Source organism: Parambassis ranga, chromosome 14, assembly GCF_900634625.1.
Source record: "Parambassis ranga chromosome 14, fParRan2.1, whole genome shotgun sequence".
Classification (NCBI taxonomy): domain Eukaryota; kingdom Metazoa; phylum Chordata; class Actinopteri; family Ambassidae; genus Parambassis; species Parambassis ranga.
Genome location: NC_041034.1, coordinates 10,287,109 through 10,341,114, shown reverse-complemented (window position 1 = coordinate 10,341,114; position 54,006 = coordinate 10,287,109). Strand labels below are relative to the sequence as shown.

General features: G+C 40.2%; 2 protein-coding genes across 4 annotated transcripts; both read right to left on the bottom strand.

Annotated features, from left to right (window-relative positions):
- Positions 1-680: 680 nt before the first annotated feature.
- postna (periostin, osteoblast specific factor a) lies at positions 681-15,687 on the bottom strand. 3 transcript variants are annotated; one of them, XM_028421947.1, is made up of 24 exons: positions 15,172-15,687; positions 14,509-14,607; positions 10,449-10,513; positions 10,177-10,334; positions 9,925-10,089; positions 9,699-9,845; positions 9,418-9,559; positions 8,438-8,650; positions 8,218-8,352; positions 7,962-8,110; positions 7,415-7,551; positions 6,647-6,777; positions 6,427-6,557; positions 5,524-5,626; positions 5,374-5,441; positions 5,241-5,286; positions 5,123-5,155; positions 3,398-3,660; positions 3,085-3,280; positions 2,923-2,955; positions 1,331-1,375; positions 1,064-1,150; positions 941-976; positions 681-806 (listed from the first exon to the last, which is right to left on the bottom strand). In XM_028421947.1, exons 1-24 carry the CDS (start codon positions 15,288-15,290, stop codon positions 751-753), a joined length of 2,757 nt encoding a protein of 918 aa, XP_028277748.1. In that variant the 5' UTR covers positions 15,291-15,687; the 3' UTR covers positions 681-750. The 3 variants fall into 3 exon arrangements, with proteins under 3 accessions (XP_028277748.1, XP_028277745.1, XP_028277746.1); XM_028421944.1 differs by having other exon boundaries at positions 3,085-3,660; positions 15,172-15,685; XM_028421945.1 differs by lacking the exon at positions 1,331-1,375 and having other exon boundaries at positions 3,085-3,660; positions 15,172-15,685.
- Positions 15,688-18,412: 2,725 nt separating this feature from the next.
- On the bottom strand, positions 18,413-39,036 carry trpc4a (transient receptor potential cation channel, subfamily C, member 4a). The gene is made up of 15 exons (XM_028421943.1): positions 38,832-39,036; positions 36,191-36,420; positions 35,461-35,679; positions 31,705-31,845; positions 31,330-31,506; positions 30,583-30,783; positions 22,399-22,735; positions 22,022-22,161; positions 21,727-21,927; positions 21,508-21,629; positions 21,067-21,262; positions 20,771-20,965; positions 20,411-20,452; positions 20,013-20,102; positions 18,413-19,613 (listed from the first exon to the last, which is right to left on the bottom strand). Exons 2-15 carry the CDS (start codon positions 36,347-36,349, stop codon positions 18,945-18,947), a joined length of 2,889 nt encoding a protein of 962 aa, XP_028277744.1. The 5' UTR covers positions 36,350-36,420; positions 38,832-39,036; the 3' UTR covers positions 18,413-18,944.
- Positions 39,037-54,006: the final 14,970 nt, after the last annotated feature.

Sequence of the window (54,006 nt, the reverse complement as noted above, 5' to 3'; positions counted from 1 at the left end):
GAAGTCTTAAACATTTATGGACATGGTTACATCAAGATTAGTCTCCCTACAGACTGTATCTTCCATTTAGAAGAGGTTTATATGTGTTTTTTTTTTTTTTTAGATATATTGTCATCGAGTCATATAAATATGGTTAAGCAATGATATTGTATAGTAGTGTAGTGATTTTTTTAAATCTAATAGAAAAACAAAAGGACTCAAAGTTAGTGTTGTATTTACACATTTTTTAATCACTTGCTTTTGAACATATGAATGTAAAACCTGGTGAAAGTCAAAAGCATGAAACATTTAGAGCAAAGACGCGTTCATTGTATGTGTTAATTCATCATCATTTACACACTGTTTGTCGTATTCATTGAAATGCGTCCATTGTAAAGAATGCAAGCACCATAAAAAGCATACAAAAGTCTTCCCAAGCAATCATTACAAAGTGACATTAAAAAAAGCTTTAAACAAATCTCTCAGTGGTAGAATATATTTCACCGTTTGCCCCCATAGTAAAGATCCATATTTCCCTTGCACATTACTTACATAAATGGTATAGACTAATTTCATTGCATAGCTATTACACATCATGCTTATCACATACAGTATGGTCCAGATGGAATAGTATACAATCATTCACAATGATGGTCTGGATTGGATTTGATCTCTCTGCATTTGTACACTGTTTATCGATCTTCCAGCACTCGTCCAGGAGTGCTGGAGCTGCATTCAGTCTCTGTGGTGTTTTTTTTTTTTCTGTCAGATTCACTCCCTTGGCTTGTGGTGACGCCTGACCAGTCTTGCTTTTCTCCTCATACCAGCTGTGGAAGATAAAGCAGGGAGGGACAGAGGGGATACAAACACAAAAGAAAACATGTCAAGGAGGGGAGAAATGGCATCTTTAGGGTAACCAGTAGATAGTTGTCTTTAGTTCTGCATGTTTTCCAGTCGTTACCTGGAGCTTTCCTGGCAGCAGCATATCTACCTCCCTCTGTGAGATGAAAAAAAACAAGCGTAATTGAGCACAGACATCCCAGAGTATTTCGCAAAAAGCAGATCTGCATTTGTGAGTATTGACCTTTAATTATTTTGGTAATTCTCTCTGATTCCGCATCGATCAGACTTGGGTTTCCATGGATGGTTGTGATCTTTGAGAGGTCTGGGACTGAACGTTCAGAGCAAAACAGTTAAATCCAAAATACACATCATAGTCTGTTTACACACTAAATGAACACGTAACTTGCACATAATGTAATTTACAGATTCATACACATGATTAAATAAAGAACAAAAATGAAACAAAGAAGCCTGTTTGGTATGAAGTGTTTATGTAAGGACACCCTACCCTCAATGATCTGAGGCTCGTTCACCATGGTGTTTCTGGCTCCACCTTCAGACCGGCAGCGGAGAAGGGTGTTGAAAGTCATTTAACGACTTAGCAACTGTACTGACTGACAGATGGACAGACTGACAGGTACATACACCCCATAAAAACACCTCCTCCGCCACCACCAACATATAATCAAGCACAAATGTGCAGTATTTATCAACACACACACACAAGACATTCACACAAATGCTCAGAGTGCAAAATACAGGTGTGCAAGGGGGTTTGCTTAGCTCAGAAATACAGCAAAGTCTTTGTCTAAACCCACAAACTAAGCTGCACGACACCAGAGAAGCTGAAAGCTAGCTTGCCCTAGCACCCACAAAAGCCGATGGCCCAGTGATCTGAGTATGCCGCCCCAAAATGGCACATTATAGTTTGCACAATGCTCACAAACACACACATTACATCTAAGTTAGTTGGGAGTATGATGGCATGTCTGCTTGTAAGACATGGGGTAATGGGATGATGGATGAGTGGTGAGATAAACAGACGATCCAAATCTCAGTGCACCACATGCTGCAGAGGAACGTGTGCAAACACTCGTGTTTATATGTCTGCAAGCCTAACCAGGGGATGGACTGTAAAAGTCAACCTTCTTTCTCTGCAGCATCTTTAATGAGGCCATACAAACCAGAAAGAACTTCCAGTGTTTTGAATTAGCCAAAACGCATCATAATATACCAAGTCCTAAGGAACAGAGAGTTATGCTGTGTTCTCTGTAAAACACACAACTGGCATCATGTTATTACAATTGACTCTCTTCCATTAGGATGCATCATAACAGCTCCAGCTAATAAACCTCCATTGGCACTATTATTCTGTCCTTGCCCTGCCTCTTTCTTGAGACTGTAAAGAAAATAAACAGGTAACATAAAATAAGAAGGTACTGCATGTTTGATTAAAGAGATCCAGAAACACATACAAGCTACCAGAGTTCTGTTTGAATAAATCTGACATGGCTGTGTGTGTCAGGTTTTATGACACACACACTGACGGACAGATGAATGTGAAATGTTGTCTTTGGTAGATGAGTTCTTTCTGGGGTGCTGCAAATGTCACTTAAGAAAATTTGATGCAATTTGTCAAGTAAGGAATGTTTTGGATGCTTTAAAAAAATATAAGAAGCTGAGAAGACAGCTGCAGGGCCCAGCAGCAGAAATTCCGGCCTGGCGCTCAGCCAACCACAGCAGCACAGGACATAAACCATCTGGGTTGCTGGTTTGCTTCTGAATCACAAGTGGAAACTTCAGGACTCTAAGATAACGGAATGGCTGGAAACTTGTCATTGTTTAAAAACAAGTACTTGTAGCACACGGTAGCTTCAGTCAGTATTTGTCATTATTACTGATAAGAAATGTGCAGTATAGTAGTGTGAAAAATTAATAAAGTGAGTCTAAGATTACCCAAAAATAGTGCACACCATGAAGCCGTACTGTACGTCTGTCGATCTAACTGATCACCAATCACCAATGTGAGATAATGTGAAAGCTGTTAGAATATGCATGAAGATGGAGACCACCATGCTCTCTAAGGCTGAGGAAACTCACCCGTGATCTTCCCGTCTGCATCGACCCCAGTTCCTGCAGGTAAAGACACCATGTCAGCAAACCTTTGCAAAGTCTCAACATTTTGTCAGAATGGACAGTAACACTGCATTACAGAGCTTTGTATCACAACACGAGTATTTTGTAAAATGTTTAAAAACATGCCTTCAATAACTCTTGTAACTTTGGTAATAGTAGGTTGTCCTGCGATGACCCTGGTTACTTTTGTGAGAGAGGGGTCTCCCTCGATGACTCTGGTTACTTTTGTGAGAGAGGGGTCTCCCTCAATGACTCTGGTTACTTTTGTGAGAGAGGGGTCTCCCTCGATGACTCTGGTTACTTTTGTGAGAGAGGGGTCTCCCTCGATGACTCTGGTTACTTTTGTGAGAGAGGGGTCTCCCTCGATGACTCTGGTTACTTTTGTGAGAGAGGGGTCTCCCTCGATGACTCTGGTTACTTTTGTGATAGAGGGGTCTCCCTCGATGACTCTTGTCACCTTGGTGATCACAGGCTCACCCTCGACAACCACCTTAGTGACTGTTGGCTCAGTCTCTATGACTCTTGTAACCTTGGTGATGGATGGCTCACCCTCGATTACCCTGGTAACCTTGGTGATGGATGGCTCACCCTCGATTACCCTGGTAACCTTGGTGATGGATGGCTCACCCTCGATTACCCTGGTAACCTTGGTGATGATGGGCTCTCCTTCGATCACTCTGATCACCTTTGTTTCATCAGGGACTGTTGAGGACAAGAGGTGCATAATATGAGCATCCCTTAGGAATGACAGATCCGAACATCTGTATAACATGCTACATTATGAGTGAAGGAGGAGGCTTCAGGGTCAGTACGTGTAGTAATGAGAGCAGATTAGAACATGCAGTGAAACTAATAGAAACTGGCTTGTGTAGGACATTAGACTGCATCACTGAAACGTGAGGAGCCTGTAAAAACTGCTGCTTTTATACCATCCGTGGGGAGCTGCTCATTTTCAAGCATTGCATTTGACAACATTTGGAGTTTAGAAAATGAGAACATGCGAACACAGGTCCATTAATTCCCATCTGGGGATAGATTTCTCTGTAAAATCGTACAAATCACAGTTTGAATCAACTTCAACAGGAAACTTCAGCCAGGAACATTCTTTTACTTCTTCAACTGCTTCGGCTTCTGGGTGTTGATTTTGATTTTTTTTTCTTTGTGGCAGTATTTATTTGAGCCATAAAGAGATGAAAGCTCACAGATGTGTGTTCCTATAATCTTTGGCCTGAGGTCTCTTGGTATGTGGACTAGCCCAGTAATCAGAGCCAGAATCCTGTCTATCTTTCAAACATCCTAATTAAGAGATTTCCATAATTTATGCTCAAACCTGTGTCGTCTTTTCCTCTGTAAGAATATGCAATATTACTAGAGATGGATGATCAGAATGATAAAAGTATTCCACCTAAAAAGTAAAGCTAATAATTTGATATATTTATGTCTGTTTTATGTTTCTTCACACCAATCACATCTCCTGTAATATGACATATCACAACAGAGTCTATTCAGGGGTTCTACTGTGAATGATGGTGAAGAGATAAGCCTCCTGTTTCCTGAACATATTAAAACTAAATGAGGCTAGCTTACAAGCACTATATCACAAGTGAGTCAAGAAATAATTTATTATGTTCTTTTCATGTTCTTCTGTTTGAAGAAAGACAAGTGAAGTAGAGCACGAGCGTGATTTGGCCAGAAGCAGCAGAACATAAAAGTCACATGTATCGTTTATGTTCCTGTTCTTTCATGGCAGAAAACCCAAGAGAAAAACCCTAGTAGGCTCAGACCTTCGGCATTATAATCCATGTAATATGCCTAGAAACCTTCATTTCTTCTGTTACCTAATACGCCAAGGCACACTTTCCATTTGTGTGCACTTAAACTCAGCCCAGATGAATGAACAACATCAAAGAGTCCTCTGTGGTCTCTGACCTTGTTATACTCTGACAGCCTAATTACCTCATCCCTGAAGGAGCTGATTAAACATGCCAAGAGATCCAGGTGGACTTAAGCAGCAGTGAGTGTGGATAATCATAAAAAAGGAGACTGATAATGAGCATATAGTATAAAGTGGCTGCAGGGTGGATTTCAGTGATTGTAGAACAAAGAACATTCATTAATTTGCTACTCTGTGACCCTTTCGATCACGTTGTTATGCAGCTCTTACCTTCAACATAATGAGTAGTTGTGATGGTCCTCTCTGTGAAGTAACAACATTTATATTAACTCATTGTAGATACAATAATATTTACACATCATACAGCAATGGTAGCAATGAAACTTACTGATGAAGGTGAGGGGAATCTCAGCGTAAGAAAATCCAGAAACAAACTAGAGAATAAGAAGCGTAACACAACTGAAGACATGAGGGGAAAAGATGTTAATCTACACATATTCACACGTTTTCACTTTCTCTACCTTTATCTGGATGTACTTAATCAGCTTCCTCAGGATGAACAGGAGGTCCTCACTTCCAACAGGAAGGTCTGAAAGGAAATTCAAATACATCAAATAAACACATTGTGTCCTGACAATGTACTCAGCATGTCTGTATATTTTTCTTCTCACCCCCAGGATAGAGAACATTCTTCACCACATGGATCACACCATTTGTTGCCATCAGATCGCTGTCTGGCACATTCACAGAGTTGACATGAATAGAGTTGTTTACCTGAGAAGGATATAAAACACAGAATAGACAGATGTGTGACATGTGACATATGTATATATATGTTTATTTCTCAAGTACAAAAACTACCTATAACAGCTACATCCAAGGGGTGATGAGTTTTTCTCATCAGAGGTCAGGTGAGTCTTTATGAGACTTCCAGTCAGAGTGCTTGGCAGTTCCATTTATGAATAATCTTCTATTCCAGTTTAATTGTCTCTATGGAGATGACTGAAGGACAGGTTTCCTGTCTCTCCCTCTAATCCACATCTTTAAATACCTAACCACAGATTTCCATGAATCACTGCCACTCTTTTTTTCTTCTCCTCTCTTCAGTGGTTGAAAAAACAATCTCAAACAAACATTCCTGTGTCTATTTAGGAAATCATGACCGTCTGATATGAGACCTCTGCTGATAACCCGACAGACTGATAGGAAAGAAAATGAGGGTGGAATTGAGGTAATGGGTGAAATGGTGATAAAGTCAGCATGACAGAAACAAATGGCAGGTAGAGGGTGGGAGTGGAGGGTGAATACCAAGAGTGGGAGTTGATCAAAGTGACAGGAAGCCAGGTTTTTATTACTTCTGGCTTTTCTCCAGAGATCGCAGTAGATTCTTCACCTTTGAAGCTGATTAGCACTGGCTCTTTGATGGTATTGTTCAAGGAAAGGGTTAAAGGATATATTCATTTCACTTTAACTGGAAATTAACTAATATAGATGGAGTTATCCCTGTCTTATTACAGATTAGTCAACATTAGTTTTGATTATGAGGACAAAAATACACACTCTGTGTGACATACAGATTTAACTTGCAGGTTGTTGCCCTGGAGGGTTTTGAGCAAATTGGTAACTCCTCCTTCTAATCCTCCATTGATGAAGACACCATTGCTGAAGTGGTACAAGAGAATGGTTCTCAAAGCGTTCATATTACCTGTCAATGACAAGGAAAACATCATTTATAAACAAGATTAACAGCAATCTCGAGAAAGGATGGTGTGTTCAGTTCAGCAGCATATTCACTTTTAAGCAGGGCAAAGTCCTCTTTACTGAGGCCATCAAATGCATCGTCAGTTGGTGCGAAGATGGTGTAGGAGCCTTCCTGCTTCAAAAGGTCTTTCAGACCTGCTGTCTCCATCAAGGACAGGAAAATCCTACAAACAAAATACAACAAAGGAATTTAGTCTGTAGGAGTAAACTAAAGTGCAATGTGCAGGCTGGATGTTTGTGGTCAAATGGTCTTTTTTTGTATGTTTTTCCCACCAACTGTAATGCCACTTAAATTGGACACTACATGGTTTTATTTAAAAGACTATATTATATTCTAGGTAACATTTAGCTCAAACAACAAACAGGTGCTGCTTATTGTTGTCAGGTGAATTACAGTTTTGGCTGTGAAGTTGGGATTTGTGTGAGCACGTGTGGTCCCACCGAGTCATATTTCACATCTGTTTCCTCAGTCATTTTTCCTCTGCGTCTGGCAAACTAACCATTTATTTCAGCAATAGGAACAAATGGTTATTTTGATGTAATCAGGCAGAAGAAGCAAAGAAATTTCAAAAACTCTAAATTTCAAACAACTGTTTGTATGTTCAAGACTTATCACTACACACATATTCAGACTAAGAGCAGACAGTTTGAATCAAAAAGAAATCTAAAAGTATCCCTGTAGTTTCATCACAGAATCCACACAAAACAGTTGGAACTGGTGGAGTGAATGTGTCTTTAGAGACAGGTTAAACGAATTAAGCAGTAATCAACTGCAAACAAAATTTAAAGTGTAGTTCTTACTTGAACCGTCCATCAGCAACCAGGAGCTGGTACATTGTTTTCTCAGCTGGCTTGATCAGAGAGCTCATAAGATGCAGGGCCCCATTGCTTCCCTCTTTGCTGCCGCGCACCATACATGCATTTTCTATGCACACAGCCTATCAAAAAAAAAAAATTAAACATTCAAAGACTCAAATTACACAACTGGTAACTATTTACAGAGAGGGGACTGTCACACTGTCATCGTTGACAGCAATCAATCAATCAAACAAACAATACAATGTTTCTGTGACTAAATTAATTCCAGTTGATTGTAATATTGGACCCAAGAGAGTGGACTTCATCTGCCAAGAACTGGACTAATTATCTGTTTTGCATCTGTTTACAGCTGAAAGACAGCCCAATAATGTTATCACTTGGTTAGAGGGCTGGTAATGAATTTCAGATTTCCACTATGGAAGCTGCTGCTTTACATTGTCTTTCACTTCTAATTTATTTTTCTATGTATGATCCAACAATGCACACACACACACACATGCACACACACACACACACACACAGTTCTCACAGTGCGGTAAATGAAGACTCTAAGCAGTTTGCCAGCAAGTGTTTCCAGCAGCTGTCCATTGTAGAGCTCACTCAATGTGACTTTTAGCTTCAAGATGTGGTTCTCCAAAATAATTCTCAGCAGGCTCTGGTCCATTGACATCACCTCCTCTGACAAACACACAGAAAAGCTACACATTTAAAATGGTGAATGATATTATACTACTTCTCATTATATGAAATCATTTTACTTTAATTAAAAACATGTTGTAGCTTACTAGTAAAGGCCGCATTGAGAGGAGCAAGGAGTGTGTATTCTGTCTTTGGACCCATGGCAGCAGCTAAGTCCAGTTCAGACACCATATCATTGAAGGTACTTTGGGAATCTCCCATCAGCTCCACGACTTCCTTGGCTGATCAAAATAAAAACACAAACATTGTCATGCTGGCAATGACAGAAAAAGTATAATTATGCAAAGCTGACATTAGTTGTGTTACCTGAGTTAGGGACAAGCACCTGGTCTATGAGGTGGACGACTCCATTGGAGGCAACAATGTCCTTTTTCAGGACCATCTTGATGCCATTGACGGTCAGGCTGTCGCCATCACATCCAATCTCAATGGTGCTGCCCTCTGCGGTCTCATACAGTGATCCTGCCATAATGGCTTCTGCACACTGGACGCTGGTCAGTAGGTGGTAATTCACCAGGGCTGAGATGGTTGTGAGGACAGGGGGATAGAAACAGAAGAATGGACTGTTGGCCAGAATACACACTTACGGACTTTGCTAGTTTGATATTTTGTAAGATTTATAGTTGCTAGCACACACGCAGAGGGTACGTACACAATTAGACCCTTCTATCAACATTTAGATATGGGACTACAACTGTCTGACAGTCCAACTGGCAAACTGAGCAGGCAGAGCTGGCCTGAAAAAGCAATGCAATGACAGCACGAAAAAACCTTTCCAGGGCCACAAATATTCTAATGCAATCAGTGTCATGCTGTGGGCCAAACTGCCCTGTGGAATATCAACTTTCCTTTGGAGGCTCTTATAACATGGTTGGTCAGTAAAGCCTGTTTGCCAAGTGTCTGAGAATTTATCTGAGTATATGAATGTGTTCCCAGGAGACGCCGCACACAGAGGACACTGTCCTCATAACTTGGCAACAAAAACAGATACTCCCTGTGTTTTTGTGGGTTATTGGACATGCTTGTGTTTGTTATGTCAAGTGTGCATACATTATGTGCAGATTTGATTTAATGTGTGAGATTGGATTGATAATCTTTAGTATTTTACATCAAAGCAGTATGATCCAGACAATAATGTGAATTTCAAAGTGAGTATGTAGAATCCACCTTGGTTATAGCCTGCAAAATATGTCCAAAATGGCACTTCTGTGATCACAGTGCACAATGGTCCTTTGAGTCCTTTTTGTTAACACGCTCACAACAACCATATCATCATGAGTGTATACCTGCAATAACAGCCTTGTCCTCCATGATACGCTCCAGGTATCCTGGGCTCAGTTTTTCAAAGGCTTCATTAGTCGGAGCAAACAAAGTGAATTGGCCAGGCTGGTCCAGTTTGTCCATCACACCAGATGCTATCACTGCAGTCTGGAAAGAAATAAACGAGTGTCTGATATGTGACATTTTGTTTTTAATTGAGAGATAACAGGACTAAAGAACAAATTCTGCAGATCGTTGGCTGTAGTCACTTTTAGATTGGGGAGAGTGGTGTTTTTATATTACATACACTGAAAGAGGAGAGCTCATCGTTGACATCCAGGATTTCCTTGATGGTATTACCCGCAGCGCTGATGACCTGATCAATGACATGCACCACACCATTTGTGGCCATCTGGTTACCATGAATGATCCTGGCACAGTTCACAGTCACAATCTTCGCAGAGAGGAAATGTTTGATTAAAAGTCTGTCTTCACATCAGCGTATCACCTTATCTGTACTGTGTTAAACTTACCCCGTTTGAGTAGTGATTGATGTATAGCCCCAGATCATTGTACATAGAGGTGACAGTCATGCCGTTCTTCATGTCTTTGGTCAGCAGACGGTGGTTCACCATGTGGAAGTGCAGAGCGTTGTACAGCTCGATGTTCACGTTGCTGATCAGTGCAGACCGTACATTCTTTGGAAATCACATTTGTTTACGTGTGTGATGTCATTGTTGCACATGTGTTTCCCTACAAAGGATTGGAACCTTCAGTTTACTCACCGAGTCCAGCTGATCCCAAGCCTCATTGCTTGGTGAAAACATGGTAAAGGAGCCTTTCCCCTCGATTTCTTCTCTCAGTTTGGACATGTCAGAGTACTGCTGTGTGGTCGTAGCTTTTACAAGTCCCAGAGTACCATACACATGGTCAATGGGAGCCACTGGGAGGAGGGTGAGTAAAGGATTAATTATAACAGTGATGATTTCAAACAAGTTTCTGTTGCTATAGAATGATAATATAAAACCAGAGTGGGGCTGTGGTGTCAGACACCTACCTGCAGGGCATCCTCTCAAACCCTCCAGCTTCATGTACCCAGGACAGCATTCATATACAACCATACTGTCAAAAATACACAAATACATCAGCAAACATTGTGTGGATTGGTTGATTTTTTTTTTCAGGTGCATTGTTTTTACAACAGCATAAATAAAACTACAATCGAGCAGTGAGAATGTAATGCCAATTTGTTTTTTTGCCAAATCAGTTTAGGATAAGTGACAGCTGAAACGAAGACAAACTGCCTCTGGAGCTGTGAGAGAAGGATGACGTTTGGATTGAGGCAAGGAAAATTATTAATGACAGGAGAACGAGCCTGCACGACATAATAAATCCACAAACTGGCAAAATGTGCTCCAAAGTAAAAGATGAAATAGTGATGGTGTCATAGAAAAGCAAGTGACTCAAGCAGAAGAAAAGAAAAACAATTAACAAGTGAAGAATGCTTCCACAAGCAAAGACAATCCCAGAGAAAAGCTGGACCAATTGAGGAGGCATTGCAGTCAGCCAATATAATTTCCAATAGCTCATGCAACAGCAGTAAAGCCTGCAAAGCCTAATAAATTATATAATATATATATATAAATTAGAGCTACAGAGCCATGTGTTAGCAACATGCACAAAACAGACCCAGGCATTATCACTGACAGAGCTATGATCAGAAACCACAACACTTCTGCCGACTGAATAAAATATTCCCAGTTACTTCACATCAATCACACTAACTCAGCACCACAGTGTGAGGAACGTTCATGGTAACTCACAGCAACCACATTCCTGAGGAAATCTGGGTATGAAATTCATGCTCAGATCCTGGATGTAACATGATGGGGGAGTCTGCAGGCCCCCCCTGTCAACCCTTTCTGTTGGCCATGAATCTAAACTCCTTCACAGTTCTCCAAGAAAAACAACACTTTTACACGTACAGTAACTCTTGTGTCCATTTAATAGAGTTAGATTTTAGGGTGGAAGGAACAGCTTATGAAAATTAGTAAAAACAGAGCTCAAAGAAGTAAAAACATCCTGGCAGGAAGCTGAGAGGAGCTGTTAACATGAAGCACAAGCCTTGCTCTCCACCAGCCATGCAGGTTTACAAGAACTCATGTTGCATTTAATGAATGACACACTGGAGGTGTGAGACAGCTGAGCCACTAGTTAATGCAGTGGGTTTAATGGAGGAATAAATTGTGTCTTTCGCCTAGAGTTTTCCTGAAAATAATGGTAATCACAGCCGGCATTTGATTGGGACTCACTCCACCCAAGTTAACACACATCTTCCACACAAGCTATGACGCGAGTCAACAACAATCCAGTGGACAAACAGAGTTCTTCAACTGGGGTTTAACCTGAAGCGCTTCATGTGTTCCAGTTGGAGTTTTTCAAGTTCTGAGTGCTTTCTGAGGAGGTTTGTTTAGAGAGGTTTCCTTGGAGCATATTACACACTCAGTGCATTGTGAACAGAGCATTAAGGCTTCCAATGGAAATACTGTTTCTATGCATATCCAAAACAAACAACTGTCCTTTCAGAAATGAACAGTAGTGATTATTTTAAGCAAACTACTCCCTCCATAGTGGTCCACAAACACACACCCACATGAAGCACAATCATTCACTTTCTCCTTTCAGCTTCCTGAAATGACATGTTCTGGCAAATCTTTCTAATCCACTTTAAACTGTATTTGTCTGTTGATGGAAACATGTGTGTGTGTGGTGTGTGTGTGTGCCATATAGAGCAATCACTCTTTGCATTGACACTAATTTGCATAATGTAAAAATACATAAATATCCATTCACGCCTGGTTGACAGGAAGGCATGAAGTCATCGCTCCCCAGCTGTGCTCTGACAGGATAATAGATCCAGAGACAGAGAGCAAGCCAGTGCGCTGCAACCGGGGCCTCTGGCTGCATCGCTGCCTGGAACAAGCTCAATGTGGCTTCCAGATGAGCAGATGTGCAAACACGGTGCATGGATGCACACACACAGAGAAACTCTAGGTGGGGTCGTCTGGCATTAGATAAAACTATTACAGTTTGTTTTTTCTCTTATGTAATCATCAATCGACATGCTCTGCTGTGAGTTCTCATCCTTCTGGCTTCCTGAAAAGTTTTAAACATGGGAGTGGACTTACTGTAAATTAAAGCTACAGCCTCACTGACATTGTTATGGTTTTAACTGCAAATAAATAAGCTCTTCTTCTTCTCCCTGGAAGTTAACTTAAAACACCCTTTTCCTGCATGAAGAGACTCACATCATCATGCACTAATTTGTTTTCAATGTGGTTTCTCACACCAGCGATTGCCTCTCAAAGCTTGTTGTGACACCACCACCAAACCCACAGTGATCGAAGGAAACTCCAAACAACTCCAACACCCTCAGCTAATCTCTCATCAACACCAAATCCAGGTCAGACAGCTGGGTGGATTTCCTCCACTGCCTCGGAACAATGTCCTCACTGTGACTACAGACAGAGAGAGAAGCCAGATTTTTATGGGTGATGGCAAAATAAGAATATTTTGAAGACATAAAATGCAATGCAAAGAAAAGATGGCTGATATGGTCCCATGTTTTGCATGTTTACAAAACAGAGAAATGTAGAGGGCAGACATATCAAAATGGAACACTTTGAAGATCTAATGCAGGAAGTGGAGATTTCCTAAAATGTAAATTTTTTAAATATATTTCAAGCACAATAGATTTTAGAACTATCCCCCTTGTTATTTTTTTAATCTTGTGTTTAATTATGAGGTGGCTCCATGTAATATTATCTCTACAGTCTATCGCTGCACTGTGCTGAAAAAATAACTCACCCCCATGCCCTCATTAACCTTCATCCATTCTCTCCTTCTCATCTTCTCATCTTCAAGTCACAAGTGTTCCAGGTGACTGCATGGCTGAGAAAAGGTGTGTGTGTGCGTCTGCATTTTTGTTTGTTAATGTGAGAACGACTGTGCATTTTTTTTCTTCCTGCTACTTGAGTCACCTAAAAGGCTGATCAGCTCCAGCTGAGCCTTACACTCCATCAGCGTCAATTGTTTTTCACTCCTAAAATCAACTTATTCTGCATTTTATGTCACAAGAAAGAAACACGCCAAATCAAATATAGAAACCCTCAATCTTTTGTTTATATATACATATACACACAAACACACATATATGTAGTTTTCTGATTTAGATTGTGTTTTTACTTTGCATTTAAGTGCGTTTAAGTGAAAACGTAGAAACAACTTGAACCCAAAACACAATATGTGATCAACATATTTCCAATATTTGAGTGACAAAGAGCAAGGAGCCATAATTTAAAACATGTGCATCTAAATCATAAGAATGTCTGTAGTGTTGGGCATTCACGATGATGGATGTACAGCTTGCAAGCGACAAAGCAGTAAAATCAGCCAGGACTGGTTTAGGGTAACAAGTTGTTGTGGTTCTCAATGTGAGGGAGACGTTGCATATGCATATGAGCATAGTCGGGCACTCTGTGTTTTACATTATAAAATGATGAATGTATTAACTTAAAACTGTCTCATTATAACATGAAAATGTCTTGTTATAACATACAGACATCACATTATAACAAGAAACCTCTCACATTATGATACTATTAATTCTTTTAGCGTTGCAAATCAGCATTTTTGTAGTTTCACCCACACCCATATAGAGCGTCTCAAATATACCAGGGGGAAGTCAAGCATCAATCACTGTTGAGCAGCATTTACAACATCAACAGGATTACAACAGGAAAAAAAGGCCAGCGGGCTACCAAGCATGCCCAGACTTGAGAAGAATGGAGGGGTGACAAAGAGCCAAGAGTTAGAAAGTATGTATGGAGAGATTGCATGGGCATGAACTTTAAAGAATAAAATCTAGTTGAAATAGGAAACAAAATAGATGTAAGCTAAAAATGTACTTCAACTACAAGAGCTTGAGGGGTCAAGGACGTGACCCTAACACATAATAAAAGGTGAGGAAGGGAGTGGCATCTCTTTCTAGAAAATCTGCAGGATGTGTGTAGGCGTCATTCTTTGAGTATCACTGTTTTTTGTGTGTGAGGACTTACGCCTTTTTGCCACAGATGGAGCCTTTGTACCAGTTCCTACAGGTGCTAAAGTACTTCTTCTTGGTCCCCAGGACCTGCTGTAGAGCGCATACATTGGGTCTGAAAGAAGAGAGGAGAGAGGGGGAGGAGAGGGTAAGGAGGACGGCCAAGTGTGGAAATGTATGAGGGTTGAGAGAAAGACAGGTGACAATTAAAATGAAGAGCTGTGGGGGATGTTGAGTGGAAAAATGTCAAATAGATATTCTAATAAATTTGAAAATTAATCAATCAAAAAAGAGCTGCTTTAACACAATACAAAGATTCCATTTCCAGGTAATAAATTTCAAATACCAGTTGGGCATGTTATTTATAGTACTAGATGTGAGAGATGCAACATTGAATTTTCCATTATGGCTTTCATCAATATTTCCATCAATGTGGCTGACCTGTTTATCAAATTAGGATTTTAATGTGGTCCTAATCACCTCAAACAACCTTAAACTGAACACAAGAATGAAACAACATATTTAGCTCTTCACTTGTTTCAGTGTTGTTTCATGCAATTTGTGTTCTTGCATCTGCAAAATAAAACACATTGATCAGGCCTGATAATATCAACAGTTATCTGTATGACAATGTACATGTATCTCCCCCGTCTCTCCCTCCCATATCACATCTCCTTACCCTTCCTTCCGGGCCCGTATGCGGCTGTGGGTGACTATCTTGTCATAGGCTGAAGAATCCACGCTCCCTATAGAGCACAGTGCCACCAGCACTAAGGTCACCACTAGCAGCTGATGCATCCTGGGGAGTTATCGGTCCTCTGTAGTGCAAGGGGCACGAACACACACTCCTTTTGTCTTTAAAAAAATGTACTAACACACACACACACACACACATGCACACACACGTACCCCCCCAAAATACAAAAATATATGGGAACACACGTGAGGGAGGGAGCTTTTATACCAACAACCCCCCTTCCTGCGCTCCCCCCTCGCTCCCCCGTTCTCTCTCTCTCTCTCTCTCTCTCTCTCTAACACACCCACTCTCACTGCCGTTTCCATACCATTACGTCCTGCTCACACACACCCTACTGTTTAGTTGAAATCCTTCCTCCAGCTCTGATTTGAGCGCAGGCTTAGTGTCTCCTCCTGCCTCATGTTGTTTCACATAAATGTTGCATGATTTTCTTGACCACCATCACATCCCAGAGCACCGACTGCGCCCTGTAATTCAGAGTTTATACAGTGACACCCTCCCCTACTGAAAGCTCATCGTCCAATTGCAAATTACCTTTAAAGACAGTAATAAGACAGTGGGGACCTGGACAAAAATGCATTTAAACACATTTACAGACAATAATGAAAAATGTGGATTAACGTGACTGAAAAGTTTTTAATAGTCTGTAAAGCTTTTAACCAAACAGAAACCTGACTCTATTATCTTATCAGCCATCCCTTGAGATCTCCTCCTCTTTTTTTAATGATGTGAATTCATCATTTCCACTAAACTTTCCTCCTCTGAACTCCCGTTTGTGTTTCTCTCATCCCATCATCCTCCCAACTGTCATGTTCATCATTCATCAGCTCCACTCTTACCAGGTCCCAGCATTTCCCCCTGCAGCTGTCTCCATCTCCTACACTGAGGCCAGATCTGATACAACTTCAAAGGAAAAAAAATCCATCATGAAACTGGCTTCCTGTACGTCATCATGCACGGTCTTGACTTTTCAACAGGTATGCTTCAAACCGGAGACATGCAGGCCAAACATGTTGATTCACTGAAATAAGAGTAAATATGAGTTACTTCGCAAAAGTGGCCACAGACAGAAAAGTGTATAGGGAATATAAAACAGATTTTTTTTCATTTTTCAAATTTCAGTTTGATTGTTTGTGATTATCATTATAAGTAAGTAGACTGTGTTCAAAAAATTACACCTAATTACCCACTGTGCATTACAGATGTACTCAATCATTATGAACTCAGACGGCCCCTGCAGCACTCAGGAAGCTGAGCAGCTGTGAGAAGACCTCCTCCTGTTAGAGTCAGCTTCCTGTCTTTGATGATGTCTTAGATTTTAAGAAAAATATATGCAATTAACACACATTCAGTCCTGACAGTCATTTAAACCTTAGATGTTATTGATACATGTGCTCCAAGCTTCTCACAGAGCAATAAAACACAACACGTTCAGGCTCATTTGGGTTAAAGTTAATGAAGTATTCCCTTTTTCTTTTTATGACTGGGAATAACTTTTAAGAGGAGATACACCCAGTGCACCGTGGTGCTGTTTCACAGTCTTCAGAGGGTTGTTGAACTCACATCCAGCAGAAAGAGCAGGTAACAGGAACTCCATGCTGTGTATGACACCTCCCCCTAGTGGGAAGGACATATTAGTACAGCAATGAGTGAGGAGCAGCTGTGCTGTGTGTGTTTCAGTGTACAAATATTTCTAAGTTCTATTCTTTCTATTTAATTCACCTGCCTACATTTTAATATTTTTATGTGTTTTTATTTTTTATTGTTTCGTATCAAGATTGCATGCATTTATATTTCAATATTATATTTAAGGAAAGGACAGAGCTAACACGTATGATACCATAATAGCACTAAAATTCTATCAACTTTGAGCATTTAGAATGTGTGTGTGTGAGCATGTATTTGTATGCAGGTTTAAGTGCTCTACCCTCACATGTCTCTGTCTCTGCATCTGCGACAACCTGCTTCCATCACAAAACCCAGCAGCATTTCAGCACAGCCTTTTGATCACACACAGAGTGCACTTTCATCAGCTCCTGAATATTTCATTTCTTTTTTCACATGCTTGGTCAGTGATAGAAATTACAGTCCACTGGAAAGTACAAATAGGAAAGTGACAGAGAGCAGACAGATGAGGGAAAGCATTCTGCGGGGGGTCATGTAGGGCATAGATGCAATTTTGATTTCACACAACATTTTTTGTTCTGCGACCTGGAACGACAGAATGACATACTGACTCCAACAAACCATCGACTGACTTTCCAGACTTTCAATTTTTCAAATTTGAAACAGAAATAGAATTTGTAACAGAAAAAATAAAAGCATTAGGAACTTGTTTAATTCTATACAATAACTTACAATAACACACACACACACACACACACACAACCACAGAACAAAGCATGGCTTCTATTAAATGGAAGGGCACATTTTCCATTAATTAAAGTGCTTCCATCCACTGCTCCTCTGTACGGAGGCCTAATTACATTATCATTTTAATATGTATTTCCCTATGGAGTTTCATACCTCAGGATAATGAGCACAACGCCAAAATGAATGTAATGGAGTGTTGTTGCCAGAAAAAAAGGAGAAAAGGGAAAAAAGCACTGTATAATCTCTAAAATCTATGTGCTTTTAATTTGGAATTGTTAAAGGGGTGAAGCCTGTGGGCATCAGTCATTTAAATAAGTTACATTTAAACCAAACTGATTTGTTTCAGACAGTGTCAGGTCTGGTCAAACAAAAGTGAAACTCTAGATGATATTTATTAACTTCTAACATTATTGCAGCAAAACAAAAACACAAAACATTAAGTTTTTTTAAGCGTGTCTGTTATGTTTATCTATTTTATCATCTCCATAACATCATTCATCCAAACTAACATCTAAAAGTACCAGATAAAAACTGCAGATCTGTTCAAAATAACAGATTTATTTTCAGTAGCAGTGATAAAACATGAATAATATGTTCATTTAAATGGTTGATGAAGATAAATTCATGTCGTGTATCCCCCATAGTTTAGCCACGCTCTGCTTTACATACCGCCACGATCAGTCAGCATTAAATATACGGTCAGCTTTGTCGGAATAATGGGAACCACAATCCAAAGTTTTTGCATAGAAAAACATTGACAGAACTGCTGCTGCTGCTGCATGATCGGAGCTCGACACTAACTTTGAGAAACTTTGTAGAGTGTGTAAAGTGCAGAAACAGACAGAGTAAGGCAGAAAGTCGGGTCTAAAACGGAACACATCTATTGCTCTATAGTGGGATAAGGTTGGGGGGAATTGAAGTGGTGCAAGATAAAGAGGAAAGAAGAAGAGGTAGAGAAGAATTAATCAAGGAGAGAGCTTGATAGTGGGATAAGTTAAACAGAAATGCACATGTCAAATAAAAGAAAATGATCGGTTTCAAATGTCTGCAGGGAGGTAATAAAATCAAACGAGTGTAACATAAAATCTAAATCTTTGCACTCTTTACAGAGAGCTCCACTTACCCTTGCTGCATTTCCACTGCTAACATAACAGCATTAAAACCAAAGGCCTCCCTGAGTCTCCGAAGATCAACACTGACCATTAGTCTAGTAACAAATGGAAGTCAGACTCAAAGCACACTAGCTTGTCTCAGTTGAAGCTCATGATTGTCAGTTTCTTCATCTCCTCTTTAGTTAATGTATGTTCATGTATTGTCACATCTTAAGCTTCGTCTCCGATCGACCCCAACAAACATCCATCCACTGCAGAGTCCATGCAAAGCAAATCTTTGTCACTTCCCTCAGGTTCTTTGTCGCTGCCTTCATCCAAGGTGTTGTTGGTGTTTGACTCCTCTCTACTCTCTGCAGCTTCATCCTCCTTCTCATCTCCCTCCAGGAGTTCTTTCTCATCCTTATCTCTATCCAAGACCTGCTCCTCAGACTCTCCTGCTTCTTCTGACAAAGAGTAAATTTTTCTAGAAATCTCTCCACCCGGCGTGTTGTCCTTGTTGCTCCAGTGGCGTTTCTCGAACAAGCCAAAGTCACTAGTATCTTTGGGGCAGTTTCTCCTCTGGCGTAACTTTTCACTGGAACTCTCATCAGAGGCCAAAGGCAAGATTCCGTTAGGTAGACTGCTGGAGGCTTCAGGGGGTCTGGGCGAAGCTGCAGAGCAGGTCTGTCTGAGGATGGATGTGGTGATCTTGAACCGGTTGAGTTTGCTTTTCACCTGACTGCTTGGAGGGCAGGGAGAAATCGTGAGCGAGGAATTGGAGTAAGCAAGGCTGGAATCCATTGAGCTGCCATTGGCCATTGCCCCCTGTAGGGCAGACTTCCCTGTCTTCATCATGCCCATCACCTCGTAACGGAAACTGGAGATATCCTGTTTCAGCTCCTGAGGGAGAAAAGCAGCAGTGAGCTCCCACGGTAAATTAGCTAATGCTTTTTCAATTAACAATTAGTTCCAGTTTTTGGCATCTGCAGAGAAGTATTGATTTAATTTAACCTGAGTCAATACTGAAGGGGGTGAAGTAGAATTTATACAATAATGATAAGCCCTTTTTTAATATAGAAAGCATAGAAGAACATTATAATTTACAGCTGTTAAACAACCAACAACGTACCTGGTAAGTAATGGAGAGTCTTCTGTATATATCACTGTATATATTTATGTTACTGCATAAAAATATATACAGTTTAAATCATCTTTAAATCTACACTGAAATATTATTATTGTCAAACATGATCACCAAACCTATTTAATCATATGTAATGATGTTTGAGCTGTGCATACCTTGAAGTTCTCTTCAGTCAGGCCCTCCTCTGTCTTCGCATCTCTGATCATGGCAGCAACATAACGTTTCACCAAGTTCCTCAAAACCTCCTTCACAATTAAACAAAAAAAAAAATGCAGGATAAGAAACATGCCAAAGAAAACATTTTAAACCACATCTACAAAATAGAGGCACCCTGCAGATGTGCACAATAGAAAACCCTATGCAGAGAAGAAGGAAAAATATCCCACTGTGTGTAATTGTTAGGCCAATTTTACGAGACATCACAATAGATTTCCATTGTCAGATGCAAATTGAAAGTGCAGATAGGTAGAATATGTGTCTCATAAACACACACGCACACACCAGTGGAGGAGAGGAATAATTTCCTGATTGCTTCTGAGGAGATGACAGTTACCTGATAGTGATGGTTAATCCTCAGGTTCTCTGCTGCTCGCCTCTGTGCAGACATCAGAGGCCAGAGGTGCAGTGAGAGAAAGAGGAAGAGTGGGAGGGAGACAAAACAAAAAAACATTTTGTTTTTCTTCACACCATCACACACAGTTTGTATAAACTCTGTTGTCTGTGAATCTCACTATGTGTTGCTTTACATCATAGCACACATGTTCATTTGATTGATTTTTCTAATGAGAACAACATAAACTAACCATAATGTAAAGAAACTGGTGCATTTGTGGCCAAAGACTACAAATTAATCAGTTATAGCATGAAATCTTTTACTCTTTGAGGTTTTGGGGTTTTATTTTGTGTGACTTACTCCAATAGTTCCAAAGGATTCTGGGCGCTTTGAGTTTGTCCTCTTACACACTTGCTTCTTGATCCAACACATGAGGTACCAGAATGATTTAGGGCTGGGGACGATGTTAAAAGGTGGCGGCAGAGTGGCCCCTTCTTCAAAGTAACTCATCCACAGCTTTGTCCTGGCAAACTTCCACTCAATGTCTGCGTGATCCTGAATTTAGATTAAAGAAGAGTTGAAAAGCATGTCTGGGCATTATCCTTTCCACACACAGTAAGTTTTCTTTGTTTGTCACATGTTTTTTTTGGTCTCACAGCAATGTGCTGGTAGGAGTTGTTCATCATGGCGATGAGCATGTTGAGGAGCACCACCAGTGAAATGATGTTGTAGGTGCCGAACATGGTGGCACCGACAAATTCAGTGAACTGGTGATCCGCATCCACGTTGGTCACGTAGAGGCTGATCAGACCGAAGATAGACCAGAAGAGAGATTGTAGAGTCTCAAATAACCTGAAAGAGGAAGAAGAATATGTCAATGGAATATTACAGGTAAGCACGTAGTACTCTCATTGTTTGTTGGTGGAACATTTACTCAATTGAATGAAATTCTTCCAAACCTTTTATGTGATTATTTTAAAACCTCCCTTTCTCTTAGCAACAGAACTTTTTAAAAGTTGTTCACACATTGTGCGACCTGCAGTTCTCTCTTTGTCGTTTCACAGGATCACACATTTACACAGCACAGGCGAACTCACGTGGAGAAGGCATTATTCTGCTCCACACATCGGATGCCCTTGCATTTTCCTTTCTCATCTGAAGCCTTGGTCTCATAGTAAAAGTACAGCTGGTTCAGCCCGTTAGCAAAGGCCAGCAGAACCTGAGCACAGAGTGGATGCAGTTATTTAAGCCAATTTCCTTTCTGTCATATTTAATATCCCAGCTCTGCATGTCTGTGTGCTCTTGTCTGTGTTTACCAGGCAGTAGATGAAAAGGAACTTCAGTATGTCCAGCAGCATTCTCCCCAGTGAGATCTGCAGTGGCCCCAGGTGAGAGTTGGCTGTGAACAGCGAGATGAGCCGCAGTGAACTGAAAATGTTTGCAATAGCAAACACTGCCTCAGCTACAAGTGTTGGATGCCACATTTCCCATTGGTTCCTGGGTTTACTGCCACTGTACTGAATGAGGAAAAGAACAGTAAGCACACACACACACGCAGAGGTCACACTACGTCTGTTGTTTCTATTGCCATTCATAGACACAGATGATTACCTTAGTGTAGGCTACAATCTTGAGGGAGATAGTGGCTAGGTATAGAGAGTTCATGACAAAGTCCATCAGGTTCCACCAGTCATGGATGTAGTCTTGGAAACCACCGTCCCACATTTGCTTGATCTCAGCCCAGATGAATCCTGAAATACACATGAATATGTAGCTGCTACTCAAGTGCATGTAACTCCCCTCTCTAAAACATCAGTTAAAATAGATCAGAAGCTGTAATTGAAGCCATTTACCACATCAAACAGATGGAAAACATATTATCATTACAAATTAATCAGGTTAAATGATAAATAAACTGGGTGTGGCTCTCTCTCACTATAAATTGTAATGATGCTATTTTAATCCATTAACTGCAGCATTTTACTTACCCAGCACCCAGGGAAGGATCATCCACTCCACAGTGGTCGGTGCAGGGCCTTGTCTGTCCTGTTCTGTGGTGACAATGTGCTGAGAGGCGAGAAGCAGCAGGAACAGGAAGGTTAGGTAGGACGCTGTGTGGCAGATGAACTTGATGAAAGGTTTGCGGATGAAGAGGCCATAGCGACTCTTTGGAGCGATGAGGTAGCACAGAGCGAACATGGGGTAGAGGAGGCCGATGAAGACACAGGTGATGAACTTTCCTGCCCAGTGGCGCCGCCTCCAACCAGGAAACTCATCATACCACCGGGATGCCAAAAGCTGCTGACAGTTTGGCTGGGCTACAAACTTAAAGAAAAATGAGAAGACAAAGGAGAGTTACATGTGTTTGATCTACAATCAAAATGACTCACTAACTTTTATATAGTAATCCAAGGTATGGCTGCAGCTTGTGTGTTCACTGTTAGGCAGCATCCTCAGGCTATTTAGCAGTTTCACACAGACCGTAATGCCCTAGTGACAACATGCCAGAATTAGCACCTCCAGCAAACTCCAGATAATGGCATACAAACAAAGGAGTGGGATGTGTTGGTGGTGTCAGAAATTGATCTACACTCAGCGATATATTAGAATGAAACCGATATTTGCTGCCTTGCTACAGAGAAACAGAAAAAAAGATCACACTGCAGTATCATGTTTTGCATGAGTGCACAGCTTTTCCTGTTGATTTTCTTAACATAAAATAATCCTGAGATGTCCCAAAATGATTTGAAACTTCATAAAGCAGACATTAACCACGATTCTTGCAGGACTGATTGAAAATATTTGGACCATAAATTAGCATGTGGAAAAAAATGTTGTGTCTTTCTTTGTTGTTTATGTTTTGTGTGTGTGTTCCTGAGGAATAAATACCTTATGTGACAATAAAAGCAAGAACACTGAGGAAAATTTCACTGAATGACATGGTCCTCCTGGTATCCATGTGCAGTTTGATATGATCAGTAATGCAAGAAAATTGCAGCTGTTGTGCAGCTTCAGCCAAACAGACTTCTGCTTCATCTAGTGATGACTGAAATGCGTATATGGGATATAATGTTTTTTGCAGAAATGATGCATGCAAACATGCTTAGGAACACACAGTGTTGTAAAATATCACGTTGAGCCTCTATTTTAGAGTCAATGCGTTGACCGGCACCGGTGGGTGCTAATTCTCCGACTTTGCAGCCTGGTTTCCATGGGAACCACAGATCCCTATCTGTGTCGGGGTCTAAAGTAGAATGGCTCATATTTCCATACTTCAACTGCAGCATTGCCACAAAACTTGAGAGGGAATATAGGAGAGGATGAATTTCATGGATGACAAAAAGAAGGGGGGTATACTCGTTTTTTTTCCAAATAGGACAGAGAGAAAGAGAGATTCAAATAATAAGGATCTTTAATGACAACATATTTGAGAAAGAAGGGCCCCTGCTGACAGCCTCCTTTCATATGACTCCTTTGAGCATGAACCTTATTATAGGACAAATGAAAAGCTCATTAAGTTGAACCAAATATATGAAGCAGAGCCATGGGTGCAAAAGTCCTGTAATGACGTACCCAGAAAATTACATAAAGGAAAAATGTGTCCTTGTTCTTAAGTCTACAGCTATACTTAAATACAATCCTTTTTATCACCCAAGCTTCTGGTGTTTGAATAGTTTTCAGGCAGGGTCCACTTGGTTTCTTTTCAGCATGCATCCTTCAGCATGAACATTCTTCTTCATTAAATGACAATAAACAAGAGGTTTCTTGATGTCTTAATCAGCATGGTATATTAAGCACGGACAGAGATGGTAATTAGGTCAGAAATTAAGCTAATTAACAGGATAATGAGGAAGGCATGTATGGGCTGTATATAACTGAAATCAAATCTGATTATCTCTAATAAATCTGATCTGATATTTTTTGTTGTGGTTTAAAAAAGAAAAAAGAAATTTTAATTCCAACACATCCTTTAAAGTACTAGAGCTCCATTTTGTGCTGAAACTTTTGTTTCATTTTCTTCCTCTTTCTGGGAGGGACAAATCCAAACATGCCAAACATCAATGTCATGACACCCTCCTGCTGTCTGTCACAACCACTTACAGTACCACACTCAGCTGTAGAAGAGTGTTATATTTGCCTTAGGTTGCTTGTTCGCACAATTTAGGCAGAATCCCTCCTGGTCCAGCTGGGAAAGAAAGTGTCTCTCCAGAAAGTGCCTCTCTGCACTGTGAATTGTCCGTAGGCATCAGGTGAGCGCTTATCACTGTGTGAAGGTGCTTTCAAGTTCAGTGAAGACATGTTCCCCTGCAGCTTTGCTAAAATAAAAGAAGAGCTGCGGAAAACTTTCTCTTCTTTTTCACTTTGACAGACTTACACTGACAAGCACACACCTTTCAGAAGCTGTTGTTGTAGTGTTTGCACCACTGAAAGCTGAAGTACTGGTGGATATAAAGTCGACAAACTTGACTTTTTAAAGGGCAAAGGTATTACACTGAACAAAAATATAAACGCAACACTTTTGTTTTTGCTCCCATGTTTCATGAGATGGACTTGAAGATCTAAACTTCATTCCAGATACACAATATTACCATTCCTCTCAAACATTGTTCACAAATCTGTCTAAATGTGTGATAGTGAGCACTTCTGCTTTGCTGAGATAATCCATCCCACCTCACAGGTGTGCCACATCAAGATGCTGATCTGACATCATGATTAGTGCACAGGTGTACCTTAAACTGCCCACAATAAAAGGCCACCCTGAAATGTGCATTTTGTTTCTGCTTTATTGGCGGTCTGGGGACTCAGAACCAGTCAGTATCTGGTGTGACCACCATTTGCCTCATGCAGTGCAACACATCTTCTTCGCATAGAGTTTATCAGATTGTCCATTGTGGCCTGTGGAATGTTGGTCCACTCCTCTTCAATGGCTGTGCGAAGTTGCTGGATATTAGTGGGAACTGGTGCACGCTGTCGTATACGCCGGTCAAGCACATCCCAAACATGTTCAATGGGTGACATGTCCGGTGAGTATGCTGGCCATGCAAGAACTGGGACATTTTCAGCTTCCAAGAATTGTGTACAGATCCTTGCAACATGGGGCCGTGCATTATCTTGCTGAAACATGAGGTGATGTTCATGGATGTATGGCACAACAATGGGCCTCAGGATCTCATCACGGTATCTCTGTGCATTCAAAATGCCATCAATAGAATGCACCTGTGTTCTTCGTCCATAACAGATGCCTGCCCATACCATGACCCCACCACCACCATGGGCCACTCGATCCACCACATTGACATCAGCAAAGCGCTCACCCATACGACGCCACACACGCTGTCTGCCATCTGCCCTGAACAATGTAAACCGAGATTCATCCGTGAAGAGAACACCTCTCCAACGTGCTAGACGCCATCGAATGTGAGCATTTGCCCACTCAAGTCTGTTACGGCGACGATCTGGAGTCAGGTTAAGACCCCGATGAGGACGACGAGCATGCAGTTGAGCTTCCCTGAGACGGTTTCTGACAGTTTGTGCAGAAATTGTTTGGTTATGCAAACCAATTGTTTCAGCAGCTGTCTGAGTGGCTGGTCTCAGACGATCTCGGAGGTGAACCTGCTGGATGTGGAGGTCCTGGGCTGGTGTGGTTACTCGTGGTCTGCGGTTGTGAGGCCGGTTGGATGTACTGCCATATTCTCTGAAACGCCTTTGGAGACGGCTTATGGTGGAGAAATGAACATTCAATGCACGAGCAACAGATCTGGTTGACATTCCTGCTGTCAGCATGCCAATTGCACGCTCCCTCAATGCTTGTGGCATCTGTGGCATTTTGCTGTGAGACAAAACTGCACATTTCAGGGTGGCCTTTTATTGTGGGCAGTTTGAGGTACACCTGTGCACTAATCATGATGTCAGATCAGCATCTTGATGTGGCACACCTGTGAGGTGGGATGGATTATCTCAGCAAAGCAGAAGTGCTCACTATCACACATTTAGACAGATTTGTGAACAATGTTTGAGAGGAATGGTAATATTGTGTATCTGGAATGAAGTTTAGATCTTCAAGTCCATCTCATGAAACATGGGAGCAAAAACAAAAGTGTTGCGTTTATATTTTTGTTGAGTGTATTTTCTTTTTTTGTTTGTTTTTGTATGTTAACCTTTTTTGCAGAATTAACCCATTTTGTTTAGTAGTGAAAACAGTGATATGATTTTTGATATTTATTTATAAAGTGTCTTTTGGCTTTTGGCTAAATCCATACACATGAGGACTTGCAAAACACCAAAAAGTTTTTTGTTAAAGCGTCAGAAAAAAGTGCAGATAGGCCTTTGAAGTCAGTAGAAAAAATAAGATATTTATCAGCTTGACTAAAAAAAATGCATATATCTGTATCAGCAGCTTGTCACAGGGACAGGGCACAATGGAACTATAAACAACCGCAAACTGAAAAGTGAAACACAGTATGACTAGACTTACAATAGACTTCTCCTGTGTAAAACCCATAAAAAACAAAAAGTAATTGTTTGGTTTCTGCAAAGACGAGCGCTTGGTGAATCCTACGGTACCAAATATATTTAAGTTTGTTTATACATATGTGTGAAAAAAATGAAAAAAATAAGGGGAGCAGAAGATCCAGCCATGCAAACTATAACATTAGATTTACTGCAGTCTATTGCTTAAACAATTGAGTGTTAATGGTTCTTACTACTGTTACTGCAATTTTATCTCCAAGTAATGGAGACATAAAAATGACTTGAAATATTGAATTGCAGTTTTTATGAGATTTCACAAGGGGGCAACGTCAAACTACAGCAAGTTAAATTAATAAATTTCCCCTGGTGTTAGAACACCTCCATGAAGACAAGTCTTCATGGTGGTGCTCAAACTGATTGATTCTTCACTGTACTCACCTGTGTTTAAGCAGGTATATCAGTAAAAATGAGAGTAACCCACAGCTGAAACCCCGAGGGAAGCAGAGGGGATAATCTGCACTTTAATGTTGATGTGTTACTGATCGTATTTATCTGATTTGACCTCCTGCTGCATCAAAGTGCAGACTGCTCTGAGAGCTCAGGAAGCCTGCGGAGATTTCTCTTCAGACCATTACAGATTGCCTTTCTAAACTCTGGGAGCACAGCGGCAGCTAAGCCGCAAATAAAACACACACACAGATGCAAAGATAAATACATAAAAAAATATAAACAAGCATGATCGCGTATTACACAGATAAGAGGTGAGAAAACATCCTTCACACTTCAGCTGAGGGTCAAAAACAGGCTTCTAGTGATTCACCGCAACACTCATAAACAGCCAGTACCAGAATAATTAAAGGCTGAATGTAGTCCCAATTATAAAGACTCAAGTGTTTATCTGGAAAAAACATAAAAAATAAAAATGCGGAAAGAGATGAGAAAAGATCACATCACTGACAAACTGCCCTGAATATAATCACTGCTCTCTGCAAAAATAAATGAGCCTCTACAGTACAAGTGTCCACTTAAACCTGCAACGCCTTACAGGGGGCATGCCCCGTCTGGTGTTAAGAGTGTCTGTCACAAGCACAAAGCAATCACTATAAATACATCTGTGTGTGTGTTTGTGTGCAACACATGTAATTGTCCCTTCTCAGGAGACAGCGGCAGAAAATGGTTTCTTAAGGGCCAATTTTCATCCATCCAGAAATTCACATTTGAGTAGCAGTAGTGTGATAAGAGTATTTCAATCATTCACAATGTACTTTCTTCATAAAATAAAATAAGTGGCACAACCATGAACATTATGGACTGCTATTACAAACACAACACGCATGTCCTTAAACTCCTTTCAGCTCTTCCTTGGCCACTGCAAAAACTTTACTTAGACATTGCTATATATATATATATATATATATATATATATATATATATATATATATATATATATATATATATATCCTGCAAACAATAAACTGAACTTCAAAAGATCAAAACAGACAAAAATAAACCTCTGAAATGAAGGTTTGAGAGAGAATAAGTGAAGCTGCATGGCAACAGAACACAAGAGAACGAATATTTCCAGGAAAATAATCTTGAACCTGTCCACATAACAGGGCCATTTATCAATTGAAAAGGGCAAATGGGTGGATGGTAACCCACACACAGTGCTCAATCAAAGTCCTGTACTTATAGAGTGGAAGAAGCAGAATAGCCAGGAAGAGAGGGATGTTTGTTTACACTGTGAGCAATGAAGGATTTACAGCTAGCACAGGGAGGTTGTGCAAGATGACAGGGGACACTCCATTATTGTGAGACCCACCTGTGAAGATGGACTGGACTTACAGCACATAGTGTCTTTTAACCTGGGCAGCTTGCAAAGTGTTTTACAATTTTTTTTAGTCTACCACTCACACAGCCACGCATGCAAAGTGCTCACCTTCCATTGGGAACAACTTTGGCCAGACAGTTGAACCTCTGGAACAGTGGCCAGCCACTCTACCACCGGAGCCACAGCAGGTCCTTTATGCATATTCAATAACCTCCAAATCATCCTTTTTGTGACTCAACATGTTCATTTGACAAATTGTGTATTGATGTGCAACAACTGGATGTATGAGGAAGGAAACAGCAGTGTCATAAATTGAGACCCCTCCAAAAGCGTCTGTCTCTGACAGCCAGGCGAGGCTCTCAGCACAAGACAAGCTAAGTGAATTATATTTCGCTCCTGGGAGCAATCTGTCTGCTTCTTCATCATTTTTTATTCACCTTTTATATTCAACAGAACAATTCTGCAGCATAATATCTATTTAACCCCTTCTTTCTGCCTTAAGCCACTGCTTAAATCTATTTACAACTACACTTCCCCAATCCACCATTAAACCTACCTAGAAGAACACAAACAGTGCATCTCTGCTGTATGCTGTATACAATGTATTTCATCCACCAGAATATTGGGAGCTATGCAGTAAAAGTAACGAGGAGGACAACTCTGTACAGAATTAACCACACTGAAGGTTTATATAGAAGCATAAATCACATTTGCATGCTGATTGTTAATGAGAAAGCATCACAATGGAAATGAAAACATGAAATCAGTGAGCTGTAAAAGGGAGAACTGATCAGTGAGAGATCATATTTGGACATTTCCTGCATAGTTATTTACATCTCAACATCCCAACAACACGAAACAACCCAATTTACTCAACAGGGAACTTAAAATGGGCCGAGCAAGTAATCAGTGCTTAATTACTGTGTGTGTGTTTCCAGTTGTTTAAAGACAGATGTCCTCCTGCACGTGTTCTGGGAAAAACATCACAGCCTTTTCAGTTAAAAGAAAAAAACTTTATTAATGTCATTTTGAGGCAATATCCTAAATCTTTAACTACAATCTCAAGATGAAAAACTTATCTTTCAAATAATAATTTTGTAATTTAATTCAAAGGTTTATGCTTATCTGTCATGTCTGTGCTCTGCCAACCACAAAACAGATTAAAATCCACCCAAAACCAGCATGAAGTCACATTAAATTTGATGATAATCTAAAATCATTATACAACCACTTCATACTGGCTGCCAGGAACACCTGTGAGAAGACACCGGCTTGGCACAGCCTATATTTCAGGCCTGGCAGCTTCCCTGAGTGAGCATGGAAATCTAACAACGAGTGGATCATGTAGCAAATAAAAGTGGACAGATGGAAAATAATAAAAAATAATAAGACTAGTGGGAAAGCAAGAAAAGATCTACAAAAACAAAAAATGACTTCCTATACTTTATACTACAGTCATATCTGACAGGTGAACGTAGAACGAAATGTAGGTGAACGTGGAGGCAGGTGCACTCCACTGAGATGTGTGTGATCACTTTGCTGATAGGATGAGATTCTCTGCTTCCTTCCTTCATTTCATGCAGCCTCCAAAGAAGAACAAAGACATCCTGTGAGTTTTGTCCTGCAAGCCTGTGTGTCAATGCTGATTTAAAGCTGTAGTGGAGGACTCATAAATATAAACGGATGTTTGACATTCATGTCCTTGCCACAACAAGTTCACAGAGTGCTGATTAAGCCTATCAACACCAGACAAATCACTCTGCATTTATCAGTGTACTAAAGTTTTAAATCCGAGCCGACCTTCAAAGCATATAGCATAGTTTCTTATCTCATATCAACATTATCGACAAAAATGATGCATTACACGTACCTCTTTTTGGTGGTACTTGATAGCTAGTTTGAGTCTGGCCAGGTCGTTGTTGCCTTCCTCCTCCAGTAAGTTGATATCATCTCTGTAGTTGAGGATCATCTCCAGCTCTCTGGAGCTCCTCGTTTGGTCCAGCAGGTCCTTCGCAAACTGTTTACACTGCTGGGACAGCTCTTCATACTCGGATTTAAACTCATTCTCCACCTGAAAGGACACGTGGAGACCTTTACCAAACAATCCCGGAGGTTGAAATGGTGATTCTGAATCAAATCTTGCCTCAGGGTCTTACACCGCCTCTATTAGCCATGTTTTTAAATGCTTTTCATCTTTTATTCTGGGAAGATCCATCTCATTTAAAGGGATCAGTGTAGAATAGAATAGAACAGAAAATACTTTATTCATCCCAAGCTGGGAAATTTCACTGTTGCAGCAGCAAAATACAGTCACTCAAGCATACCAAAAAAATAAAAAAATATACCTCTAATGGTAAAAATTAAACAATATAAACAATAATCTATCTATCTATCTATCTATCTATCTATCTATCTTACGCTTCACTCAAACTTCATAAATTATTAAAATAAGAGCTTTGGGATTTCAGCAACTTATACTAACTCTTACCTAATAATTCACAGGCTATTCTGGTTAATGAATGTCCATTCTATTAATCCTGCAGCTCTTCATAATCAAACCTGGCCTTGTGACTTTTTTCAGCTCCTGCACTGCAGTAGCAGGCTCTCTTGTCCTCACCTTGCTAAGCTCCTGCAGCTCCCAGCTGAGTCTGAAAGCGGTAAGGAAAGGGTCTTCGCTGGAGAGGGCAATTAGTGAGGGACTCGACAGTGCTTTGTAGATGTTGAGGCGTGAGCGTGAGTGCCGCAGGCTGTCCACATCTGAACTAGACACGCACTCCACACAGTTGCAGCGCACCTGCAACATCAAACAAAGCATGGATGCGTTTTAATGAGGCTTCCCCCGTGGATTATGTTGTTGTTTAGCGAAGGAAGCGCTGTATCCATTACATGTACGATATTTAGACATTAAAGGCCCAATAAGTGGGTTATTGGCCATTCATGCTCATATTTACATTTTTCTACATAAATATAATTATGGGTATGTTTGACCCACCTCATGTGGCTGTGGCATGGACACGCCTTTCTGCACCAGAAGCTTGATAATTTCATAGTTGTTGGTGTGTGCGGCAAGAATGATGGGAGTGATGTCAGGGGTGAAGTCAGAGAACTGCTTGTCCAATAAGATAGGCGGAACCTTTTAAGGGACAGAACACAAAGCTTTAATCAGTCACACACACTGTATCCTGAATGTAGCTTTTGAAGCACACACTTGGCCTTGACCTATAATCTTTTGCCAATTCACACCTTATAGTTTGCTTTTCTTCTGCTGGGTTACTCTGAAGTAATTGGTGTGTTTAAACACACAGCCTGAAAACATGCTCACCTCAGAGCCCAGCTCAAGGAGCCTTAAAATGATGTTAAATGGAACAAACAGGATCAAGAAAACAGCTGTTAAAGCTTTTGTCAGCTGTGGGGAAAACTGTTCAAAGCAAGAAATTACACCCCTGGTCAAATCTGCAGACAAAAATATCTGTGTGAAGACTGCTGGGAAGAGTGAAGGCCGCGACTTAGTAAAATGCATTAGTATTTTACACATTTCTGAGGGAGTCATTATGCTCAGAAAGAAACTCATTCCACCTAGCCACCTTATCTGCCACTCCAGCTAATTCCTTCTGCTATTCCCATGTCACTCAGTCAGAATACACGGCTGCAGGCAGCAGTGGAATAAGCTGGATCTATTCCAGTCTTTTAATTGTAGACCTGATATCTGATTCGGTGGTGGAAACAGAGGGGACAGGGCAGAAAATTATTGGGAGATAACCATGTGTTGGATAAGGATCTACTCAGCAATTTGATGCAAACTGATGACAGATAGGAATCTGAGGTTCTTGTGAGAGCTGCACCAAGATGAATGATAAGGATAAAAGAGGGGGAGAGAAAGAGCTGCAAGAGTTTACAGCCCCTGTCTGCATGAGCTCATGTGGAAGAATAGACAGAGGATTTTTTAGAATCTGTTGTTGATTTATTTTTCTCTTTTTTTGCAGCTTGGCCAACAATAGTTCTTGATTAGGTTCAGGAAAGGAATACGATGTAGGTTTAAACAGGTTAAACCTGTCACTTGCCAGTTTAAATACCCATTTTAGCTATTTCAACCCAGATGCACATGAACACTGACATGTTTCTGCCACTAGTGACCTGTCCAGGGTGTACCCACAGTTAGCTGGGATAGGCTCCAGCCCCCTGTGACCCTGCACTGCAGGACAAAGTGGGTTAATGGATGATGGATGATGAATGGATATTTCTGCCATGGAGCTAACAGAATGTGGTTTAAAAAAGAGCGTTGTGCTGGTCTGTAAATGTACAAGTTGTTTTTTTAGGACAAGATCTGAGACATACTGGCTGTTTTTACAAACTTTAGAGCAGTCTATTATGAGACGAACGGAGCAGAAATGCTCATGGGAAACAAAGTATGAAGGATTGTTGTCTAGGGGGACTGGCTCCTTTTCTAAAACAACCATTTCATCATCCACATTGTATTCAAAAGTGATTATATCATGAGGATGTTAACTGCTTATGTCGTCTACTCTCAGAGAAGTCGAGTGCAGCAGCTACTCCAAAGAGTGGCACAGAGCCATGTCTCGGAGTTGTCATATTTCGCAGAGGAGGGTGATCTAATAAGCTACAGTATATACTCTGTTCTCCACGTGGGAGGAGGAGGGACATCAAATAATCTACATCAAACACTTTTGGCCTCTGCCCAAGCATAGACCAGGAGGAGTAGAAACTGCTAGATGTGAGCTTATGATAATTGTGGGCAAAAAAAGGAACAAAATTAGATCCCACTCTTCTGTGCAATGCTCATCTGTTAGTCATATTAGGATGAGGCATCCACCATCAGCATATTGATTAAAAATGTAACATTAGCATCTGCGTGCCTTTACTTTTGTTTTCACCGTTCTCCATTTTGAGCCTCCCCGCTGGTTGTCAGCTGTCATTCTACAAACGTTTGGATGAAGCGGACATAAAACAGGAAAAGTAGAGATTTGGTTTGGAATGACACTGTGGAGGGAAAGGAAGCTCAAACACTGATGTTTGCTTACTCTGCATCATGTTCTGCACTGTGTAGGAAGACACAGGATTCCCTTACATAACTCTTCTACTGTGCACATCATATGTAGGTTGCACACTAACTCCACCCCCTCAGAAAAACCCAAAGTATGTTGACTATGTAAAGCCTGGCAAAACAAAAAAAGAGAGTGAGCTGCTCTGGCATCTGTGCCACTGACAGATGCATATCTGTGCTCAGAGGATGACACATGGAGCTGTTTAAAACGCTGATATCCATGAGGTCCTCAGCGGAAAACAAATAAGCCGAAACGCTTGTGAGATTATTACAAACATGTCATTTAGACAGCATGCAAAATCGAAAGACAAATATATGCAATTCCAGCAAAGCATAAAATGAATGTCCTTATTAATAAATCTCAGAGAAGACACTGGCAACAAATAGGATGCACTTTTCCCAGACAGCCTTTTAATATAATCAATGATCTTTTGGTGGGCTGTTTTGGTAGCGCAAGAGTGATCTATTTTCACAGCCTGATCATGTGATGGGAAGAAGTGCTATCTTAGAAGGCATTAAGGAAATGTGTCAGGTGATTGATGTCATAGCTGAGGGGTTCAGACTGGAAACTTTCGGTCTGTATCCCTCAACCCCCCCACCCCAGATCCATTTAACAAACAAGCTTGAGCATCTCCTGGGCTCAATTTTCTCTCCTAATATATTCCCCCTTTTCAATTCATTTTATCCTTTCTATTCAGGTACTTAATTTTCTGAGAGCCGGATGCACAGAATCTCCCCACCAGTTGGTTGGTTAAGCCATTCGTTCCTTGTAGTTTGTGGTGCATTACAGAATGTGTGTGAGTCTTTGTGTGTGTGTTCATATGTGTAGAACATTTACGTGGTAGGAACTAGTGAAAAAAAAGCAATCAATTAGACTGTGATTATTTTGTGATTATAGTAATTAAAGCTCCTAACAGGCTCTCCTCATCTACAACCAGAAGAGCTTTATTCATGAACTAATCTAAGTCTAACTTTGCACAAATTACACATCATATTTTTTGTCAGTGAACATTTAATCTCTGTCTGTCAGACATGCTTCTGTTCTAAAAGACAGAAGAAGGCAGAGGGTGAAGACAGCTTTTTGAAGTGTCAGCCTTTGTTGTTGCCAACAATACTGGGTCATTTATTTTTGTATCGCATAAAAAATGAGCAATGGCATGTGGATTATTGGCTACACAATGAGTAGCAGCATTTTACTGGCTGACACTGCACTCTGTTATTCAGTAAGTTCCACTGATTTGCTGCGAAGGCTTCTGTGCCAATGGCAGCAGTTTATCTGCACAACTGAGTGCACAATTTAATTCAATTTAATCCCAAATTTTGGCACCTCTGGGTGAGAGCGTGTATGTGTGCAAAAGACAGTCACAGGTAAGGGTATAAAATGTGACATTAGTTGCCTCAGTGTTTTAATTGTAAAATGTTAAAATGACCAGGACAACATGTCTAACCTGAGGAAAGACCTGGTCACACTAATCAATGTCCGCTGCAGCAGACACACAAAATATATTAGATTTATTTGGGGAATTTGGGGAAAAGTAAATGTCAGCGATCTTAGTTTCTCAGCAAGTTTCCCAACCACATTGCCAGCATCTCTGGGTCTATGCTTTGACATACTTCTACCTCATATATCATACTTAATTTAAAACTCTTTCCATTTCCTTCAGTGCCCCCCCCACCTCCCCTCACCTGCATGCCGCCGCTGGGCTTCTTGTGATTGAGCAGCAGCTCCACGGCTCCCACCACTTCCTTGCGGATTGCGTGCAGCAGGGCATCGCCGACGTACACGTTGAAGCTCAGCAGGAGTTCAATAATTTCCAGGTTCTCGTTCTCAATGGCAATCAGCAGAGCGGTCCGGCCGAGAGGGTCGATGCAGTTGATGTTGATCTTGAAGTAGATTTCTGCCTCCTGACAAAATAAGGTTGTGACTGAACGTCAGGGTTTGTTTCCAGATCTTGACTCACTCACACTTTTAAAACTAATTTCTATATGTAAAGACAATTCTAGAGATTATAATATAGCATGATTTAGTAGAAAATGTACTGTAGGAAAAATAAGCTTTAATAATTCCTTCAATTGTTAATATATGATCTTGCTAAGTCTGAGCTATTTTTGATAGCAAATGGCCCTGGCATGTGACATGATCTGCTTTGGACCTTCCTGTCATGCTACAGAAAGCTGGTCTGTGGCAGCATTTGTGCCTAATAAGGGTCTAGGAAGTGTAAATGTAATTTAATTTTACAGAAGTTACTGAAAATCAGTAATATCAGGCTACCTACAAATCATCCAATCTTTTCTAAATCAGTCATATTAGAATCAATATCTATTCATCCATGCATACAGTTTTACATCTCAGCATTCATTCATTTAATTGATTTATCCATTCATCTGTGCATTTTTTTCACACACACACACATACCTCTAGAGCTTGTTTAACACTGGCATAGTCCCCTTTCTCCACAGCCCCAAGGTAGGCTTTCTCCAAAGGTGACAGCTCCGACTCGGCCCGCACAATCCTCAGCGGGATGCGGTCCCGGTATGAGGAGCTGTCAGTCCGCCGGTAATACAGCTGTGACATCTCCCCGGGCTTCAGCTTACCAGCACCCTGCTAACACCGCTACAGCTGCTGCCAGGCTGAAGGAGTTCACACTAGAAAGGGGCAGAGACAAAGGTGTTATAAGAGGACTGCACTTGCTGGTATTTTCTTTGACAAGTAGGAAAAAACATGTGGAAGAGGAGAGAAGGGCAAAGGAGAATGAGTCATACATGAAGACAGAAGATAATGGCCATTAATAATGTTTTATAAGCATGATTTAACATTAGAGCAGAGGTGAAGCGAGTTAGAACACAATAGTTAAAAGTTAAATTAGTTGAGTGAGTTAAAAATTCCAATGCAGCAATAAATGGGGAAACACAGAGACAAAACCTATATTTGTAGTTCTGCTGAAAAGTTAGTCATTCTAACATGGAGGTCTATTGGGAATGACTCAGAGCCAGCTTTAAATTACCATTTGAGGACCTGCAAGCTGGAAATGTTTCACCATGTTCTAATGAATGTTGGAATATCGTGCTGCAGCTCAGTTTAATTTTGATTGAATGTTGTTTCTGGGTCTTGCTCACCAAATTAAGACAACATCTTGAAATAGAACATGCACTGTCACCCTCCACCAAAAAAGGCAACAGCCATATTTAAAGACCTGAAAGACTAATATTTTGAACATAAAGACGATGAGGAAGTAGTGATCAGATAAAAAAGCAGCTTTAGTAAAATCCTTCTGTGACAAGCTTATTCTAAAATTAGGCAGTCCTTTATTTGGATCTGGTTCTCTACAGACTTGGAAGCCATAACAGTGACTTCATACTAAAACCTGCATCAACATTAATTGTAAGAGCTGTCAGTATGCACAGGAAAACAGGAAGGGGGGGACTAATTGTCTCAGGACAACTCATTACTGTCTCAATCTAAGAATGTATACAAGTAAATTAGTTTATAAGAACAAAAGCAGCAATTTCTTAAACATATGTAACAGGAAAAAACGTGTCTTTAAAAACACATTTAAAGGAGCAGTTTAGCACTTTTTCTGATAAGCAATTTGATCACAGACAGACTGACCTTTATTTCATGTAATACTTTTGCATAAAATTACGAAGTCTTCATCATGTTTGGTTGTCTGATGTCTTTTAATGTCATAATCAGGACACATATGCACTGGTTGATAACTTTGATTCCAGCCAATAGACTTGTACTTTCTGTCTGCTTCCAAACTCCTAAACCCCACTGGCTTCATACAGAAAAAAAAGTTTGTAAAAAAACATATAGCAAAATAGGACTTCAATTCTTTACACTATCACAGGTTAACGTTTACTTCGCGTCTACGTCTGATCTGAGGCTGGTAATAGGGGTGACTGTGCAGGTTTAAAACCATGTCATATCCTCCTCCTCAGGCTGCAGGAGCAGGAAGGTACACAGTCTAAGCAGGCTAATAATACCAAAGTAGAGGATATTTAAGGAAACAAAATAACTCACTGTTAGCTGGTGTTCCTAAGCAACATTTTTTTTTCAAATTTTGTCACCTGTCATCTACTTAGTCAGTGTTCCACTACACTGCTGTAGAGAAAAGCACCCAATGCCTTATTATTTCTCTCTATAAAAGAAAAAAAACAGCCAATCACCATAAAAGAGAAAGATTTGCTGCACTGAATGAGTCTCTGCGTATTGGAGAGGTGTTTTAGAAGCAGGTTTTTATGCCTCATCTGAGACCAGCCAGGCATTGGTTTGATATTACTGACTGCAGAGCAGTTTCACTTTAAATCAAAAATATCAACGGTCACACAAGAAGCCTCTTATTCTGCGGAGTTCACACACTGGTTCCATAAAAGGCTTCATTTTTATTTCTCGCAATATTTTTAGTTCCACTACAATGGATCTTTGTGCATGTGTCAAACAGGGCTGGTTCTAAACCAAATATATATGATGTCACCTGCACCACTACTACCACCACCTGCGACAGAAATGGCCACATACTCACATGTGTACCAACATTAAAACACACACACACACACCCTTTAGTGCTAACTTAAATCAATAGATGTTTCAAAAGTCAAAAACCTGCTTGTTAGAGAGTAACACCGCACAGGTGCAGTATCAGAAAATGTGGTGCGAAATCATGTTTTGAAAGTCTGAAAGTTCATACAGACACAGAATGGAGATTTCCAGCAGACCGTGCATGCAGCACAGAGAGAGGCCCCGTCTGGTGCTTACATTAAGAGTAAAACAGTCATAAATTGGTCAGCTTTCACTAATTAATGAGGACAGGTCTGTGAAAATTGGCAGACAGTGCTTGTATACACACACGATCATGTGACATTTTTATTTCTATCTGTGTGTGAGGGGGCGGCTTGGATATATTATAAAGGGATGTAAATAACAGCGGACCTGCTGGGGTCCATTGTTAGTTTGCCTACACGCTGAGAGGTACAGTAAATTGCCTATTTACTCCCGCCTTGCGTCAACAAAGTCAATGAATATTCCCTTTCAAACACTGGAGAGATAAACTAACCTTTGGGATGTTTGGCATTGGAACTTCGCTCAGGGAGATCAGTGCTCTTCCTCTGGAAAACAGCATAAAAATCAACTTCTTTGCATCCCACCAAACGTGGAAGCGGCAGCGTGGATCTGCATGAAGACCCTGCTTGTTGGTGTGTTGGTACCTTCTGAGCTCAGTCCGTCTTTTTCCTTGCGTTTTAATCTAGTCTGCATTCTCTCCTCACGTTTGTTGGAGACTTGACAGTTCTCCAACTGCACATCCACATTTGGTTAGTTTTGATCACGATTTCCATTCGGTGTCAAAGGAAGGGAAAAAAAACGCAAACCGGCTCACACCGCATTCAGATCACCGCACAACAAATCCTGGAGAAGGAAGAAAAAAAAGAAGCAAAAACGAAGTTTCCTCGGTGGATTACGCTTGCTTCTTTAACGCTTCTAGTTTTCCCTCGAGGGGTTTAGTTTCCAGCCCGATGTTCTTGCCCGCTCGACTTATCCACCTGTTGGGAGGTGATTGAGCGAAAAGCAGTGCCTCCAGAAATAAACGCAGAGCAGCCAGATGCCTGGCAGGCGGTCTGCGGAGCGCTGCTGCAGACGGGTCGTGCGCACTTGGAGACGCATTGAATACAGTGGCACTGCAAGAGGGGGAGAAGAAGAAGAAAAAAAAATCATCCAAACAAACACCTCAGCCAGCCAGATATTCAGTGTCATCCTGAACAAATGAAAGTCACAATTAACGCACAAGTTTCCCATCAGGCTGCCTGAGTCAGGAATGAGAGGAATTTGATTTGCAAATTCATCATCTGTAATTATCTGTAATTAGAGACATTTAAATCAGTTGTAATGGTGCACACTGTATGTAGATAAACTTTATCACTCAAACAGGTAACGAAAATAGCTGTATTATGGCTAACAGAGTGTTAAAAAGTAAGAGTGCCCCTCTTTCTTTTATTTATCACTGAACTGGACACACTGCACATTCTTAGCGTTGTGTTATATATCATGTCCTTCTTCTAACAGCTTATCAGTTCACTGATCTCACTTCAAACACAGATTCAAACATAACTCTGCCTCTCTCTGTTTGACTTACAGGCCTGTTGTTGTTGTAAATTCTTCCTATAATGGTGTGTAATGCTGTTGATTATCTCCTGACATGTTTATGGAGTGTGCAGGTCAGATGTGTGTGTGTGTGTAGGTTTATTTTGGAAACTGAAGGCCCAATCACAATGAGACGCCACATTTTTGAAAACAGAGTGCCTTTGATTATCGTGCGCTTGCTTCCATCAGGATGGCTATTTGTTTATATTGGTCACACAGTGGATACAGTATGGGTTTGTGCTGCTTGTTCTGTTCTTTCTCACCAGCACATAATACAGATAAACACTCCAAACTGCAGAATACCCACTTTAACATAACATGATGTGTCTGTGTTGCTAACCTATATATACTAATAAATGAATGTATCCATTTATTATATGATGCATGATGATAAATATTGAAGGAGACTTTAAGACTGAAAAAAAGAAGGAATCTCTCTTTTAGTATTTGCACTTTTGGCAGCCGCTCCAGGCTTTTCTTAATTAAAAATCATTTTAGACATCATGTCTTTGGTGCTGCTAATTTCTTTGATGTACTCTATAGAGTCGTTATACCCTGTGGGATAACAGGGTTCCCTGATACTTGGCCTGAATCCCATGAGGACTTCTGAACAGCAGCACTTTCTCTCTTCAGTTTTAAAGGCCACTTTACAAAATCCAACAAGAACTAACATTATCAATGGAAATGGAAGAAAGAAGATATTCGATGATGCATTTACTGTACAGTGTCAACTCTCAAAGTAGCATGCTAAGCTAGCTGCAAACTATTTCCATGCAAACCACCAGTGGTGGGCAAATACAGTCTATATTGCCCTAAGTCACCCACAGGAGTAAAACACATTTTCTCAGCTTGTTTCAGGAACCAATCCTCCACCTTGCTTGATGCCGGTGACCGAGGCCAAAAACAAGCCCTCTTCTATCATTCTGCTTCCCAATATCCTTTCCTGGGATGATAAATTGGGCCCCTGTAGACTATATAGCAAGTTTTAGAGCATGCTGCACAAAGCTTAGTTTCTACAGAGGTGTGGCTCAGCCACAGAGTTCTGAAAGCTGTCATTGAGCTACATATGCCCAGCTTACATAGTGCCCGCACAACTGCACACCCTGGTCCTGTAAGAAGGAAGGCCAAATTGAAGAAGCTGTGATGGATTTGTTCGTACAGTAAGAGAACACCAACCAACCCAGTAGCATCACTATTAGGACAAGATGGTGCTGTACATGCTGGGAAATGTGCAATTTAAATTTGCTGCTTCACTGACTGAGTTAAACTATATTAGTTTGATGGTGCCTGAGGTACAGCACCTAGCCTATTTGACAAATTGCTTATCAAGCAAACTAATTCAGAAACACATATATACCATGCAAAGCAGAAGAGAACTGATCACCATAAGAAGGTAAGAAATTAAATTAAACTGAGAAAATTGTGACATGTTAGTAATGTCTGCAATTATTCTTTTCACAAAGAAGCCATGTTCAATAGTCAATTACATTAAGCTGCTATATCAATACCACTCTGCTAGATGTTGTCATTGTGTATTCATACAAGTAGGTCTTTAAAAAAAGCTCAATTATGTAGAACATATTAAACAAAAAATATAATTGATTCTAGAAATAGCCCTAAAGCTAATTCTTTTCCCATAAAAGGGCCCTGTAGTGGACATTGATCAGAACAGACATTCAGACAACATTGAATGTGATGACGGGAAGTACTGCAAAATGGTATAAGATTCTGCTTGTCTGGTGGATTTATTCACTTTTTTAAAGCTGCTTCATGACAGCATAGCTGTTTGGTTGCAATGAACGTAGCGCTCTTCCACTGGTTTATATTATGTGCTCAAGGGAAAAAGCCATTTGACTTCTGCAGCACAGGGATTTGCTAGAAGCACAGGGGGCTCTTTGCTGTTTTCATTCACAAGTTTCCTGCTGATGGTAATTCCTCTCATGCAGTTTTTGTTTCATTTGTTTATCAAATTATTGCAGCATATTACCGACGATGTATAAAGACGGTGTTAGTACTTCGTATGACTCTTTTCAGCTCCATTGTAACTTTTCACACAAACAAATATTTTGCAGCTGCTCATTTAAGAACAACTGGCATCCTGCCTTGTTGTTAAGAGTTCCAGGAGTTTTACCAGATGGTGCAGTTCTCAACCAAGGTAAAAGGAGACTCAAGAGAATGTGCAGCAGGCTGTTCCTGCAGCTACAAAGCAAACAGACACCTTCTCCGTCTGTGAAATGTAACATGCCCGCTATTCCAATCTGAGCATCCAGTTGGCAATGACATTTCCCACTGCAGCATCTCTACTCCCCGTCTGTCCTCCCCCTGCCTTTGTCTTGCTCCTATCTCTCCCTTGCACTCTCTAACACTCCCGCAGGTTAAGCCCACTGTATTTGAAAGCTTGACAAAGAGTTGGACTGATCTCTGTTGGTATATTTGTACGTACGCGTGTTACTTGAAATCTAAACTTGTTTTCTAACCCAGAGTTTCCTTTTCATCTCCATGGAAACGCAGTTTCATCCTCCCGTCCCAAGCTTGAGAGAATGATCAGTCACCTTTTCATGAACTTACACTAGGCCATGTATAGAATCGCTTTCTGTCAACATCATGATTATATAACATACGTTTTCATAACCCCTCTTTTCATCTGTGGGAGTCATGCTATTTTTTTGTACGAGTGGCTCTGGGGGTTCCCTGAGGTTAGTGCGGCTATCTCAGCTGTTTAAATCCCCATTACTCTCATGCTCTCTGAGGCTACCGGGTAATTAAAATTGATCCGTCTCTGTCGTCCCTGGAGATGCAATGAGGCTGAGCCTGCCACCCTGGCTCCCCAACACACACACACACACACAAACACTTTATACATAAGTGTTAAGACAAAGAATATTACTTTTTCTTTTCAGGCAGTTCCACGGCATGCACTCTTTCATACCAATCATAACTATTTATCTGAAATGGGGTGGGCCTTATGCAATTACTTGCTGCTTGCCTCATTCAAAAATATTTGCAGGATTTTCACATTTTTTATAGCGACGTCTCATTTACCAGCGTACCTATTCCACTAGTCTGGTGGTCTCACCGCCTGTGTCACACGCTTCATTTCTCTGATTGGTTATATGTCAATCCAAACACGCCCAGAGGCAGATTATTCTGCATTCATTGGAACTGTTCCCTTGGAAATCCAATGTAAATCCTCAGACACCAGACTATAACTTTTTGCATTGAACAAGGAAAAAAAATATAGGAAGGATAAGTAATTTAGGGTTCAGTCATGTTTTTGTCTCCTTTAAGAATTCAATTCTACTAATGTCACTCGGGAATCTTCTCCAATGTACTGAAATGTTTTTGCAGATCTTAATTTATACACAACAAACCTAAACTTTGTTTTAGGTAATAAATAAATGATACATTTGGGCTGAGACCTCTTGAAGTTTTCCCAAATCCCTAGAAATATAGGTGATATTCTGCACAGGCGTTGCAAGAAGAAATCTCCCAAAACAACAATATTTTCCTCATGTTAACCAAGTTATGTTTTAGTTGCCAAAAACATTCTGTAATCATGTTTTCTTAGTATAATGCAACTTTACACAGTTTTCAAGTTAATGACTAAAAGTCAGTGCGTAGGATTTATTGGCATGCAGTGGTGAGACTGTAGAACAACTGCACACCCCTCCGCTAACTCATACCTGTCAGTCAGTCCTGTGAGAGGACTGCTCAGTGGCCATCACTTCAATGTGACAAGTGTTAAAACAACATCCTCTCAAGAGCCAATTAATTTCTCCTTTCTGGGCTACTGTATTAAAATACAGTGGAAACTGACCACACTCCGTATATATGAAAAGTTGATATTAGGTAAAAATATTTGGGTTATGATTAATGCTTATCATTATTATTAATTGCCATCCTTATTTTCTTTAGGCCATCACTCATATGAGTAATGGGCATGTGTTCTTGGAAAAATTCTGTACAGTGAGAGTTCCAGTGACTCTGAGAGCTTTTTTCCTGTGTGTTACTGAAACACTGTAGTTGCTCTATTGAGTGATGCCAAGGACATAAACAGCTCTTCCAAAGAAACCGTGGCCTGCAGCAGCAGAAATGGCTCACACTGCTCAGCTATCACTCTCCAGACCCCAGAGAGAATAAACAGATAGTCTCTGAGTACACACAAGCCCTCTGTAAGTACACCCAGCACGGATGTTCACCAACCCTGAACCTAAGAGCAGCTTTGACTCATCTGAAGTGATCTGTCAAGGACAAGTGGCATTTAACGTTAGATATCTTTGGCTTATATAACATAAACACAAAGCCACATTTTTTTGTTCATTTATTTGTGTGGAAGCAATGAGCTGTAAGATTTTTTTTGTCTTTTAATAGTGCATTTCAAAGGCCATCACTGAAAACTTTTATTTGGGTGATTAAACTTTGATAGTTGAGAGGCACTGAGACGATCATTAATGTCACCCCTTCAAAGACGCGTTTTATGTCTGAATCCTTTAAAGGCAATGAAAGAGCCCCTGACTTGGCTGCTCTTTTGGTTTTACAGAAACCATGTTATTATAATCAAGACTCAAATGAAAGCAGTTGCCCTGGAAATCTCAAAAGTTCAAAACAACATAATACAAAATACCATATGACCACTTTGCCTTTTTATCTGTCACACTCAGCTGTTGTGCTTTGAGTGGGATGGCATGCTGCTAAATTAAATGTCTGGTTGCTGCTTTTAAAGGCACTCTGCTAAAGAAAAGTGGGTTGTTTTTTATCGCTTTAACATGCATTTGCAAAAGTTAATCCAAACATTTCTCAGTTCACAGTAAAATAACTTAAGGATGATGAATAATGAAGGAGCAACATTTAGAAATGTTTTGGCACTAAAGTGCATATATACCTTCACATTTACAAGAAAGTACCAAAGACAGGACAGATTTGTTTTTAGTGTCAGAGCAGCCTGAAGGTTCATGCATTTACTAAAGGGCCCTCACACACCCACAAGGAAAAAGCTTTTACTCTCTCACATTAATGTTCCAATAGGAAACAAACGGGCAAATAACAAAATTGTTAGATTTACCATCATCAGACTATAACAATCATTTCTTTTTAAAGAAATGGTAGCAAATCATCTGGTGGAAGCAGTTAGACAGCCAGAAACAATTGCTGTTTTTTCTACACATTGCAAAACAGTTGTTTACCTGCTTGATTCGTTTTTAAAGCAGATTAGTCTGAGTTAGAAATTAAACATGGAGAAGCAGCATGTAGTCTTTTTTCATCTCATATCTGGAACAACTTCCCTACATTCAATTAAACTCTGGAAATTTGAATTTAGTCTAATTTACAAATCTATCTTTTCATTGGATGACAGCTGCAGCGCTCTGTAGTCTCTTGTTTAATCTGTTTATATTAGACTTAAGCTTATTTTCCTCAGTCTTACAGTTGTACATTTTATTTCACTCATTCTAAATCCTATTTGTATTCGCATATTACTCTGTTTTGTTTTTATACTGTGTCTTGTCTTAATTCCATTTATGTCTTATGTAAAGCACTGTATTGCTTTGTGGTTCTATACAGATAAACCTACATTGCCTTGTCTTTCTGTGAAAACTGCTGAGGACTAAATGCAGAAATACATTTTACACTGCTGTGATGAATTGGCTGCATCCATCAGTGCCTCATGTCTGGATGAAGGACAAAGCAGCTGTGTCTAATGTACCAGTTTCTGTGTTTATTATATTCGTTTGCATGTATACATGTGTGATTTTAAAGTTGTGTCACAATGGCAGCATGTACACATCTGTTCCTCTACTTGGCGTTGGTTTAAAAGGACAAAAGAACAAACCTATACAAATATAACGGCTCCACAGTGATGTGGTTTTCCTTTCATGTTTGTGTTTTTGATGTACATATCACACAACGATAACAGGTGTGCTTTCTGTTTTCTCAAACACATGCAAATGAGTGGGGCAGGAGCACCAGTCTGTGAATGTTTTGTCTGTATCATCCATTTAAATAACAGTCAACCACCTACCCAGTGCAACAACCATTCGAGGACAAAGATGAATTCTTTTTAAAGCAGAGCAACGCTTTGAGGTCGAAATGACAAAGAGAGTGCAAATGTAAACAGTCCGGTGGTTTGTTCAGAAATAATATAAATCCTGTGGATTTTGGTTAAAAGGGAGCAACTTGTTGCATGTGTTGTTTTGATATGTGTGTGTGAGGCAGAGAAAAGGTGGAGGTGCTGAGGCTGCTGTGGTTCGAGCTTAGAGTGTCTGCATGCATGTATCGTAGTTGTGAGGTTGTGCACATATGTATGCCTTAAAGCGTTAATGTGTGCGCATGCATTTGATTTGATGACATAACCTCTGGCTTCAGATAATTAATGGGTGAGCCTGTGTGCCCCAGGGGAGCTGGTGGAGAGCCAGGTGTTGCCTCTTGTCTCACCTTTTCTATCAAAAAAGGGCGACCAGATGATAAGGGCCTTTATCTTCCTACAGCCACAAAGCCAGGGGAAACAGGACAGAGTCTGTTTTGTCGAGGAGCTTAGCACTTGTGGAGCTTGACATACAGGCTTTGTGCAACTTGACATCTTCCTCCAACTAACAGTAAAACATTGATTTCTATGATTGCTCTCTTTCCAACTTCCTTTCCATCCGTCATCTCAGATAACATTTTTTTCTATTTTTTTGACATACTTTATTTTCCAGTCACTGGACTTACTCCACATCCCACAGCTGGAACAAAGCAACAATTCACCACACAAAGCAGATGATTTCATAGCAGATGCCAACTAAAGTCTCCATGAAAACAAATATAGGCTTATTTATATTAAAAGGGATCCATCGAAAACAATAAAAATGTGATTTACACTGCTCTCATATAATAATTTTACATCAAGCTCACACTGTCAGATTCAGGTGTGTTGTGTTGCTGAATTGATTATCAGCAGTACACAGCTGATCACATTCTTCAAATAGAATAAACTCTAATTCCCTTACAGCTCCTACACTTAATAATCTTGGCACAGGGCCGATGGGCACAATCTGACATTTCACTTAAATAGTCCGATGGCAGCAGCACAACATGTCTGATTTCTGTGAATGAGGGGAATCAACAATCACTAAACAATCACTTTAAAACAACCTGACACAGCTTGACATGTTAGCCAAGCTTCTGACTTCTGAGTGCCAGTCACCAATGGTACTGATTGGCTAATGATTGGCCAATGAATGTTGCTCCGCATGGCTTTTTACCTAGCCCTGGTTTTTGCAGCTCCTTTATTTGTTCACTTAAAATGCAAATCATTAAAAGATATTTTTAAACTGCAGTCGGCAGGCACCACAACTACAAGCCTGAGGGATGGAATGAAAAATAGGAAAATGGGGCTATAAATGATTGTATAGCTGTAAAACTGCAATTAACGGTGTACTCAGAGTGTTTTTGACTGATGTGTGACTAGTTAAAGAGAGAACTATTCAGGCATTCCTTTGCATGATATTCATATATCCTGCCAACAAAAATGCTTTGAACGCTCCGTTGTTTGTGTATGTGGGGGGTTTAAAACCAAGCTGACAAACTCACAAATCCTAGCCTGTGGTGACTTTTCTTGCAGTTCGCTTTGTTTTTGTACACAGCGTTGATGCAGTCACTGGCAACATGGTCCCATAATTGATGTTACAGAGAGCTCCTGCTGCATGTGGTAAAGAAGGGGCTTACAAAATCTCTCTTCAAAAAGCAGAAACAGTGTCCTAGTTGTGCAAAGACAGAAACTTTGAGTTCTAATATGGCTTTAAGTTTTCCAGATTTTTCAGACCAAATTGGACAAAAGTTAAATATTCATGTTTAATATGTTCAAAGCTGAGACTTGAGTCATTACATTTATTTTGTAAATCACAAAAAAGCTTTGAAAATTCTTATATATTCATGGAATACAAATAGGCATCACTGAAGTGCTGCAAAACAATGTCTATGTATGTCTAAACAGCTTCAGATTTCTATTCTTTATTATCGCCCTACTTTTACCTGCATCTGTATTGCTTTGTCACTGCTTTGCGGTACGACGCATAACTACAACGTGTGACTCAACACTCAGCTTCCTTGTCATGATATAGCCCCAAAATGTTGCATAGTTATACATACTGCTATCAGTGTTAGAATATACTGAGCTCATTAAGCATAACAATAAGGAAACAGAGAATAGTATCATAACAGCTGGAAAAGATTTTTCCATCTGTGACATAATGGAAAGGTATTAAAAGGCTAATGGTACAGTCCTGTGAATGTAAACAAATGGATTGAGGAAATGCAATGAATTCAGGAAAACGCACATCAGAAAAAAGATTTTGTGATAAACGACTCTCAATCCTTCTTCCGATTTTCCCACTTATAATATTATACATTTCCAAGAACCACATAATTACAGATTTATACAAGTAACATAAAGGATTAGAAATATTGTTACTTCATCACATTTACTAATCCAGCTAATGTCATGTTAATCCAAACATGTGTGACTAATACAGTTTACTGTATGCTGGTAGTTATTAAACAGCTCTGTGGCTGTTAGTTTGTAATTAGTATCAGCTCCGAAAAACACAGAAAAAACACGACACTGTCTTTCTGTGTTGTAACTTAAAAACATCCAAACACTTTAAAGGCTTGCTTTGGTGTACTGCTTTGATGGTGTATGTGATTGTGATGTGTCAATCACTCACACGTGCAGACACCATATCCAATCGTGCCTGTGGTAATGCTCTGGATGGCTCATGGTAATTACCCCTATCGACCTCTCCAGAGGGATTGGAGTCAAGGGTTATCAGAGGAGGAATCCAATCACAATGCAAATAAAGGGAAGTGGAGCAGAAGTCATGTCTTGTGTTTCCTTCCCCCTTCCAGTCTTGGCTTATAAAAAAAAAAAAAAAAAAAAAAAGACGATATCCAATTATTAGCTCAAACTGCATTGATTGTCTTCTCCCTTTGTAGCATATTAGGGAAAACCCACCAGGGTAAAGGAAGGCAGCATCTACCTTAAAAATAATAGTCTGTTCTAAGGAGGCAAAAGGAAGACTTTTGTCTAACAGCTTTTCCCCATAGCATGGGCTTTGTCATCAAATCAACCAGACATTTCCTCCAGTGCAAACCAATATCTTTGATTACTATTCAACATTGGGGCTAGTGGTGCAATTACACCTGTCACATTAGATGAATCGAACACACCATGCACAATAATTCCTGCTGTGTTACTGTGCATGGTGCACAATAACCATGATTGTAATGAACAACAATAATGTGATTCTAATGAAGTTCTGTGCAAAGATAAGAAACTATGAAACGCCAACCCCCCTCCCCCTCATTATGACCAAACCTCATACAGAAATCAGATGCGTATGAATGAGACACTCCAGTTACACATGTAATGGATTTTAATTATCATGACTTCCAGCTGTCTTTTTTTATCTGTGAGAATCCACAGTAGAAAAAAAGGAAAGAAGTGCAGTGTACTGAAATTCCACCCTAGTCCATGTATCTACATCTTTTGTATATTAAATTTGATTTCTAATAAAAAGTGGTCTCATTAACATATGAGTTTGTGTAATACATTACAAAAGACTGCATGAAAAATGCAATGAATAATAAAAATCACATGCAATGCACTCAGTATGGTAGCATTTAGCCACGTGAATCAGAGCCCCAGCCAGCTGTCAGCTACTCTGATTAGCTGTTATCTCAGGAAAAGAGGGGATCAATTTCTCAAGATTGAGGCTCAACCATTATTCATTTCTTTGTGTGCCTATCACTTGTCTTTGTGTTAAGCCCATTGCTTGACAAAAATGTAAGTAGTACAGACAAGGAACAAGCTGAGGGAAAGCTATAAACCACCACAGGAGACAAATACCCCGTTCACACTGGGGAAAAAAATTCGGGATTCGGGCCTATCCAGATGTGTTTTTTCTGAGTGTGAACACCTCGAATCCGGCAGAATCCAGTTTGATTTCAATCACCTGAGCCACATTTGAGCCAATCCGGCTAGATGCACCTCTTGTGGGTGGATCTAGCCGGATTGGCTCAAATGTGGCTCAGGTGTGAACGCAAATGTGGCTCGCGAATCCGGCTAGCGACATGATACTTCCAGTTCACGGGGCGCGACACGGGACAAAAAACTGCACGATGCATGCGCACACGCGGCCCTACCACATTTGAAAATAGGTCTGAACGCATCCAGCTTAAAGGCTGTCTGGGCTCAATCCTACTCTAGCTGGAATGACTTTCTCCAGTGTGAACGGGGCCTAATACCAAACAAAAAATGAATAGAAGTGAATGCTCAACCCACAAACACCAAGATGACCAGAGAGAGCAAGGCACAAACTAAATGACTTGTACAAGAAGAGCAGGGAATAATGAGACACTGGTTTTGAAGGCAGGTAATCACAACAGCAGAAAAACACACAGGGTCAGAAATTAGCAGAGTGTCACACGTGTCTCATTTGAAACGCCTGAAACAAGAGGAAGGAGGTAGCAGCAACAGACAAATGGACAACATGACCTGATCACATTCTGTTTGTCACATTCACACTCCTCTGAAAACAGCTCATAGCACTTAACCGGTCTCTTGAAAAAGGCACACAGTGTCCTTGAATACTAACATACTTGTACAGCATGTGGTGGAGACCTGACCGGATAACAGAAAAAAAAATGTTGCTTAAAAATGGAACTTGAGTTGACGTAGAGGACTGTCATTAGTTTGGTTGCCCAGCATTCATTCATTCATGATTAAAATACTGCACCAAAAAACCTTTTTGCAGGTGTAGAGCATGAGTAATGTAACCTTTAAATTATAAATGTCTCCACAGCGCAGACTCTACACTTCATTTATGACATTGTGTTGAAGGTTAAGTGCCTTGCTTGACAGCACTTCAGCAATAATTGGTGAGGGGGAAATATTGAGCAGCTATTCACAAGTGCTGATTACAAAAGAGGAGATGGAAAGAAAAAGGCTACAAAATGGTAAATCAGGGCAGAGAACTGATCAGTCAGGGAATTCAGGAGTACATTGACTACAGAAACGACACCTTTGCAGAAACGATTCCACCTCATTGCCCTACTTTCTGTCTGTATCACTTGCAGCAATTAAAGTTGCAGAAATTTCCAATTGAGGATATTACTTATTTTTTTACTCCCTTCTCTTCCTCTGTGTCTTAGTTTGGATACAAAAAATGAGCACACCAGCATGTTTCCAACTTGCCTGATGGGTAGTTGGTGTTACTGTGTAATTACTGCTGACGAGTACAAAACAACAGCGTATTCCAGCACCTTGGGAGGACAGAGCTCTCTAAAGCCTCTGAGAGGACACCATCACCATGGAAATGGCCAGTCTCTGAAAATAATAGAAATTACCAGTGCACTGTAATTATATGTGTAGAAACATGCACTTCATAATTTATTTGTCACTGTGTCTTTTCTTCTTACGAAGGGTCTGCATGTATGGCAAGTAAATAAACAGCAAAATTGATTCTTGTATTACTATTCTTGTAATATGGCAGTGACTTACTTTACTTTACTTTATTTGTAGAAGAAAATATCACTCAATGCCTGGAGCCATACCTCTGCAGGCTCTGCTACTGTACATGGGACACATTTTTTTTTTTTTTTTTTTTTTTTGATACTGTATTAATCCCCAGAGAGAAATTTGTTACGGCTGCTGCACAAGCAGTGTCATACAATGACTATCCCACTGCGCCACTGTTGCCCCCAACTAACTCACTCTATTTAATTATGTTAAGACACAAAAGTGTGACTGCTTTGAGTGACAGGTGGGTGCACCTCAATTTCTGCCTGTCCACCTCAGCTGATGCAGAAATGTTAAAGAAATGCAGTTAAGCAGATCAATGCAGATCAATCCCTATTAGAATTCACTGTTTTTAATTATACTAGTACTTGAAATTGTGCAAAAATATAGGTGTGAGTGCTTTAATGGTACCAAATCACAGCACAAGCAGCCTGCCTCTGTGACTGACCCCACTTTTGCTACCCCTCTTTGCCTGTATTTGGAGTTTAGGCTGACATTGCCAACAATGCGATGGTTTAAGTCTCCAAGAGGGACTCAAAACCTCCAGGTGCTGTCATGGACTGTCTGTGCTCATGCTACTATATCTTTGGGTGTATTAGGGGTTTAGGTGGACTATAAGCCTTCCTTAAGAAACTCAAAATGGCTCTCCAAAAACCTCATGTCATGGACACTTGGTCTAAATTCAGTCGATGCACTAAAAGAATGTCATGGGTTAAGCTACACACGCATACAGGCAGAGACTTTGTTCAGTGTGTATTTCCAGGCCAGCTTTGGTTTGTCAGTCACATTTTCTATTTCTTTCTTGTTCTTGTTGTGAAATGATGTGAAACATTAGCTTTTGTATTGCCACTTTGGGATGCTGATTACAGCCACGAACTATGTCGACATATAGAAAGCTACATGATTATCCTTTGCCTTTCATGATAAGATGACCAATGACAGAGCAACAGACAGCTGGGCCGTGACAGTGATCTGATTATTGTCCTCAGAAGCTCAACTTGCAGCAGTGTCACTCTGAAATGGCCATTACTTTTGGTTTAATGGACATGTGCGCAGGAAATGGTAGAAAAGTGGACGAAAGAAAATAACAGTGAAACAACAACAGCTGTGAGAGGTCAGGCTATATGTCTACAATGACTTGTACTGCTCTTACTCTAAGTCCTCTGAGGGTTTAGCCAGTGAATGTCACATCATTTAGCTACTACTGTTCAATGACCATTCTCTGTCTTTTGAAAGACAGTCTGCAAAAAAATCTAAAGGGCAAAGGGAGGCACAAATTTCACTCATACAAACAATAAAATAAAAATCAATACAGCAAATGTGTGTTAGAAACCGTTTAAAAAAAGCTTGTTATTTATAGTCAAATCTGTCTGTTATTTAAACACATTTCTATTTCCTTTCTTCGTGCATTCTTCCACTTCATCTGTCACATTAGTATGTGATGCTGTTCTTGCTACCTCAGAGAACTGAAGGTGTTAAGAGTGCTTGCTGTGCTCACTGAACCATATGAAACCCGGTCAGGTTAAATGGAATACAACAGATTAAGCCAGTAACATAATGGATTTTAGCAGATAAAACATGTTAAAGAATATCTGGGTAAATGGTCTGAGTTACCACTGAGACAGAATATGCATTGTGTTAGCAATAAAAGAAGAAATTTAAATGTAGTCAGCTGTAATATAGAGAAGGGGTTTCCGTTTTACAGTATCTTCAGCATAGCTTGGCCATGATGTTTAGCAGTTTTTTTAAGATCATGATTTGCATTAAAAGCAGCCACAAAATAAACAGTAGGATGTTTGAATGTAGCTTAAATAAATGGTCTCAATAGTTAATTGTTTGCCACTGAGCAGACATGAAGTTAGACAGATACAGAAAAATGATTTCTTACATACATGTTGGCTTCTGTTGTTTTCAGTTAACTGTAATGTTGTATGTTAATGTTTATTATGATTGACATGGAGTATTTTATTTTATTTATCATTTTACATGGCACTGTTATGTCTTTGTCTTTGTGATAGATTTGGCATATTCTCTAAGAACAGGAAAGTACCCTACCGGTTTTTATTTGGACTATTTGACCTGTCTATTTCCAGGATGTAAAGGTCACCAGCCCTTCACTGACATCAGCCATGGGTGGGGATAATAATGTCACGTTATTGACATTTCACTTAGTGACTCTGGATGGCCATTTGTTTGTCTTGTGTAATCTAATTTCACAGCAACATTAGCTGACTCTTGAACAATCCCTTCAATCCCTTTGTAAATGTCAGTTTGTGTGTCAACATGTGGCACCACAACATGCTGTACCACTGACGGTAAATCACACAACTGCTTCTCAGGATTAAAAGATCATTGTGTAGGATTTAGGGGGGATCAATTAGCATAGAGGGAATATTGCATTGATTTCTATTTACATCTGTATAACCTCTAACTACAAATCCCTGTATTTTCGTTTCGCTTAGAGTGAGATGAGTGAGTTGTACCATAATGCAGAACAGTAGCACAGGAATAACCAAATGTTGGCTCTAGAGAGGGTATTTAG

What these genes read in the sequence shown, in the direction of transcription:
- postna (XM_028421944.1), bottom strand. Translation starts at nt 15,290, where the DNA reads ATGCATCAGCTGCTAGTGGTGACCTTAGTGCTGGTGGCACTGTGCTCT. An exon ending in GGACAAGGCTGTTATTGCAG is followed by an intron (nt 8,651 to 9,417) that starts GTATACACTCAT and finishes CAACCATCTCAG; the next exon opens with CCCTGGTGAATTACCACCTA. An exon ending in GAGTCTTCATTTACCGCACT is followed by an intron (nt 7,552 to 7,961) that starts GTGAGAACTGTG and finishes TTTTTTTGATAG; the next exon opens with GCTGTGTGCATAGAAAATGC.
- trpc4a (XM_028421943.1), bottom strand. Translation starts at nt 36,349, where the DNA reads ATGTCACAGCTGTATTACCGGCGGACTGACAGCTCCTCATACCGGGAC. An exon ending in CAGAATAATGCCTTCTCCAC is followed by an intron (nt 21,263 to 21,507) that starts GTGAGTTCGCCT and finishes TTCCTCTTTCAG; the next exon opens with GTTATTTGAGACTCTACAAT. An exon ending in ACTCCTACCAGCACATTGCT is followed by an intron (nt 20,966 to 21,066) that starts GTGAGACCAAAA and finishes ATCTAAATTCAG; the next exon opens with GATCACGCAGACATTGAGTG.